Source organism: Stenella coeruleoalba (assembly GCF_951394435.1).
Source record: "Stenella coeruleoalba genome assembly, chromosome: 8".
Classification (NCBI taxonomy): Eukaryota; Metazoa; Chordata; class Mammalia; order Artiodactyla; family Delphinidae; genus Stenella; species Stenella coeruleoalba.
Genome location: NC_137154.1, coordinates 89,042,757 through 89,114,845, shown reverse-complemented (window position 1 = coordinate 89,114,845; position 72,089 = coordinate 89,042,757).

Below are 72,089 nucleotides of genomic sequence, written 5' to 3'. Positions count from 1 at the left end.
CGGCTTCAGGATGAGTTCCGGTTTTCAGACCTGGATGACCAGCTAAAAGAGAAGTCTTGCACTGTGTTGGAGAAGGCTGGAGGAGAAGAGGGTTTAGGGAAGAAAGACAGTGAGTTGTGTTTTGAACAACTTAAGCATAAAACACCTGTGAGGATGTCTTTTAGGCAGTCAGAATGTGGGTCTTTAATTTGGGAGAAAGGCTGGGCTGGAAGTATCGTTTGAGGAATCACCTCCTTAGGTGGTAATCAAAACCAAGGGCGTGGATGAGAATGCATGGGAGAGCTTGTGTGGGAAGAAAATGCAAGAAAGGAAGAAGCACAGGGGCAGAAATATTTAAGGGACAAAGGCGGTTGAAAAGAAGCCAGCAAGGAGATCAAGGTGAAACAGAAATGAGAGAACCTGGAGAGACAGAAGAGATCGTTCTTTCAGAAGCCAAGGGGAAAGAACATTTCAAGGAGATGGGAATGCAGAAAGAAAGGTTTAAAATATTTTTTTAAAGGAGGTAGAGAGGAAGAAAGGAAGGGAGGGAGGGTGGGAGGAAGGGGCTAAGCAGGAAGAAGAATAGAAAGAAGCTCTTGGACTTGGCAATTAGGACATCGCTGTTGAACTTGGAGTGGTTCAGTAGAGTTTCAGAAGATACAGAGATTCCTTCTTAGTTCACAATGGTTCATGAAGATGTTCCTTGCAAGAGGCAAAAACCAAATGAATGAAAAACCTCTCTGATTTTGTTCTTAAAAACAAACAAAAAGGCATACCCGCACCGGTCCAGTTTCGTTCAAGCTTTAGCAAATTACTGTGGCTCAATCTGCTGTTGGTTCATGATTCAGTGCAATTCATCTCTGACCCCCTGCCTTGCCATCTTCTACATCCTCATGTGGTGGTGGCTGGTCCTGGTAACAGACCTTCTCTGCAAGACCCTCCTCTTCTCCTAGCTGGTTGAACTTGGGACTTCAGCAGCTGATCTTATCACTTTAGAGGCAACCTTCTATCCACAGGTCTCGTTACAGAATTTTCCAGCTCACAGGAAGCCCGCTTCCAGGAATAATACCATGTTTCTTCATCTTTCTGTTTTGTTTGTTTTCTCCATGTGTAGGAGTAAGTTTTAGGGCTCTTGGTCAGAGGTATTTTATAAAGTAAATTGGGAAGGCACAACATAGAGTACATGGGGAAATTTGTCAACAGAAGGAAGGAATAGAGAGGCAAAGACACTGCAGATAAAGAGCCAGAGATTACGTGGAGCTACAGAGAAAGTGGAAAATAAATAAGAAGGAGGGGGAAATGACGGCACAGAGAAATATGAAAGTGAGGGTAAAATACTATTAGGGACACATAGTAGGTGCCTCTAAAGTATTTGTTGAGTAAATGAATAAAAACAATGTGGGGGGAAACGTGGGGCTGTTGTAAACCTTGCTTCTGCTGTGTTTACACTTTGTTGTCCTCTGCTGACGGGGACCCTATGCCCTCTCCTGTTTTCAATCCAGAGGAGGCCCCAAGCTGTGGGGTAAACCCTGCCCATCCCAGAAGGTGGGATGACATGTGTTCTGAGCAGTGTGGCTGCCGCCCAAGCCTCCTGTATTGCAGTGATGCTCTCCTTTTCATGCTTATTGGCATATCACCAATTCAGATGTGCTGGACCCCAGAGGGTTTCTAGGTAGTAAATAAATGACCCCTCTGAGTTTGTACTTGGCAAAGACATGACCAGGTTGGTTATCTTTGGAGGCCAGTGAATGAGATGCCCCAAGAGTACAGCAGAGCTGTCGCCTCAGAAACCTTCTTTTCATTGTTCAGAGAAAAATATCTGCACAGAAAATGTGCTGATCCTGGGTTCATCCAGTTGCTAGAATGGACACTGCATAGCTCACCCCACATCCAATGGGCATGTGAGGAAATGTATTCAGCAAAGGTTACTGTCTGACACACAAAAAAATACTGGGAGAGGAGAAGGGAAACTGGCCCGAGGCACCGCTGGACCCAGGAACTCACATTCCATCACTAACCTCTTGACTAGTTTCCCTAATTATTGGCACCTTCTCTGAAATGACATCTCCATGAGGAGGTGGCCAGTGGCTGACAGGCCCCAGTTAGGATCCATACAGTATCATAACCAGACAGAGAGGCAGCTCTTCACCTAATCTACAGTTAGACAGTCCCTCAGGAAGGATCAAGACAAGCCTAGCTTGGATTATATGCCCACCCACAGACCAATCACTTTGGCCAGGGAGGTGAAGTTCTGTGATTATCCCATGTTGGGCCAGGTATCCACATCTTAATCCATCATTAGCCAGAGAGGTTCAATCTTATAAGAAGATGTCAGCCACCAGCAGTTCCCAAATGCTGTTCGCAGGAAGAGAAGTATCCTTGCTCTTAACCAAGTGCCACCTGAAGAAACTCTTTCTCTTCTGGGTATTGGTTATATGTTTGTGAGGAGTGAGGCTGTCAAAGCCATTTTGCAACCATGAGGGGAGTCAGCCAATCCTAGAAGGGGGCACATCTGAGGACATGGCAGAAACAGGGAGCTAGAGTCTCTGGATGGATCCAACCCAGACGCTTGCCCTTCCTTGGCCCTTTGAGTCAACAGCATTCCTTGTTCTTTAGACCAGTTCAAATTTAGTTTTTTGTTTCTTGGTTTTGGTAACTTGCAGCCAAAAATTCCCTAACTGTATGGAGGTGATTGAAGAGTGGTTCTAGAAAAAACTAAGAGCTGCTGAGCAGCCAAAAAAAAGGTCCACTAAAGCGAGGATGAGGAGATTGTTGCCTGGAGGACATCTACGGCCATGCTTAAGTCGGAAGAAAGAGCCTTGGATTTTCGTTGATGTTTCGTGGAAGATGTGGGCAGGGGAGCAGGGCGAGGCCTCCTCATAGCTACCGATCGTCACGGCAACTCCTGACTACCATACACTGTCACCTCTCAGAGCGGGACCCTGGAGCTGAGGGCGAGGAGTCCTGGCTGAATTTCATGCTAACTCTTGGTCCTCGGGGCCAGGCAGGCTGGGGTTTTCCTTCTGGGCAGTGACCTTTGGGGAGGTGAGGCTGGTACCTCAGGGTGGGGGGTCCATGCCTTCTATCCCAACGCCCTTTCTCTGCTTCTGTAGGTTAGCATCCTGCTTGCTGTAGGATAGGTTAGGGTTAGTTTCACATGGAAAGAGGGTTTTGTGAAGTGAGGGCTCCAGAGAAAGTGCTCTCCGGGGATGGAGGGCAGCAGGGCAAGTCTCACATCAGTTGGAACACTCTAGCTAGGCCAGTTGCTTGGGAGATTCTTCTTCCCCAGGTGCCAGCTTCTCTCCAGACCTTGTGGTCTAGAGAGCTGTCTCACCTCTCTCTCTCTCACCCAAGCCTCAGGAAAGCCCAGGCCCAGGGAACAATGCTATCTTGTTCCCGGGCTGTGATTTCTGAGTGGCCTCTTGTTTGGGGGCCCAGGGAGCAAGAAGAATGGCTGGGAAGCAAGGAAAGAACTGCTCTGGGAGCTGGACTGCAGTTTCTTTGTGTTCCCTGACACGTGCCCCTCTAATCTAGGACAGAGGGCCTGCTCCCAGCTGGGCGTTGGAAGGGGCCCTGGCCTTTGGGCTCCTGGGAAGTGAGACCAGAGTAAGGAAGAGCAGGAACCTCATGGGTCCTTCAGGGCAGCTGAGGGTATCTGAGTGGAGGATTGTTCAGTCTGACCTGACTGGTGCATGTGTCGTCGTGAGTATGTGTCCGTGGGTGTGAATGTGGATGACTCTATGAAAGTATATATTTGCTCTCTCTGTGAGTCCTTGATTATGGGTGAATAGAATTAGAACCCCAGACTTGGTAGGTCTTGTTTGTCAGAAATAGACCTAAGCTTATCCAAGCCCAAATGGAATTAGACTACCCGTCTTCGGCCTTAGGGCTTTGTCCTACGGTGGCATTATCATGAATCGACTCAGGGTTGTACACAGGCTCCTTGGGCTTGATGGATAAGGCCTGGTGTATGTGCGTTGTTTGTGTTGCTTGTGTGTATGCACTTAACAGTCCGTGTGCACCTGCCATGGTTTGTGCATGATCTGTTGTAGGCATGATGGGCAGAGCTTAGCAGAGACCCGGTCACATATTAATATAATAAAATGTGTGGACTCTTCCTTAGACGATGGACTAGCCTCCTATCCAAGCCTCCTATCTTCAATCCTTTCATGCTTTCTTTCAGGGCTCCCTGAACTTTTCCACCAAAATACCTCACATACTGTGGTTCTCAATCCCGACAGCCCATTAGAGCCTTTAAAAGACACTGCTTCCCGGGCCCCATCATCAGAGTTTGAATTTAAACAGCCAAAGGTAGCGCCTGAGACTTGGCGACCCTTGAAAATTCCTCAGATGACCCTGATGTACGGCCAGGGTTGAGAACCACAGGCTAAAGGAAGGGGACCGCGAACCCCTCTGCTCTGGGCCTGGCCTATAGCTGCTCACAGCCAGGGTGAGATTTCTTGGACTTTGCTTGTTTTTTATTAAACATTCCTGTGATTTTTGCTAAATAAATGTAACACGTTCACACTATAACCACACTATTTTAAATTACTTACCAATGAGTTAAATTTCCACTCCAAAAAGGAGCACCATGTTTTGCCGTGCCTCTCATGCCAGCTCACAATCCCATGCTCCCGGGTCTACATGTACCCCAGGAATGCAGACCAGGGCTGATTTACCCGCACCTCCCACAAAGCCTTTCACCTATAAACCTTTGGGATGTGTTTGCCAATATTTACCAAGGTAAGAGGTCAGTTTTCCTAAAAGTTCCCTTTGATCTTGTCTTTGTTCAAAATGTATGATGGCTCTCCATTGCCTGGCACACTGATTCTGAAATAGAGTAAAGATGCCCAGGTGGTACAGGAAATGACATTGGGGGTTCATTAACAAATTTTTTTTAAAAGTAGTTATGTATATATTTTATGCATATTGGATAAATGCAAATAGGACATAAAACTGTGACTATTATATTATTATTTCTTAGAACAAGGCTAAGTTTAAAAAAAGAGGGGGTATAGTGGTAAATTTGATTTAAAAAACCCCGTTATGTCAATAGTAGTGCTTGGATGTATGTGTCCAAGTGAGAAGTAAATGACTAAATGATGGCATTCACGGCCCATGTAGTCTGACCCTGACCAGTGCTTCCAGCCTTATTTTTTTCTTCCTTACCCAAAAGGGCTCTCTGCTTTGTCAAAAAGGCTTACAGATAGTCTCATATACAGAGGTCCCATAAAAACATGAGCTCTGGTGTAGAATTACAAACTTGTGGTTCCCAAAGGGGAGAGGGAAAGGTGAAGGGGCATGGGATTAACAGATACAAACTACTATGTATAAAATAGATAAGCAACAAGGATATGTTGTAGAGCACAAGGAATTTTATCCATTAGCTTGTAATAATTTGTAATGGAGTACGATCTGCAAAAATACTGAATCACTATGCTGTACACCTGAAACTAATATAATGTTGGAAATCAACTATCCTTCAATAAAAAATAATAATAAAATGCAAAAAAACTCCAAAACAAAAACATAAACTCTGGAACTATTCTACCTGGTTAAACCAATGGTTCATCCAAGTCCAAAAGGAGGAGGCACATACTCCACTTCTTTTTTTTAAAATAAATTTATTTATTTATTTTTGGGTCTTCGTTGCTGCACGCAGGCTTTCTCTAGTTGTGGTGAGCGGGGGCTACTCTTCATTGCGGTGCATGGGCTTCTCATCGCGGTGGCTTCTCTTGAAGCTCTAGGTATGTGGGTTTCAGTAGTGTGGCACACGGGCTCAATAGTTGTGGCTCACAGGCTCAGTAGTTGTGGTGCACGGGCTCAGTTGCTCTGCAGCATGTGGGATCTTCCCAAACCAGGGCTCGAACCCCTGTCCCCTCCATTGGCAGGTGGATTCTTAACCACTGCACCACCAGGGAAGCCCCAGACTCCACTTCTTGACAGGGGATGTATGTGGCAAGGTTCTGAAAGAACATACAAGATGGATAAGATTGTCATGGCCACCTTTGGGAAATGTAATCTGCCACAATCCATTTCATGGATTTCGTACACACTTTATGATCTTATACGCACACGTAGGTGAGGTTTAGGATAAACAGGCAAGAAGCACTCTTCTCTCCCTCCCCTTATTCATATCCAGCTTGACAGAAAGGCCTCAATTCAGGGGGCCAATTGGGCCATATGTGGACAGGGCTTTGACCTCTTCCTTCAGACCTGTTGAAAATGCTAGGGACGCAGACAGTCTGAGCAGAAGCAGATGAAGGCACACACAGTGATCTTGCCTACACTGCCCCGCACACCAGTCCTCCAACCCTCTTCCCCTTGCCATTGCACTTCGGCTCCTGGAGTAAGTTCCCCCGGTCCTCCACATCTCTCCTTTTGCCCCATGCCTCTAGGGGGAACACACCAAAGCTGAGGGAAGAGGGCAGCCACCACAGGACCCTTGGGGAGTTAGTACAACACAGTGATTAAGAGTGAGGGTCCTGGAGTCAGATGGACTTGGGTTTGAATTCCAACTCTGCCAATGCTGTGGCTTTGGGAAAACTCCTCAGTTCTCTAAGACCCAGTGCACCATCAGTTAAGTGCAGGTAATGGTAAGAGCATTTCTCTCAAGAGTAGTTGTGGGCTTCCCTGGTAGCGCAGTAGTTGAGAGTCCGCCTGCCGATGCAGGGGACACAGGTTCGTGCCCCGGTCTGGGAGGATCCCACATGCCGCAGAGCGGTTGGGCCCGTGAGCCATGGCCGCTGAGCCTGAGCGTCCGGAGCCTGTGCTCCGCAACGGGAGAGGCCACAACAGCGACCTCTCCCGTTATGCGGACCTTTTGCCCGCATACCGCAAAAAAAAAAAAAAAAAAAAAAAAAAAAAGAGTAGTTGTGAGGATTAGATGAATTGATGGAGATAACACTACTCATCTGTGAGAGTTTGTGGGAAGGAGAGGGAGACTCTTAGAACTGGAAGCGTCTTTGGTATCATCCAATAATAATAATTACACTTATTGAAATGTTTGCTGTATGCCAAGCACTTCACGTACATTGACTAATTTAATCTCTAAAAGTTTCATGAAATGGATATTTTAATCTCCATTTTAAAGATGGAGGAAAGGTCCACAGAGTTTCAGTACGTTGCCCAAGATGGGATAGGTCGGATTTGATCCCAGGGTTTTCTGACTCTGGCCTCAGAATGGTTCTCACCTTGGACAGGGCTTCTTAACAGCGAGAGTGTGTCTGGGGCCCCCGTAGTCACTCTGGGTGACAGTGAGGCTGTCAGGTGGTCAAGGCCGAGTTTGCTCTTTCACAGTTCACTGCAGATGGTACCAGGGAGTCACTGGCCATTAACCTTGAGGTCACGGAGAAACATAGCTGCTGTTGTTCCAGGATGCAAATGTGCTTTTTGGCACAGTGGTCTTTAACCCTCCCATAATATATCCTGTACTCTCTCAGCTCAGGGCCTTTGCACATGCTATTCATTTATTCATTCAGTAAACATTTTTGAGCCCCTCTTGTATGCTAATCACAATGATATGTGCCGGAGTAAGACCACTGGACAGGATGAACAAGTTGGGTTCCCTCTTGGAGTTCACTTTCAAATTGCAGAGGTAAAAGGGAGACAGAGATATTCACAGAAACAAAAGAGTGAAAAAGATGAACCCAGATTTGGGATCTGTTAATCATTAAGAAGAAAGTATACAAGGTAATGGAAAAGGGAATAGTCTGGAACACTTCCCAGACCTAATTATCCTGTAGGGTGTACCCAGATAGCACCTCTTCTGAGAATCCTTTCTGGCCCAACAAGTCTAGGTAAGACATTCTCCACTGTGCTACCAGGGCATCTGGCTTACCACTCTCATGGCATTTATATTTGTTTGTTTACTTGTCTTCTCTCATACGAACCTGTGTGCTTCTTGAGGACAGGGGCCAGACACTGTCCCCAGCACCTGGAAGGTGTCTGACACAGCAAAGGTGTTTGATTATTATTTGTTAAATTAATGGATGGGTGGATGGATAGATGGATGGGTGGATGGATGGATAGAGGGATGGATGGATGGATGGAGGGATGGATGGATATGTTTTTCTGGGTGAGACATCAAGGCTATTTTTAGTGCAATTATGTCCTCAAGGTTGTGTGAATCTGATTGCATTCTTCCAAACTGCTGCTGGCTGTCCTTTTTTTTTTTTTACATATTTTGGGATCTTAATGAATGAGAATGATTTGCACTGCAGCATATGGCTACTTTAATTAAGCAAAAGGTATCATTTTAGTAGCATAATAAATAGTGTATAATTTATCAGGTCTCATGTGTATTTTATAAGTATACCATGTGGGCTATATAAATCTTTCTGTATTGGGGAGGGGCGGAAAGAATGCCTATTGATCTGATGCAAGACAGTGCATGGAAAAAATGAGCTGAACATCTTGGTTGGCCCCCGAAGAGGCAGTTTTCTGTGCTGGAGTCATCTTGACACGCTAAAAAGGAGAGGAACTAAGACAGGAGAGTGGGAGTGGGGAAAAGCCACCAGCTAGTGTTGTAGAATTAAGAGTAACCCTCTATGTTTGTTCCTCATGGAACAAAGCACTGAAGAGGTAGTTCTCCATTGAAAGAGGTGCTGCTTGGAGAGTTGGAAAGAGGCCCTGGGCTCCTGGGCTTTGTTGCTAAGCATTTGCTCAGGGCTGGGGAATTAGAATCCATCTGGGAGAAGGGGCAGGCTAAAAATAAGGCAGGGGGAAAGCAAGCTTATCACGTGACACAATGGAAACCCAGTAATAGTGAGATAGGGCAAAGAAACACCAAACAGGTTAGAAATAGACCCTGACATAGCTATACAGATAGACAGACGGGCTGGCTGGGTCCAGGAACTTTCAGTGAGCTAGATGCCTCTGACACAGAATAAAAGGTGCCCAGGCTCTCCAAGAATACTCAGCACTGTGATGAGGGCCTTTCCTGGGTCAGCGCTCCCCTTCACTAGAGACAAGGGCAACTGATCCCTGTGCTATGGGACTGGGATGCCCAGACGGGGAGTCACCAGGAAAATGAAACCAGGAGAAAGGGGTGCTCTAAAAAATGAATTTTCCCCTACGGAAGTCATGGACACTTCCTGTAAACAAACTGACCTGTTACTTGCCCTCCTTGTGCCCTCCTTGGAGAAGGATTCATGGAGAAAGTGGACAGAGAACAGGGTCTGGTAGGGTGAGTCACATCAGACAGATGGAAGGAGTGGGAGAAAGGCATTAGCAGAAACAGAGGAACAGTGTGCCACGTAGCATACCTTTTTATTACATTTTCTATGGACTCCATGTGGGAGATATCAGTTCTATTTCTCCATCATCTCTCTATCTATTCCAGAGGCTGCAAGGAGACATACGTTTGGGGACAATGAAGAAACCTAGCTATCTGAGCAGAGCATCTATGGACAGGGAAGATCAGCCTATTCTGATTTCATGCACTTTTGAAAAGTACAAGGAGATGAGATAAAAAAGTAGATCGAGAAGAGATTGTAGAAAACCTTGAAGGCTTTATCTGTAAATTAAAAAAAATGTACTACCTACACCTATCTACAATATGCAAGGCACTCCATTTGGGCTGGGCTGTATCAAGAAGCATCTGACTCAATCAGATGCTTGGGCAGCTCCATTTGGATGACCCCCTGGCACGTTAGACGCCGCATGGCCAGCACACTACTCCTCATCTGTCTGCTCAGATGAGCTCCTTCCTTTATTCCTTTTTCCCAGTTAAAGGCACCAGTGCACACCCAGTCGCCTGAGCCATGAACCCAGTATTTATTCTAGACACTCGTTTCTCCCTGACTCTCCATGTTAAATCACGTATCACATCCCACCAATTTCACCTACTAACCCTTTCTCCAATCTCTCAGCTCCTTTCTATTTCTCTTTCTTCAATTATTACATTCCTAACTGGTGCATTTAAATCTGTCTGGGAGAAGGGGAAGACTAAAAATAAGGGGGGGGGGGGAAGCAGTTGGAAGTTGCTACTTGGTGCCCCTGCCTCCAGGCCTGCACCCCTCCATTTCAGACACCCCACTACCACCACGCCACCCCCTGCTTAGAACTCTACAAGGATTCTTCAATAGCTAAAACATAGTAGTTGTTGATTTTTTTTAACTTTAGAAAATTTCTTTTTCAAATACCCCCAACATATAAAAGAGGTAAGAGCCAAGGTGCTCTGATGAGTATCTCGCTTGCACAGTCTTGCTTCTTATACCAAAGCATGAAAGACGCCAAGTGCTCCCATAAACACAGTTTAAAAGCTCACAGGAAATGTCCAAGCTGCTTAGCATGGCTCACATAGTGCTCTGTAACCTGGCCCTTGGCCATCTCTCCCATCTCACTTCCTGCTACTCTCTCCTTCACATTTTAGGCTCCAGTTACACTGGACTGTGTAAGATTCTTCCCAGACATCTGATGCTTCATCTCTCCATCCCCTTGCCCTTGCCTACTGGAACTCTCTGCTTGGACCATCTGGCTCTCTCCACTGGCCTCATCAGCTGCATAATTCCATCAATCTCTCCAGACTCTGTTCAGGCCTCGGCTCCTACCAGAAGCTTCTCTGAACCCTGAAACAGGGCCAACTGTCCTGACTCTGTTCCCTGAGTCCCATGGCTGTAACTCAACCACAGACCTATACTGGATTATGTGTTGTCCTCCCCAGGAGACTCTAAGCTCCATGAGGATGAAACTGTGACCCATTCCTCCCTCTCCTTGGCTCCTAGCACAGTGCCAGTGCCGGACACTGAGTGGATGCTGAGCAGTAGAATGCAGACCAGTGCCTCCTTACCTTCAAGTAGACTGTGCAGACCCTGCTGGGCCGCCCCATGGTCTCAGTGATCACAGAACATCCCTTCTGTCCCCTGGCAGGAGACTCAGGTACATCGGTGCCCTCCCCAGGGTGTCCAGCCTGACCAGCGTGGGCCCTGACTGATGGAAGGCCACTCTGCTGGCTTGCTCCCTGCCAGGCCTAAGGGAAACAACAGTTCTGATCACAGATACGGTGACACATCAAATTCCTTGGGCGTGAGGCCAGCGAACAGGGCTGGTGAGCAGTAGAAAGAGACTGTTCCCAGACTTTCATCAACATGTAGCTTTTCTGAGGACAAAGATGAGCGATGAGGCACTTGCTTCAAGAGGCAGATACAGAGCTTCATCATCCTGCTGGGCTGACAGGAGTGAGTCAACCGGGCACTTGATACAGGAGGTTTAGGGGACAAAAAGCCCCTCGTCACTATGTGCTCTGGGGGAGAAAGTGGCTAATAGGGGTTTCATAATAGTTGTGGAAAATGATGATGTTATAGGCTGAATTGTTCCTCCCCAAATTCATATGTGCAAGTTCTAAGCCCCAGTATCTCAGAAGGCAACTGTATTTGGAGGTGGGGCCTTAAAGAGGTCAAATGAGGTAAAATTAGGGTGGGTCTTCATCCCATATGATTGACGTCCTGAGAAGAGGACATTTGAACAAGTCTGTGGGTAAAGAGGGAAGACCACGCGGAGACAACGGGAGAAGGCGGCCATCTACAAGCCAAGGAGAGAGGCCTCAGAAGAAATCAACCCTGCTGACACGTTGATCTCAGTCTTCTGGCCTCCAGAAGTGTGGTTTAAGCCCCCCCAGTCCGTGGTACTTTGCTATGGCAGCCCTAGCAAACCAATGGGTACAATGTGCTGAGGGGCTCAAGCCTTCTGGGGCTACAGCCCCCTGAGTGCCACTATCCTCTTGAAGGGTTTCCAGATGCCCTATCCCCACGAGGTTGTCTGCTCTCACAGCACCTGGTGCCTCTGGCTTGGCTCCCATCACACTCTAATACAAGGCCTGTATTTTTTACTTCTCTGTCTCCCTAACGAGACCCTGAGCTCTTTGAGGGGACTGTGTCCCTCTTTTTCCCAGTGCCTGGCACAGAGGCGGTACCCTGTAAATAAATGTTTGTGGGATTGATGAATCGGAGCTGGGCTCTGCCTGCGTGTTTGCCATCAGTTGCTCTCTCCAGCCCTTCTGCCTGAGCCTGCTCTTTAAATTGACCTGGCTTGGGGCTCTCAGCTGCCCCTCCCCTCCAGCTTCGAAGGCCACTGGCAGCACTGGTAAACAAGCCCCCGGCAGGAGGAGGTTTGGGATGAAATGGCCTAGATGAGGGGAGCAAGGTCATTGGTCCCTGTCCTTCCGAGCACTGTGATTGGCTGTCTGTCTGAACGGGCTCCTGTGATTGGCTCCCCAAGCAGTAAGTGAGGTTCATGAATCCCTTCCCTCTAGGTGTTTCCTGCTAGCTTTCTGGCTGGGAGAGGGGCTGCTGTCTCTGAGCTTGCTCTGTTCCAGTCAGTGTTTGCTGCAGCCTCTAGGTGCAAAAACTGCTCACAGCGAGAGCAAACAGCCCCTTCCTAGACCTGCTGGGAAGCGGATTAGCTGAGGGTCAGTAGGAGTCTAACACAATCTCTTTTTGTTGGGTAAATACAATAACTATTGATATACCTGCTCTCTGGACTTGACACCTTTTACTCAATACAGAAAATCAAACCTCCTAGCTGCAATTCGATTCTAGCCACTTCCCTCGTTCTTTTCCTTCGGTTTCCCTCCTGGGGTTCGACCTGTATTTTCCTTTTTTTTCTGCAAGTTGAAAATGTAGGTTACCGGCTGGGCTGCCAAATCAGGAAGAACTAGTAGATAGAATGAGTGGATCTCCCACCCTTCTCAGCCTAGAAATGTTCCTTACTGTTCCAGAAGCTCCAGTAATATTTGGGAAACTATAGTGATAATAATAATTATTATTATTTGCATATTGTAGCTGCTAACAGTTTACACATTATAATAATTCCTCATGCAATTTTTACCTTCCGTGAATGGGCATTAAGCCATTTGTCCTCAAAACCCTGAAGCAATTTACATTTTTTGATTCTTATTTTACCTTTTGAAAATAAGGATAAACCTTGGTTGGGAGGTTAAGTGACGGCCAAGATCACAGCCCTAGGGCGGATCTGGGATGCATCTGGATTTACAGACCCATTAGGGGAAGAAGAAGTGTGTCCACTGTGGGGAGGGATGTGTTAGTGGGAGGAGGGAGGTTATTCTACCAGGTTTAATTCCGTGGACTGGAAATTCAACATCCAGCCTCCTTTTCTGGCCCAGTTTCCAAGAAGTGTTAGCTCCGCTCACTCCCAAGGTGGGCTTGTTTCTGATCCTTGAGTCGTTCCTGCCCTGGATAGTTTTTGGGTGGGTGACCACCTGTCTGTGGTCAGTGATGGCAGTGGTCGGCAGGAAAGTGTCTCCCCTTCTTCCTGCCTGCCTCCTTGCTTCTCTTCTGCTCAGTGGTCTCATAGAAGCAGATGAAGGTGACGACAGTGGTTTACCATTTCCTCACAAGACTTTTCCTGTGCTCCCTGCCCCTGCTCCCCTCTACTTGAGTGGGGGTCCCTGGAGAGGAGTTCTTAAATCATTTATTTTTAATAGGATTTAAATAGCTGATCTGGTGTAACTGTGTCTCAGGTACCAGATAGTTTTCTAGTTCTTTCTGGACCTTCTCTCATGCAAGGTAGCTTTTCTGTTTCTTTGTTTTAATCTTGTGAAAGTAGCACCAACTTAAAAAAAATCAAAAAATTACTTTATAGAAAATGGGAACTAGGTTGAGTAAATGGATATATATGAAGGAAAATAGTGGTGCATAAGTTTTCATTTCAGGGACTCTAGAAAACTGAAAAGTAGCCACCCCTCCCTCGTTTCCCTCAGGTTTGACGTGCTGGGTTGGTGCAAAAGGAAAGCATCATCTTTGTGGACCCTCAGGTGCTGCAGGGCTTACTTAAGGGCATCTGTGTGTAAGAACGTCCTTATACAGTGCTTGATGCAATGCCTGGTACCTAGTAAGTGCTCAGGAAATGAGAGGTATTATCATTATTAATAAAAATGAGACAATGAAAGAAAAAGATTTGATTTGTCCCCTTTTCTCCGAAACCCCTGAAATTGACTCTTTTATTCAGGGTGTATGTTGTCCATCTCAGGAGAGATGGCATCTCTACTGACTGTCAAAGTGGCCAGTGAGACCTCTTGGGGGTTGGGGCAGGGCAGGGCTCTGGCTCCTGAACCTTCCATGGTATGACAGTTTGTGTGATCACTCTGAGACCTGCTTTTTTGTTTCCAGGTGTCTGGGCTGAGATTTCATTGCTAGATTGAATCTGAGATTTTACTAGTCACTGTGTCAAATGGCTGCTGAGAGTGTGTATTGGTTCCTAGAGTTATTGCAACAAAGCACCGCAAACTAGATGACTTAAAACAGCAGAAATGTATTCTCTCTCGAAGTCCGGAGACTAGAAGTCCAAATTAAGGTGTTGGAAGGACCACGTTCCCTCGGAAGTCTCCAGGGGAGGGTACTTCCTTGCTCCTTCCAGCTTCTGGTAGCCCCAGGTCTTCCTCAGCTTGCGGCAGCATCACCCCAATCTCTGCCCCCCACCGTCACGTGGTCATCTTCGCTGTGTGTCTCCTTTTCTTCTAAGGGCACCAGTCCTATTGGATGAGGGGCCCACCTTACTCCAGTATGACCTCATCTTAACTAATTACCTCTGCAATGACTTTATTTCCAAATAAGGTCACATTCTGAGATAATGGGAGTTAGGGCTCCGACATATATTTGTGGGGGTGGACATAATTCAACCCCTATCAGGGCTCTTCCATCGTCCATCCCAACAGGCCTTGACGCCAGCAGGGCTCTGGGACATGACTCAAGTTTCGCCTCCGGATATGCTGCACCAGAAAGCACAGGGGCTTGACTGTGGCTCTGGGTTTCTCTCCCCCTCGCCGAGCTCTGGGCCCCGCCTGGGCAGGGTTGATTAAGCACAGTGCCTGTATCCCTATCTCACTGCATCCAAGGCATCCTTGGCTCAGTGAGCAGAACCCAGGGATCGGTGGAGGGTTTTGACCCGGCCACTCCTCCAGGCCAGCCAGAGCCCTTCCTGCCCCAGAGGAGCAGCCTGCTGAAGTGGACTTGACTTAGCCACTGGCCTTTCCCTCCTGCTGTGCCCCCCCGCCTCCTGTCCCCCTACTCTGCCACCAGAAAATGTTGTCCTGGCTTAGACGCTCTGAAATCCCATTGTCTGGAGGATGGAGAGACTGGATCAGGCTGAGTGACAGTCACAGCTGAGCAGAAGAGGGCAGAGAGAGAGAGAGACCACGATAAAGAACGGAACGAGAGCCTGCGCTCACAGACAGGGTGGATGCGGGGTGCCGCTGCCCCAGGCTCCCTTGACACTGGCAGCAGCTGTTCTGCCTCCCGAAAGGGAGCCCGGCTCCAGAGCCCTTCCCCCTGGTCTGCAGGGACAAGTCTGCCTGGTTACTAGGCTACTCATAGTGATTGTGGAGCCTTGAAGTGGGGACAGAATAAACTGTAAGTGCCTCACTCCTCCACGCAGGGTTATTTCTTACGCACCCGGTTTGCCTCAGAAGGAGACAGTTGTTGGCTTTTATTATTTTTTCCAGAAAGATCTAAATGTTCCCTAATTAACCTATTAGTTTTAATTATACCCTCGTAGCCATTTATTTGCTAGTCTGAAAAAACGAACACCCTGGATTCAAAGGAAAGATTCCCCCTGCAACCTCCACCCTCTTTTTTCTTTTCTCCTGAGAAGTGTTTAAATCACTTGTCAACACAGAGGGAATAATAATAATAAAAAAGTGACATCCCATCAGAGAGTAGGGGAGAGGTGGAGAGATACAAAGCCTCAGTGCAATCGCAATCAGCCTGAGTGAAGCCTCCTCCATATTCACTGGGGAGAGGATGCAGGCTCCCTGGCTTAGCACGGGGTGGGGGGGGGAGGGGAGAAGAACCAGCCTGCAGGGCAGCGCTGCCCCTCCACACCCGAGCCCCCTGCCCCGCCTTCAGAACCTGCCTCACGGCTCAGGTCTTACAGAGGGACCCTGGGACCACGTGGCGTGGTCCATTGTCGGCGTCCCTCTGCCCCGACATCCTTGACAGATGTGGCTCCTGCCTGAGACACACTCTCCCAGGGCAGCCAAGACGAGGCAGGAAACACACACACACACACACGCACACACACACACTTATATTTATTTTGTGGGGAAACAAGGCATTAGCATCAGTTGTAACCACCACAAATACTATTAGCACATCAGCGATGATGACTCCCTCGTGGATGTGACAAAAAAATAAGCTGCTGTTACATACAATTCCTTCTGTACAGCCTGCAATTCCACGCTTTTCTCCCCCTGCTGCAGGAAAGCCTGTCAGAATAAAAGAGAGTAAGGGTACCGTTATTACAGGCAGCTTCTTGAATTTATTTCTATATATAAACACGTATGAATACGAATACTGATTTAGCCGACATTTACTGTTAGCTGCTTCTAGATCAGACATTGTGCTAAGCACTTGGCATATCTTTTCTCATTTATTCCTCAGAAAAACGCTTAGGGAGTAAATACTATTATCACCCTATTTTACAGACAAGTAGATCGAGGCTTAAAGAGGTGATGGAAATCGTCCAAGGTCACAAAACCAATCAGCGGTACCAGAACTCAGGCTCTGCTGGACTCCAAAGTGCCTGCTTGCAACAACTTTGCTATTCTGCTTCCCCAGCTAAATTTATGATAAAGTAAGTAGTTTGTAAATGTCAATACTTACTTTTGGTAACAGATTACTGGTGACATCCCGCACAAAGGAGGCTGAGGCCTGCTGGCGGGGGCGGGGGCAGGTGCGGAGGGAATGGTGCTGAACGCCAGAGGCCCATGTCCCAGTCTCCCTCTCACTCCTGTCTTGTAACCCTGGGCAAGTCACTCTCTCACCTGCACAGGTAACTGTCTGTGGTCTGGAGAGTCCTACCTGGCTTCAGAGGCCTGGCTTTATTTGAGAGGGAGAGGAGAGCTGGAGCTGGAGATAGGAGCCCAGTTTGCTGGAGGAAACGTGAGAGCTGCCTTGTGAGTCAAGGGTCCTCCAGGAAGCCTGGGAACCCTACAGGCCTGTGGGATGCAGGCCAGGGCCTGAGGATGACACATCCCTTCTCAGAAGGGAATCAAGTGTCTGCAGAAGCCCAGTCAAGGAGAAAGGTGAGGAGAAGGGAGGAGAATGGTAGTCCCTCAGGACGTTACTGCGGAAGATCCCTAACGAGTAGCTCAGAGTCTGTGAACAGGGTATGCAAGCAGGGGCCCCAGACCAGAGGCTGGGGCTGGAGGGATGTCAACAAGGGCCAGTGGGGAATAAGAAAGCTGGTAAGAGTGGAAACCAGGAAGACATGGAAAGGCTAGCATGCTGGGTTTTTTTTGTTTATTTCTTTTAACCAGGACTTCAAGAAGAGTGGGACTCCCCTGAAATTGAATGCAAATTTTGTACATTCACACATTTGGGTCCCCCATCCCAGCAGCCCTGATTAGATCCTCACTGGGTTGGGACCCTAAACAAAGAAGAACCACTGTCCCAGACTATCTCCAGCAAAGGACAAATGTTTGTTGAGTGTGGTTGGCCGCTTTCCTGGGGCCCCTGGAAGCCGGAACTACTCCCCAACCAAGTCCAGCCGTTGGGTTGCCCGCCTTGGGTTGTGAGGCTCCTTGGCGGTGCTGTGTCCAGGTGTGTCCCCGCCTTGGGAAGTCTGAGAACACATCTTGACCCTAACACCCTCGGCGTTTCTCACGGATTGACCATTGTCCTGAAGTTCTTGCTCGGTGAGGATTTCATACCTGCGGATAAATGATACGTCGTGTTACAGCCATGCAAGGCCTATGAAGCGAGTGTTTTAAAACATAATTAAATGCATAATTTGACACTTGCTGCTTTCTTCCATCTCTGTTCACTGAAGATATATAAAACCTAATGAATCGCACATCGCTCTGGATCTAACCATCTGCCATTTCAAGCTTGGATGTCTTCCCTCCTCTCATTCCCCTTCCTTGGTTCCAGAGGGTGGGCCCGACTCCTGGGCTTTGCTGGGGAACTTCCCCAAGAAGCTTGGCATCTCCCCCTTGGGCTGAGATCCATCAATAATCTTGTCCCAACTCACTCCATCGCTTAAAACAGACCCACAAATCTAGGGACTGAGTTCAAGTGCAATGATGCTTCATTTGACTGGGCATTGTTGGAATATATGCAAACTAGCCAGATAACTGAAACTTATCCTTTCAAGAGCCAGAATCATTTCTTAAAAATATTAATCATTTTTAGTAGACATTTTTCAAAAACGCATTACACACTCGCCTTCCTCCTTAACCAGAAGCTACTGATCATAATCTCATGGAACTGTAATCTATGTCTACACTGCTTTTTAGTTGCTCTGACTCCTTCAATGTCAGGAGATCAGCTTTCACTCCTCTTGCTGTCAGGGTATCCGTCTCTAATAGCCTCACCGCCTTTCTTTTGCTGGGCTGTTTCTATGCCTGCTGCTGCTGGCTTTGGGGAGCTATCAGCCAGCTGCATTTCAGAGGAGAGTCTGGGAGGTGCTCAACAATGTCCCGAAGAGTCAGGTAATGGGCTCGGCAGAGGCAAGGCTCTGTGATGGCCGTTTGGGGCAGTCAAGTGTTTTTTGGCTTATTAAATGGGATGTTTCCGCCTTATCAGACTGATTGTTAGAGATACCATGGAAACATCGTCTATTTAGAGGCAGTAGCCACACGTTAAAACCCTCAGTGATGGGCTTCCCTGGTGGCGCAGTGGTTGTGAGTCCGCCTGCCGATGCAGGGGACACGGGTTCGTGCCCCGGTCCGGGAAGATTCCACATGCCGCGGAGCGGCTGGGCCCGTGAGCCATGGCTGCTGAGCCTGCGCATCCGGAGCCTGTGCTCCGCAACGGGAGAGGCCACAGCAGTGAGAGGCCCGTGTACCACAAAATACAAAAAAACAAACAAAAAAACCTTCAGTGATCATTTTGGCTGTGTGACAGGATGTCATGAAGGAGAAGACAAGGAAGAAAAGTGGAGTTTAGCGAATGTTTATTCCCTGACAAGTGCTCTGCTAGGACTATTCACATCCTATTTCACCTACTTCTTACCACCACTGGAGATGTAGACACCATCATCCCTGTTTTACTGGGGAGGAAGTGAAGGCTGGAAGATTTTAATTAGTAAATTGCAAGATCAAGACGCCGACTCGGGCCTGTCTCACTTTAAAAGCTACTGTCTTTAATACATTTTATTCTTGAAAAAACAGAATTCTTTCTCTTTAATTCTTGCATTTTTTTCTCTAATTCTTTTAAATTTCTTTAAAAATCTTCTTAATTTAAAAATTTTAATTAATGAAATCTTATGTGAAACTCCAATATCAGAGGTAACTGCAGATGCTCCTGTTGAAGGCTGCACTGTTCTAGACCCCAAGACTCTACTGGAACCCCAAGGCCTCATGGAACTCAGATTGAACACCATGGTTGCCAGACCTAGAGACGTGTCAAGATAATTGGGTTGGGAGTTCTCAAATAGGGCCAAAATAGAATTTTCTCTCACTATACCCAAGAAACGGAAGGAATAGACAGAGTTTCCCCAGAGAGATATGTAATGAGATCTCCATCTCAATCCAAGTCCTCCACCTTCTCTGGGCTTTTATTTGAGTCAGCTTAAAAGATTTCTTTGACATCTGATTACATTTGGTTGCTCGGACACACCTGGACATACTGATCCCCAGGCAATTCGCTTCTTGTGGGATAGGGTTCAGCCTCCTTGGGATCTAAGCTTTCTCCCTCTAAATCCTTCTTGTAACTGACTTCCCTCCGCCTCTTTTTTCAGCACCAATTGTGCTCGGTTCATCAGGGAGCAAAAATTATTTTTTTAAATGGTTCAGTGTCTAGGATGTTGAAGACATGGACAGGAACTCCCACATCAAGATGCAAAAGCAAGAGGATGTGGCAGGCCTGGAGGGGGCAACCAGTGACCTCAACAAGGAGGTTTGGTGCAAAACTGGTTGTGGCCACAGTATGGGTTCATAGGAAGAAGCAGTTAGTAAGGAGCTGATGTGAGCGTTTGAGCTCTGGAGTTAAGCAAAGTAGGTTTCTCATTCTGCCTCTGCTGTTTCCAGTCCTGTGACCTAAGCAAGCACTTTAATTTCTCTAAGCCTGAATGTTCTGAGCTGCAAAATGGGCATAAAAGTATCTTCCCCATCGGGTTGCTATGTGTGTTTAATGGAATGATGCATGTAAGGTGCTGGGCACAGGGCCTGACACCCAGTGAGAAATCGGTAACTCTTAGTTGCTTTTCTTACTATCATCATTCATCATTATATGATCAGGCAGGAAATCTAAAGAAGGAGAAGGAAGTAAAAGCAATATAAAAAGCAGAAAACTACTTAGTGCCTGGTCACAATGTTTAAATTAGTTTAATGGTGATCAGTACAATGACCTGAATTTTATTAGGAAACCCCGGGCCTGAGCCTGGCTCTTCAAGCAGAGATACTGAATTGTTGGGCATTTGAATTTGGAGCACAGAGGAGCGAGTGGTCCAGGAGTCCTCAGCACGTAGATGGTATTACATACATACATACATTAAATATATAGATGGTATTAAGCCATGGGGCCAGACAAGTCATTTCCTGGGAAGGTGGGGATGGAGATGAGAAGGGGTCTAGCAAGGAGTGGGAGCCCACAAAGGAGACTGAGAAGGAGGCAATGTTGAGGTAGAAGGAAAGCCCGGTGTCCTGTATGCCAAGAGGAGGAAATGATTCAAGGAAGAAAAGGCCAGCTGTGCTGAATGCAGTGGAGGCTGGGAAGGAACACTGCACGTAGTACCTTGATACGGGTAGTAGTATGGGGAAGAGGGGCTGAAGCCTCATGTGGTGGTTTGAGCGGGGAAAGGGAAGTGAGGGAGTTGCCATCATCAGAAAGAAAACTCCTTGGAGATGTTTTGCTTCAATGATCTCCCTGAGGCTTGGAGTGAGTGTGAGTTCTACTAGTAAAAGTGGGGTGAGAAGGAGGAGAGTGAACCACTCCTGAGATGCATCAGCTGCTGAGGCGTCCTCTGGGAAGCTCATCACTGATGCGCTCTCTTCACAGAAAACAGATTTCGACTGGAGGAAAGAAATGAAGTAAAAACCCCCAAAGGCTGTAGGAATCGCTTTTCCTCGAATCAGCTGAGTGGCTGGTGTAAAGGAAGTGGGGTGGAAGGGACCAGACTTGCTGGAGCAGAATATTCCTTCCCACACATCATGTAGCCTGAACCGTGGCCCCACGTAAGATGCGGGATTGTCCCAGACCCTGGGACACTCGCCTGCCCTGGAGAGTTCGAGGCCACGCCCAGTCTGGCCTTACTGCCTAGCGCCCTGGGACAGGTGGCCGGGGATTAATCAGACAGCTAATTAGCACTCTGTCCCCATCTAAGAGGAGCCAGAGACATATCAATTGCTCCCAAGAGGGAGGGAAGGAGGCAGAGAAAAGGGAGATAGGGAAAACAACAGGGGTTACATCAGAAAAACAACATCAACGAAACAGCCGTGCATCCCAAATCAGTGTTCTTCCTCCAATAGGGGTGGCAGAGGCAGCTGGGACCCAGGGGACCCCTGAGGAAAAGCATCTGTGTCAGTGCCTCGTTATCTGCAGGAAGAATGCTACCTCCCTGCCCAACTGAGGCCTGAACTGCTCTCTACACGGCTCCTTGGTGCTGACATCTCTATCTTTCCCATCATACAACCCTGAAAATTTATTCTAGAATGTCATCAGCCAGCTCCATCCTCCACAAACTGGGGTTTCTGCCAGGTCAGAGTCACACTGAGGCAGTGGCCAGCCCTGCCCTGACCTGGGGGATGAAGGATGGTCTTCACCAGCAGAATGTTTTGGGGAAGAGGGCAACAGGGAAAGTTCTGGAGGGTTAGAGTCTAACTGTGACTGCATGACCCTGGATCCATCACTTTACTTCTTAGAGCCTCAGAAACTGGAAAGTTTGGACTATGTAATGTCTTTAACAATCAGGAATTCTGTGAATTCAGCATGATTCCAACCGAATCACTTCTGGAATTTTTATGGAGGCATGCCTCTTATTTTTTATATTTTTTCCACCCTAACTTTTGAGAGCCTAGCATTCCTGTTGATCTCAGTTCTGTGTGGGCAGAGACAGTGAGAAAGAAACTGGAGGTAGGCAGAGGAGCGAAATAATTATTCATTTGAGAGATGGGGAAGGAAGTCTTAAGTCTGTAATCAAAGACAACTGTCCTTTTTTTTTTTTTTTGCGGTACGCGGGCCTCTCACTGTTGTGGCCTCTCCTGCCGTGGAACACAGACTCTGGACGCGCAGGCTCAGCGGCCATGGCTCACGGGCACAGCCGCTCCGCGGCATGTGGATCTTCCCGGACAGGGGCACGAACCCGTGTCCCCTGCATCGGCAGGCGGACTCTCAACCACTGCACCACCAGGGAAGCCCCAGATCTTGGTTTTTAATACCATTCTCCAATAAAAGGGATCCGACTTCCTTGAAGAAATGGTTGGTTCTCGGACTGGGGCAGGAAATACACAGGATAAGCCTGGAGCAGAAAGTAAGGAAGTACTACACACACACACACACACACACACACACACACATTCAGGAGGTTATGTCAAGGGGGCACAGGAGCCAACTGAAAGAGCTCCCAATGGCCAAAGCTGGAAGAATTTGAGCAAGAAAACAAATAAAGGAGCATTGGATCATAACCCAAGGTATAGAATAATTATGCATGAGTCTATACTAATGTAAATAAATGATTGAATGAATAAATAGGGAGAAAAGACAAATCTCTTTTGCACGAGAATTACAAATCATTTAGGTAGATCCTCTGCTTTCAAGATGTGGCACATAACTCACCACTCTTTATTTGTGGGATGCACTTAATAACTTCCTTCCAAAGACTACAGTTTGGAAAGGGGGGGTGGGAGAGAAACTTTAGAGTGGAGAACCCTGATACACATGACCCCAGCCAGGAGATCAAGGTCAGCATCAGCAGAGCTAAGTCATGTGGATGGTGTGTACTCTTGATAATGATATAAAAATGACACTTCACCTCTGTGGTCTTCCTTTCAAAAACTCATAATCCTAGTCTAAGCATGAGAAAAACATCAGACATTTGAGAGACATTTTATGCAATACCTGGCCAGCACTCCTCAAAACTGTCAAGGTCATCAGAAATAACTAAAGTCTGAGAAACTGTCACATGGTGTCCTGGATGGGATCCTGGAACAGAAAAAGGACATTAGGTAAAAACTAAGGAAACCTGAGTAAGCTGTGGACTTACTTAATAACCATGTGTCAATGTTGGTTCATTAATTTTTTTTTTTTTTTTTTGCAGTACGCGGGCCTCTCACTGTTGTGGCCTCTCCCGTTGTGGAGCACAGGCTCCGGACGTGCAGGCTCAGCAGCCATGGCTCACGGGCCCAGCCGCTCTACGGCATGTGGGATCTTCCCAGACCGGGGCACGAACCCATGTCCCCTGCATCGGCAGGTGGACTCTCAACCACTGTGCCACCAGGGAAGCCCCTGGTTCATTAATTTTAACAATGTATCATACTAAAGTAAAATGTTAACAGTAGGGGAAACCAGGTGCTAGGCATACAAGAAATGCCATACTATAGTCATGATTTTCCTGTGAATCTAAAACTGTTCTAAAAAAATAGAGTTTATTTTTAAAAATTACCCCACCCAAATCATGTGTTTCTAATTAAATCATATGACTGGTTCGAGTCTGAGTTGCTTTGTAATTTTAAAATTGTATTTGGATAAGGGATTGTGGTGGACAGTGCTAATTGCCTACCTAATTTCTGTTTCCTTCTTCTTAATGGACAGAACACCAGTTTTTGTTCAGAGGAGAAATGAGTCCAGTTAACAATACCATTTTCCCTCATTCTCTTGTAGCAAGTGGTGACTATGATTACAGTTCTGGTCAATGAGATGTAGGGGAACCTCTGGGAAGAGCTTGTCCTCTTGAATAAAAAGAGTTGCTCTGCCGCTTATTCTTGCCTGGATTTGGGACATGAGGCCTGGAGGTGCAACAGCCATGTCGTGAGCATGAAGCAACCAGCATGAGGATGCAACTTTACACATTATGGGTGGCAGGGCACAGAGATAGAGACACCTAGGTCCCTGGTGACATTGTTGAGTGTCTGCATAAGCCCTGGACTGCCCATCTCTAAATTTCTTTTTAGGTGAATCAACTAAACTCTTATTAAAAAAAAAAAGTCTACAGTAGTTAGAGCTTTTGTTACTTGCAACCAAATGCAATCTTACTGGTACAAGGACCAACTCTTCAATAGGTAAGATGAGAATGGGGACAATAAGAGACAAAACAAAATATGCCAGGCATGTACAGCAGCAAGGATGGTATAGGAAAAAAGCTGATGTATTTGGGGAGAGAAAATTGGGTTTTAGAACTAAGAGCAACAGAAATAGTATTAAATATTAAGAATCACTACTGAGTATTTATTATACACCTGAGACTTTAAAAAATGAGGTAAACTAATTTAATCTACACATTAAACTGGTGTGAATGTGAATCACTGTCTCTGTTTGAGAGCTTGGAACATTCAGGCACAGAAATAAACTTGCTGGAGGTCACAAAATAAGTCAGGGACAGAGCTAGGAATGTAATCCAGGTCATCTCAGGCCAAGGCGGGCAGGTGTCCCTCTGTACCTCTTTGGAGCTCAAGTGCATTCTGTCTGAGTAAGGCAAGGAATGGAAATGGTAAAGAGACCAGAGATTGAGGAGAGAAGCTGGTCCAGACGTCAGCTCCATCCGAGGGCTCTAGGGATGAGAGGGGTCAGGTCATTCTCATGCTACAAGAGAACAAACAATGAACTGGACCTTCCAGTGATCATAAAGAGAGGAGGGTCTACATGTAACTGGGGTTTTCAGTCAGTAAGGGTACGGTAACCCTCTAAAGACCAGGAATTAGGAGATCAGGCAACAGTGAATGAAAGATGTTGAAATAGAAAAGTCCAGACTTTTTGAGATTTTTATGGAAAAAAAATGAACATAAATACTTGTTAAAAATTCAACAAACACTTCTTAAACATATACTATGGGCAAAGCATCATGTTAGGCAAGGTGAAGTCTACAAAAATAAGTAAAGATCAGGTGGTCCTAGTTAAGTGAGAGAATCCAATTAATGCATCAATAGCTTTGTATGTGGAATTGCATTCAGTGACAAATTAGGAGTTTCCTTTTTCTCCTGAAATAAAGGATGAGCATGGGGCTGTTATGATGCCTTTAGGATGTCTTCAGAAACCAAGAATCTTTCTGTGTTTTCCTTCAGGATAGGAGAAGCCCTAGTGGACACAAGATGGTTGATGGACCTCTAGCATTCCATCTGTGTCCCAGGCAGGGAGAAGGAGAGAGGCAATGTGTAAGAGTCACTGCCACTGTGTCTACCCCACCTCTTTTAGGGAGCTTCCCTGGAAGTCTCACACTAGAACTGCCTCTTACATATCATTCATAAGAATTGTGTTATGTGGACTTTTCTATTGTTATGGGCTGAATGTCTGTGTCTCCCCCAAATTCATATGTTGAAGCTCTAAACCCCAGTGTGATAGTATTTGGAGATGTGGCCTTTGGGAGGTAATTAGGTTTAGACTAGTTTGTAAAGGAGGAAACCTTATGACAGATTAGTCCCCTTATAAAAAGAAGACAGATTTATCTGTGTCCACACTCATGCATTGAGGAAAGGCCATGTGAACATACAGTGAGAAGGCGGCTGTCTATAAGATAGGAAGACAATTCTTACCAGAACCCAATCTTCCTGCACCTTGATCTTGGACTTCTCTAGCCTCCAGAACTGTGAGAAATACATGTCTGTTGTTTAAGTCACTCAGCCTATGGTATTTTTTACACAACTGATTAAGACACCTACCTACAAGGCAAGCTAAGAATTGTGCCCATGTGACATCCCAAATAAAATCCACGTTTTGTTAATATGGTTGAGGGAAGAAGGCCAGATATAAGGCAGGTGACCAGCACTCTCTGCCACAACATGCATTGCCTTCTGGAAAGTTGATTTTTCAACTGACTCGAGTAACCTCAGGCTGACTATGATAGAGGTAATAATAACTAACTAAAAAGTTATTCTGCAGAGTAACATTTCCCAAATACTTTAAGTTAAAGTCAGCATCTACCATATGTCCCTATTTTATTTTATCTCATGAGTACCTAAAATTATGTAATTGATTCATTTACATATTTACTGTCAGTTCCTTGAGGGATACTGGCTGTCTTATTCACCCCTGTGCTAGAACAGAGCATGACACTGGGTACACATTTAACAAATTTTTGTTAAACACATATTATATGCAAGATGCTATTCTTTACATAGATTATTTTATTTAATCCCTTACCATCATCTTATGAGAAGTATAATGTTATTGGTTCCATTTTACAGAGAAAAAAACACTGAGTCATAAAGGTTCGGTTCCTTGGTCAAAGTCACAGACCAAGAACTTAGACAAGCTGGGTCTAACTCCACAGCTGGGGTTCCAATCACTACACAATGCACCAGGGAAGAGCAATGCTGCTCCTAAAGTACCCAAAATGCAGAGGACACAGCACTCTGGCTAGACCTTAAAGAATGAGTAGGGATTTTACAGTTGGTTGTATCAGAAGACTAGAGATGAGAGTGGGGATAGGGAAGGGAACCCCACCCTAATCAGAGGAAACAGTTTGAACCATAAAATCTGGTAATGGTTTGGGAATAGTGAGTAATCAGATGCCCTAGCGAATGTGCACAGCGGCAGGTAAGACTAGAGATGAGAGGTGGGTCCAGATTTGAAAATCAAGCCAAGGAATCTCAACACTGACACTGGGGAACCTTCAAAGTTTTCTAAGTGGTTAGGACCGTGATTAGGTCTGTGTATGAGGAAGATCCCTGGCAGCAGCAGGTAGCCCAGATGTGAAAGGCTAATGACTGGAGGCAGGAAGAATCAGCTGGGGCTGAACCTGGATACTTACACCTGGAATGGAAAGAGGAGGATGGGTACCAAACATGTAGCAGATGCAGAATCACAAGGCTCTGGGAGCTGACTGAATGAGATGGAGTGCACACAGATGAAGCCAGCCTACGAAGAGAAGCCAGACTACTACAAGAAGAGGAAGGGAAATAAGGAGGCAGGCTCTGGCCGAAGGCAACCAGATGGGATCCATGGTTTTCTTGTTTGATGTCTGCTGACCTGACAGCAAGCAAATTCAGGGAGACACACTTTTTAGAGAATCCTAGGTCCTTCTTTTAACCTTTGAGTAGTGATGTCCTGGTCCTCTGTCTGCAAGACCTGTAACACAATTCCAGCAAAATGAGCCAGAGCTCCAGACGTCTGCATAGAGTGGTGGGTCAGGAGAACTCGTGCCAAGATGAGGCTCCCTCTCTTCCATAGCAGATGGGGCCAGTGACTGAGGATGCTGTTTTCAATGGTCCCCAGGATGTGAGGGGACTTGACTCCCCCGCAAAGGCACTGGATTGAAACCGTGTTGACTCTGATGGCAATAAAACTGGACTGAACAGGAGGATGTGGGCTTTATCCACAGCAGGATGTATTAGATTAGACCCTGAAGAGTGTCCTAGGAAGATTTAGAATGCTTATGCCCAGAAATGCTGTACAATCTCTGTCCTCCCAGGTATAACAACTGAAGACTAAGCCCCTACCTGCTCTCTGCACATCCCCTCGCCCATTATTCCCCAGGCACTGTAGCCTCTTTTCTATTCTTAGTCTCAGAGAGTATCCTTCCCAAGAGCTTGCCCCTGCTCTGTGATTCTCTTCCCCCAAACCCATCCTTCTTGTTCTGCAGGTCTTGGTTCCAATATCATCTCTCACAGAGGCCTTCCCTGACCACTGCCCGCCCCCCCCCACGAAACTAACACTGCTGTCCATGCAACCTGCACCTCCACTTACTTTGATTATAGTCCCCTAATTTATTTAATTTGACATTAATTTACTCAACTTTCTATCTCACCCAGGAGATTAAACTCAAACAGAGTAGGGACACTGCTGTCTACTTTGCAACATGTCTGCAGTGCCCAGATCATTTCTTGGCCCACTGTAGGTGTTCAATAAGTATGTCTGGAATGAAGGAGATGGGTGGGTTGCTGTATTGGGGAGCATCGGTATTTCTCCCTCCCACCTGTTCCTCACCTTGCACCTGTCTTCATGCTCTCTTTCCAAACATGGCCACAGGCAGAATTTATACTCTTCTGAGGATGAGGATATGTGAATTACCATCCCCTACCCCACTCCTCCCTAGCAACGCTCCTCCCCTCTGCCAGGTGAACAGACAGGAAGGGCAGGTGACTTCGGAACACCCAGATATGCCCTAGAAAAAAGGTGTTTGCAGGAGCTCCTCAGCAGACAGGACAGTGTGGCCTGGCAGGAAGTAGGTGCATTATAGAATGAGGATGGAGGAAGTCTGTGCATTTCAGCATAAACTTGATGGCATGTCATCGCGTGCAAATCAAGCACGGATTCATGTCAGTCCACAATCGGGTCCATAGAGGCCCCAGCACCTTTCTTTCCAGCTGACAAAGGCCCCTCCTCACTCTTGGGTGCAGCAGAGACTGAGCGCCAGCATGGCAGGTGCATGCCGGGAATCTGATCAGCATTCAGCTTACGCAGCACTGGGGCTTCATCAGTTTTAATGAATTAACACTTTGGAAAAGGCAGGGATGATGTTACAGCTACCGAGTGTGGATCAGCTGCCTTCATTTATGCCCCAGTGAAGAGCCATCTTCTTCCTTCATTTTCCTTTCTCCTCCCAGGTGTGGAAGCCTGAAACTTCTTTAATTGCTGGAATCAAAAACCTCTGCTTTTTCTATCCTAACCCATTCTCCAAGCTGTTCATAGATCAAAATCACAGCAATTTTTGAGTCAATGAAAGATGGAGTCATCCCTGCTGGAAATTCTGAGGTCTAGTGTTGGATCCGGAGGTGCTAGTGACCCTGAGCATCCCTGTCTGTCCTCCTGCCGCCCCAAATCCTGCCCCTGTAAGCTGGACAGCTGCTCCTTGGGTGGGAGTGGCTGGATCACCACCCTTACCAGCAATGTGGACAAAAATTTCTTTGGGACAGAATTATCTGATGGGGAAGAAATCAAGAATTGGTGAAAGTAAAGGATTTTTTAAATCTGTAAACTCACGTTCTTTTTTTAAAATAAATTTATTTATTTTACTTATTTATTTTTGGCTGCATTGGTTCTTCATTGCTGTGTGCGGGCTTTCTCTAGTTGTGGCAAGTGGGGGCTACTCTTCGTTGTGATGTGCGGGCTTCTCATTGCAGTGGCTTCTCTTGTTGCAGAGCACGGGCTCTAGGCACGTGGGCTTCAGTAGTTGTAGCACACGGGCTCAGTAGTTGTGGCTCATGGGCTCTAGAGCGCAGGCTCAGTAGTTGTGGCGCATGGGCTTAGTTGCTCTGTGGCATGTGGGATCTTCCCGGACCAGTGATCCAACCTGTGTCCCCTGCATTGGCAGGAGGATTCTTAACCACTGTGCCACCAGGGAAGTCCCTGTAAACTCACATTCTTTTCAATATAGGTGGTGCCACTGCAGGTGGGAAGTTGTTACCACATTGTGAAAAAAATTTGCTAAAGAAATAAAAAGAGAGTGACAAAAACGGGCAGAGCTGGTCAAAGAGAAGGCTAGGCGGAGACAGACCCACAGCAGAGAGAAAGGAACAAAGAGGCTGAAAATACTCAAGGACAGGTGACCAGTGGCTTCAAGAGACATTCATCAAGACAGCAGCACGTTTCCACCAGGGAAATGTCCTGAGGATCCACTGATTTTGCCTGAGGGGACTGTTCTTCCCTGTTTCCTGGAGAACTGCTGCAAATTTTTGATGGAAACAGAGCCTGGGTAGACTCCAGCTGCTGAAACTGAATGAAAATGTGATCTGATGGCTGTGAATAATCAGAGCTGCAAAATGAAGAGGGTTAGACCCAGATCACTGACTGAGGAGATTATTCCTCATTCTTAGGATTCACTGCAGGTCGAGTGCCTGGTCACATTACCTGGTTTAAATCCTAGTTCTGCAACTTATTAGCTGGGCGAACTTGGACAAGTTATTTAACTTTTCTGTAACTAATTTCCTCATCTGTTAAACAGGGATAATAATAGTAACTGCCTTAGATACTCTTATGAAGATTGAGATATCACATGTCAAGTGCTTAGAACAGTGCTTGGCATACTTACTATCATCAATGTCATCACTACTGTTATTGTTATCCCTGTCCTTTTCCTGGTCTGGGGGTTCCATGTGGAGCAGGGTTGTAAGCATTCATCACTTTTAAGATTGTGTATAACATGCTGTTGCCAATGACCACATTTTTCCAGCCACTGGAGTGAGGTGGGTGAGGGTCTGTGCTTTACAGCTAGGAAGGAATCTCTTAATATTTCTCTTTTAGGATATTATTATGTTCTGATGAAATTGGGATTGTGACTAAAGGAGTTTGGATCAAAATCAAATTGGTAAGTGAACTGGAAACCAGGTAGTCTAAATCTTAATGTTTAAATTAAACTTAATTCAAAAAGATTCAGAAAGGGAAGAGATTAATAACCATTGAGAACCAGTTATGAGCCAGGCACTATACTAGTTTTTTTTTACAAATGACATTGGATTTAGTGCTCACATTAAGACTTTCAGGGAGTTATCATTACAGTCTTATAGATGAATAGCTTTTTGACCAAGATCACAAAGACTGGTGAAATGTATGTGGTATATGAATGCAGCCAACATTTAGGTTAGCCAGTCAGGTAGTGTATAATGAATAAGGTAATGGTGTAGTTATAGAATCCAAAAGGTGAGTGTGGATTAGGTTTTTGGACTTCTTTAAGGATGTCTTTGTAAGTTCAAGTTTTAGTACTCTCCCTTTGCCCCCAAAACAGAGATAACAAATAAAATATGAGAGAGGAAGCCAACAAGAAATCAGTTGGCTCAAAAATAAGATAAACATATCTGTGAACTAGATCCAGAAAACAACACAAACAGGGCAGAAAAAAACAAAGGGCAGGAAATGGTGATGAGATGGGGAACAGTATCATGCTCACTGTTTGAAGTATGGAGCTGACTTGGGTGAAAGTCCCCCTTCACACAAGGAGGCTGAAAAAGCAATCATTGGCTAAGTTGCCTGGAGGCTGATTGCAGTGAGTGTGTGTCAGAACCACCAGGAGAACTTAACTTGCTGAACCCCACCCCCAGAGTGTTAATTCAGTAGGTCTGGGGGAAGGATTTGCACTTATCACTAGTTTCCAGGAATTCAGATGCTATTGCTCCAGGAACACACTTTAAGAACCACTGTTTGATAGGAAGCTGTGGCCCCAGGGAGTTGGAGGAAAATGAACATAGCTTTGTGAGCAGGTACTATGTCAAGCCACCTCTGAATTCATGTTTGCATCTGTGATATCCTTAGCATCACTCCAGATCCAGCAATAATATTATACAACCTTGGTTCTGGACTTGGGCCTAGGGAATCAAGTGGAGGCAAGCACTAAATTACCAGATAGGGAAGCAGAGAAGAAAAATTCAATAACAACAACAACAACAACAAAACATCCCAATCAAAATGATCCCTGCAAACCAAATTCTAAAACACATGAAGAAGTCTGATGGCAAGAAAAAGAGCCAATAAAATAAATAACAAGAACATGAATTAACTCAAATGAAGTTAAGTATATGGATCTAACAAAGTTTTATTAAAATGACGTATGTTTAAAATCCTCACAGAGATAAAAATAAGTAACATCCATTAAGAATAAATGAAAAATATGAAACAAACTAGGAAGAAATGGCAAAAAAGAAGAATAGAAGGCCATGAAACAAAACTAGTTAGAAATCTTGTAAATGAATGGAGGTAATGATAGAGAAGCAATATTTGAAGAAAAAAATAGCTGAGTTTTTCTTTCAGAAAGACATGAATCCTCCAGTTAAAAATGTATCTGGATTACTGAGCAGAATAAAGATAAATACACACTTGGATTTATAGTTAAACTACAGAACATGAAGATAAATATTAAAGCTATCAGAGAGAAAACATCCTGTTTTACCAGGAAAAACAAACTCATAGCTGTTATCCTATTTGCAATAACAGAAGAAGGAAAACAAGAGAGTAAAATCTTCCAAGTGCTAAGGAAAATTGACCATTAACTTAAAATTTTATAGCCAGCTAAACTATCATTCTCTAAGCAAAAGCAAAGAGAATGTACCAACCACACACAGGAATTATTAAAGAAAAAGTAGAAGAATCCAGAGAGAAGATCTGGAATATTAGATATGATGGTGAGAACAGAAATGAATAAAATAGTAATAAATTTAATTAACCATTAACTGTTTTAAAACAAAACACCTTGTTTTACATTGAAAAGGGGCAAAATTAAAATTCTAGACCGAGGATCCGCAAATATTTTCTGTAAGGGGCCAGATAGTAAATATGTTATACTTTGCAGGCCCTAACATTTTCTGTCACAACTACTCAACACTGCCATTGTAGACTGAAAGAATCCACAGACAATACATAAGTGAATGAATGTGGCTGTGTTTTCAGAAAATGTTATTTATAAAAACAAATGGTCAGCCAGATTTGGCCTGGGAATGGTAGTTTGCCCATCCCTTTGATGCTGGCAGTGGAACGGCTGGAAGATGGACCTTGTCCTTGTCTTCTTTGAAGAAAGAATTCAGTGAAGAGACCAAGATTGTGTAATAGAGACAGCATTTATTAGAAGCAAAGTATTTGTGGAAGAGTACATGGGTGAACTCAGAGTGAGTTCAGAGAAAAAGGGGCAGCTTAGGTTGCTTACGTGGGAGCAGTTTTCCAGTGTTGTCTCTGGCCAGTCAACTCACTTGTGCCCATATTTGGTCTGTCAAAGGGCAGTAGGAAACCAGTTACAGCTGCTCAGCCTAAGGCCTATCTATATCCTACCTCACCTTCTCTAGATGACAAGATTTGGGGGAAGGGGTGGTGTGCTGTTCAGTAGGTAGGTAGACATTTTACTGTCTTTGGCATGTTTAGGTTAGGGAAGAATGGAAATATTAAATAACTTAGATATGTTTAAATATCATGTTTAATTAAGCATGCCTGTTAAAAATATTAAGAGTAACCATTAAAAATTTAAAGTATACAGCTCCCAAGTTACCAGAAGGGAAAAAGGGGTATAAATAAAGTAGATACTGTTGAAGGTAAAAATTTGAGGCCATATAAATTATCACTATCTGTGCCCTACCTGTCCCCAGTGATCTGGGTAAAGCATATGAGAAAGAAGATCAACCATTCGGCACCCACTTCCATTTGCTGAGGGACTTGGTTAGACTGAAAGAGGCAAGCGATAGTTGGTGACTAGGTCTCCTGGGGTGTGTTTTTGAATGAAAGACATCTTAGCTAACACTTAGTAATGGACGGAACCCTGTAGGAAGCAGCTCAGACAGTCATTCGATACTTATTAGCTGCCCACATAACATAATACTAGTTGTCATGGCAAGTACTAAAGGATACAAAACTAAAAATCACAGTCCCTTCCTTCAAGAAATTCATAGGGTAGAGGTCAAGGTTTAAGGGAATTTATTGCTGCTAATGCCCTGGTTATAATTTACCAAGTGAGAAAGTTTCTTACCGACGTAAGGGCCCTTTCTGAGAATGAAATTCAGTAGCTGCTGGACACCACCTCCTCCACTGAATCCCTCCTCCTCCTCAACCCAACATTCTTCCCAGAGAGAATCTGTTCTTATTCTCCTTTTTCCTGGTTTCTCTTCCTCTCTCCAATAGGACAGTACTGACCATGGCTTGGCTGTGAAGCTGAGGTAAGCAGAACTAGAGAAAGGTCAACAGTTTGAATGTATCAAGAGGAGCCAGAAGAAAAAGTAAAGTGCTGATCATGCTACAACCCTGCAGCTCACAGTGTCCCTAGGATCTTGAATGTTCAGTTCCCTCTGCCCAGAATGCCCTTCCTTTTCCTCTTCCCTGGTTAAACTCTACACAACCTTGACGTTTCAGCTGAGATGTTGCCTCCTGGTGAAACCTTCCTTTATCCTCCATCCCCCAAACTAGGCTATGTGCCTATCCAGCCTGCCTGTATCGTATTGCCTGTGATATGGTCTGTCTCATGTCTTGGACCAGACTGTGAACTCCTCTAAGCCTTGTCTAATCATTCCCTTCCTCACCTTTCACTTGTACAGAGCCACATGTGTTTCCCAGAGTGGACCAACTTAAGGAGTTTTGAACACTAAAACTTCTCCTGCCCACACTATAGGTATTGATTTAGACAAGTCCTATTCTACTTCTAGGACTCAGCCTGGATACCACCTCCTACAAGAAGTCCCCCCACCCCACCTCACCACCTGCTGACAGAAGAAACTAAGGCTGGGTTCACCTGGTGCTTCCCTATCTTGGCACCTAATAAATCTTATCTAAAATAGTCAATTTCCTTTTCTGTCCCTCACATTAAGCCCACTGAGGGCAGGACTTTCTGGTTCACTGTTGCATTCCCAGCACCCAGAATAGCTGGTGCTCAAAATATGTTGAATGAATGAGTGAGAAACATTAAGTCATAATCCCTGGGGGGAAAAATAAGAAAATTGTTTCTCCATTCAGAAGTTTAAATTGATTGAGAGATTCAAAAATTAGGGAAGTTAAATCATCAGAAAATGGTTACATTAGAAAATTAAACATGTCACACTCATGTTATAGCAGGTCGGCAGATAGAGCTTGTGTGAGCTGGACTACAGTGACGTTGGAGGCCTCCTGGAGAAGATGGGCTCTAAAGAAAAGGCAGGATTTAGACAGAGAAGGTAGAAGAAGTGGTAGCTGTTATTTTGAGATGCCAGAGAAGGCAGAGCTGGGGCTAAGATGCAGTCAGCTCTCTGGAATTTGCATGGAAATACTCACTTCCCAGCAGGTATCTTGAATATAAGCTGTCATGGTAATTAAATATCAGTTCTGACAAAATCTACATGTATTTTTGCATTGGCTTTTATATGTGATTGGCTCTTGTGTGAGGTAATTATTGAGACTTCTGGGTAACAAGAGAAACCGGTGACAGAAATGGTTTGTGTGGTAAGAACACTTGGAAGCCAGGCCCAGGGAGCTTCTAGAGAGGGCTGGCCGTGGGGTCCAGAGTCCTCAGCATAACCACGTTGTGGGCCGTACTCACTCATGTATGTTTGGCAGCCTCTCTGCCTGCCATGGGTATTTCCTTGTTATTAGCTGATTCATCCACTTAGAATGTGTCTTCTGGTATTTTAAGCAGCCAATTAATAATGATGGACCATTATTATAGGGGCTGGTCCTATAAGGCAGAGCTCAGGGGAAGAAAATCCCCTTCCAGTTTCCCGGTTCTGTCCAAGGGAAGGTTTAGTGTTTGTTGGCTGGTTGTAGGCATAACTAGAAATGGGCTCTGGGGACCCCTCTGGGAGGAGGCTGAGTGCTAGATTACAAGTCCTTGCGCCACACGATAAAGCTAAGGAGAGCATCTCTTCGTGTTGTTCTCCCCACCATCTCTAAAAGCACTTAGCCCAGTGCTGACACTTTGAAGGTGCTCAATAATGTTTGATGAATTGACCTGGCCGGTGAGGGGCCGGTGGGGCTAAAGCTGCCAAAACCTGTATGGTTTGATGGGCAGAAGTGTTGATTCCCTTGGTTTTCATACCCTCCCTCCCAAATGGCCCAGTATCACCACCAGTAGAGCTTTTTCTTTGGAGGGGGAGGTGAGAAAGGAGGGTCAATTGTCTCTGGAAAGTTATAAGTTCTTTATATTATTTGTAAATGGGCCTTTTGCAAACTTTTTCTTTTAGTCTGTGCCTCCAATTTTGTGTAATTTTGATGAATCTCTTAATCACAACTTCTTATTTTCTTGTTTCAGTGGACTTTTCTTATGGCTTTTGATTCTATTACTAACACTGGTCTAATTTTAAATGAGTCCCTTCTCTGACTTAGTAAGTGCTTTTACTCATCTCTTGATGGCTCCCTAATGTCCCCCCTGCCCCCCTGCTCCTCCCTGCCCTGGTGTTATGTCAATCTCAAGTCTCTTCAAGCTCACACACCTACCCTAAGTAGAAGTTACTTTACCTCCTTTACTAAGAAGGCTGAGGCCACCACAGCTAGTTCTTCTTTTCCATGATTATACATGCCTGCCTCTATTCTCATGTTCTCACCTTGTCCAAAAAGAACTGTTCTTCCAAACTTCAAGGCTAAATCTTCTGAGCAATGCTCATGATTCCATCTCCTCCAGTCTCCTTTGAGTTCTTGTTTCATTAGTTATCACCCTCCTCATATAATTTCTCCTTCCTATATGTCTGTCAACATATTCAGGTTACGCCTACTGGAAAGCAAAGCAAAAACTCAAACAAGCAAACACAAGACCAGCTTGACCCTACTTCCCCTTTTGTCTTTCACTCTATTTTCCTCATGCTTTTCTATTTCAAATTACCAATCAGCTCATTAAGCCTCTACAATCCCACCACCAGCAACCTTTTTCCCTTTGCAGTCTGATTTGCATTTCCACTACCACAGAGAAAGTGTTCTTTGCAAAGCCTCTAGTGCTTGTATATTCACCATTTCTAACTAACCGCTTTGCACTTGGCTTTCTCTTGGATACTTGGACCTCATGGCCATGAATGTTAGCATGGGTGACCACTGTCTTCCCTTCCCTCTACTGACCTCCACTATCTCCTTCATTCATTGAAACCTGCACCCACTTCCCCCACCCCCACTGATTTATGGATACTGTCTCCTTATGATGACCAATGACTTGCTGATTGCCAAATCCAAAGAGTAAACTTTGCTCCTGACCTAACTGGATCTTTCTACTGTATTTGACCCTTGGTCTCTTCTGCATTTGCAAGACGCTCTACTCCACCTGCTTTGATTGTCAGCCTTGTATTCTCTGCTTATTCTGTCTTTGTCTCCTTTTGCTCTTTTTCTTCAACCTCCCCTTGAAAGGCTTGTCTTCTCTGGAGTTCAGTTCTTGGCCTTTTCCCTTCTGACTTGATATACTCTCCAATGATGACCTCACCTGCTCAGGGTCTAACAGGTGTCTCCCAAATCTGCAACTTCAAGCCCAGTCTCTGCCCTGAACTTCCTTCCAGACATCTTCTCCAGCTGGTGTCATCAGCTCCTTGATGTATCAAGTATGGACCCAGCATTTTCTCCCCTCAGCCTACCCCTCCTCACTTCCCTCTCTAGTGACTGACTCCTTCATCTGTGCAGTTCCAAGTCAGAATGTTTGGAATCCTTGTCACCCCCTTTCCTTTGTCTCTAATCACCATCAGTTACCAGTCCTATCAATTTAACCTACTGAGTATTTCTCAAAATCCTTCCCTCCATTCTCCCCAGAACTTCTGCCCCAGTTCAGGCCCTCATCATTTCTTGCCTGGATTCCCAATAGGTCTCTGGGCCCCTAGGCCTTCCTTCTCAAATCAGTCCTCCTCAGAGCAGGAAGATCTATTTTTAAAACATATATCTGACCCTGTTCTTCTCCTGCTTTAATCACTTGGATAAAGTCCAAGCTGCTTAACATGGTGGAAAAGGCTTTCATGATCTGCTCCTGACAATTCCTCCACACTCACCTCCCACTGCCGCCCCCTCTAATCTCATCCTCAGTAACAGTGAGCTGCTTGTGGCCACGCCTCCCCCAGTTTACACTTAGCTTCTGCTGTGATTTTTTTTTTTTTAAATTGGAGTATAGTTGCTTTACAATGTTGTGTTAGTTTCTACTGTACAGCAAAGTGAATCAGCTATATGTATAACATATATCTCCTCTTGTTTGGATTTTCTTCCCATTTAGGTCACCACAGAGCATTGAGTAGAGTTCCCTATGCTATACAGTAGGTTCTCATTAGTTATCTATTTTATACATAGTAACAATAGCGTATATATGTTAAGTCTACGCTTTTGCTCATGCCGTCCCTCCTTCCTGAAATGCGAAGCCCTCCACCATTGTCTGGATGGCTCCTACTAGATAACCCTTAGGGCTTCCTTAATACCTAGTATACACCTTGATTACTGCACTTCCACAGTGTTTGATGGCTTTGACAGTTGTATCTTCTTTTTGTGTTTCCCAACTACCTTGGGTTGTCCCTTAAATGGAAATTTAAGTTTCCTGGGTTGGTTTTGTCTAGCCCAGAAATCTATCTACTAGTAACAGATACCTTAAGGGATCCATTGTTAGAATGAATAGTTATCATCCCTGATACCTGTCTTTACTTTTTTTTTTCCTTCCCTCTCTAAAAAAAATGTATTATATGCTTATTATGTGCTTTGCTGGAAACTGGAAATCAATGACAGAATGGTGGAGCAGGTCTTTGATGTTGTGTTTACAGATATGGGGATCCCCTTGGGAGCCCTAATTTATTGGCTATTCTGCAACTCAAAAAGTTATCCTAATACATTTATATTTTCTGTCTCTATCATCTTTTGAAATGACAAATTCCATAAACTATTACGTATTATATGAAGTAAAGAACAGACTAGCATAGAAGTTAAGGTTTTAGATTTAGAAATATCAGAGTTCAAACCTGGCTCTCCCACATACTAGATATTTGACTTTAGTCTAATTAACTTCACTGAGCATCACTTTTCTATAAGTAGAAAGGAGAGAATAAGAATACCTAACTCCAGGGGACTTCCCTGGCGGTCCAGTGGTTAAGATTCCACGCTTCCACCACAGGGGGCATGGGTTCGATCCCTGGTTGGGGAACTAAGATCCCGCATGCTGTGCAGCGTGGCCAAAAAAACCCAAGACCAAACCAAAACCAAAAACAAACGTAACTCCTAAAATACGTGACTATTTTACATGATAACATTTGTGGAAACAAAACCAAAAACACTCAGCTTGGTGTCTGCCAGGTGGTAAATACTCAATAGGTGGTAACTATTGCTATTATTACTCAAGTATTGCAGGGTGTGGTATAGGCAAAATCACAGGAATTAAGACCTTAGGCAAATCACTGAACCTCCCTTGGCTTTTGTAAAGTAGTCATCTTCTCCTCAGCCCTCATCCTTCTTAGAGAACCAACCCATCCCCAGTTCTTAGAGCAGCCTTTTGTGCTGTGCCTCTGCTTATCCTAACCACAGCTGATGGAAACAGAGGTAAACACTGGAATCCAGCTAAGCAGAATCAGATTCTCTTCCAGGAATCTGAGACTTGGATACTGAGACATTGACTTGGTTGACAGGGGGAATATGAGGAGAAAGGTGTGTGGTGGAGATGGAGGTCAGAAAGCTAAAGCTGTGACTATAAGTCTGGGTTGCAGGAAAGCCATGGAATATATATAGAGAGAGTAAGTGTGAAAGCAGAAGACAGAACTGGGAGGAACAAAGATGGGAAAGACGTCATTCTGTCCTGAGGGACACACACAAAATTTCAACACCTGAGATTCCAGTTTTAGGTCCCTTGTGTTCTGGCAAAGCCTTGTTTCCTATTTTTGTACATGAGTGAAATTGACTGTTGTGTCTTCATATGAAGTCCCTTTCCTTAAACTGGCTTGAATGGGTCTCTGTCTCCAGCAATTAAGTGATCCTTAATCTCTAAGGTTGCTTCCAACTCAGAAACCACACACTATGGTTTTATTCTCCTTTTAATCTCCTATCTTAGAATTCGGTAAAAGAACATTTGGCAACTTTGGTTTAGATTGTTCTTTACTGTATGGATTTTGGTCATGTCTTCTTTATACCTACAGAGAGGAATCTTGAATTCTTCAAGTTTTTCCTCAAATGGAAGTTTCTTCCTCCTCCTTCTGGACCTCCTTTTCATAGCTCTCCTATATGTTTTTTTTTTTTTTTCCCAAAGGAGAAAAAGTCTCAATTCTTACAGAATTTTAAGTTAAGGGAAGTTAAGTTTAAAGCAAGACTAATGCTTGGTATGATTTCAGCTACCCAATATTTTATAGATCTTTTGGGCTATAACAAGCAGACATGGAGCTCAGAAATAATCTTTGAGGAATCCAAGTTTCCTTCTTTGGACTGGGCTCCAAATCCTTCAATTTATTTAAATGTTATAGAATTTGTATCCCTAAACATTGCCCATATTAAAACAGACCTGTCACTTTTTTCTTAACCCTCTCTCATGAGTTGGTTGTATTTGCAAGTTTTAGCAACAGTATGTCAGAACACATGAAGGGAAGTACATTCAGCCCTGCAGTGGACAGTGCTCTGGGGTGCTTTTTCTGTGTTATCCAAATGGTAGCTTCATGTAACTATTTAAATATAAATGAAATAAAAATAAATAAAATTAAACATTCTGTTCTTCATTTTTTGCTAGCCACTTTTCAAGTCCTTAATAACCCCTGTGGCTATGGGCTACTACATTGGATAGTGCAGATATAGGTTTTCTCCATCATTGCAGAATGTTCTATTGGCAATGATGCCCAGAGGAACCTAGGATCCAGTTCAGGAAAGCCTGCAGTAGGGGATAAGTCCCACAGTTTAGAGTGAGTCCTGAGTAGAAGAGGCAAGATAGTGGCTCTTGGATCAGGTGATATTTGAGGACAATGTCTGTCGGTAGCATTGTCTTCAAATATCTGGTCTGGCCCAATCAACCAGCTGGACTTTAGAGACAGGACTCCAGTTCCTGAGGAGGAATAGTGTGTTAGCTGACATAATCTCGTTGTCTATTAGTTCATAGTCTATTAGGTAAATCTAATCATTTGGCTCCAACTTATCTTTAAGAGTGGCTTAGAAATGGAGAGGATCATATGTATATTTGGTTAACACTATCTCTACAACAAGTAGAAAAAGCAAGGTAGCTCCCCAGCCCCATAAGTAATGGTTCTGTAAGGTAATGAAGGTAAGGACTTTCACTGAGCTCCTTGGGGACTGAGACTATACCAGCAGTCAATATGGCACCTAACACACAGCAGTACTTAACAAACAATTGCTGGACTGTGTTGACCTAGGTACAAAAGCTGGGGCCTAGGGTAGCCACTCGGTCTCAGAAAGAGGGAAGAACTGATGCTAAGGCCTAGGAGGTTGGGTTAGACTCCTTAAAGGCCCTCTGATTACAGAGGGATTTGCCCCCAAACTAGGACGGAGATTGCAGCTCAGGCCTCAGCTATGGGGAAAGGGAGACTGAGGGGACTGAGTTGGCGGCAGAGTTGTTGTGTTTTTGCCCATCCACACAATTCTTAAGGTCTCCCCCAGTCTAATCTCTTCAGCTTGGTACTTTACTTATGGGAATAATTTAATGTCAACTGCAAACATGGAGATTTTATTGGAAAGGCTCTTATCAAGATCATTAGTAAAGACCTAGCATGATCCTTTATATTTATCTCCCTGAAGAAGTGACTATCCATTTATCCTTATCCTTTATTTTCTGTTTCTGCACCCATTCCTTGCTCCCAACAAAGCCATTTTCCTCACGTACCCATCATACCCTGATTTCTTATAGTCTTTGAAATGGAATCTTGCCAAAGGCTTGCTGAAAGTCTGAGTAGATTATATCCACCAGTTCCCTTATCTACATGCCTATTTATTCACTTCTAGAGCATCCATAAATAAACATTGGCTCTGTCCCAAGGTTCAACCCTTGGGGTTCTGTCCCTGTCTCTTTATTCTCTCTTTAACTGCCTCCTCTCCAGGGATGAGCTCTACAACTCGACCTCTTTCCAGGCTCCGATTCTGCATCTGCAACTGATGACTCCCTCCCTATGCATCTAAAGCTGAGAATAACACCTCTCCTCCCAAACTCACTCCCCCTCTAGGCTCTCCTATTTCTGTCTCTTGAATCATCAACTTTCTAGTCACTCAGGCTTAACACCATGACTCAGATCTGATTCCTCACTCTCTCGCCCTACACTCCCATCCCATATCTAATTAGTCACCAAGTCCTGTGCTTCCTTCGTCATGCCTCTCAGGTCTTCTCCCTGCTTTCCCTTTTGCACTGTCACCACTTAAATTTAGGCCCCTGTGGCTTTATTCTTGGAGTATTGCGGAAGTCGCTTTGCTATGCTTCATCTTCTACCAACTCATCTGACACTCATTTATATTAAGACCCTGGATTTGGAGACGTCTAGACCTGTATTCAAGTCCTAACGTTATCGTTTATAAGCTATGTGACCTTGGAAAAGTTACTTTACCTCCAAACCCCAGTTTTCTTATCTCCAAAATATAACTAATATTACTTAAGAAATCATGAAGTGTTGCCTATTTTATTGTGTACTAGGCATTGTCCTAGATATAGTAGACATTGTCTCATTTAATATCCCACAATAAACTTATGAGGTATTATTATTCTTCTTATTTTACAGGTGAAGAAGCTCTGAAAAGTTAAATAATTTGTCTAAGTCCACATGGTTAGTAAGTATCAGAGCTCATGTTTAAATGTAGACAGTTTGATTCCACAATCTATACCTAACTACTATTATGCCTCCTAACATAATAGTGACTTAGTAAGTATTAGTTGTATAAATAATCAAAATCTAAAATGCAGCTTTGACCCTCCTGATAAAAAGTCTCCAGTGGCTAAACTTTGTTGAATAAAGTCCAATAAGTTTAAAATTGTGTGATGGTACCCACCCTCTAAAACTTTTCAATGTGTTCTCATCATGGTTATGATTTTTTAAAATCCATAACATATTGATGCTTCTGGTTATGATGCAGCACTATGTATTAGACTAACATTCCCAGTGAGAAGCATAAAATCTGGATAAAATTATAAAGTGGTTACTTGGAGGTATAAGAGAGCATTTAAGGTATCCAGAACATAAAGTGTTAAAATCCTAAATTCATAAATTTATAGTTTTAAATGAATATATTCAAAAACTAAGGCTTAAATTCAATTATCTAAGTATCCCTTCCAAAAAGTGCAGAAAAGAACAATAATTAATCCCAAAGAAAGTTAAAGGAAGAAAAAGTAAAGCGCATAAATCAATAAGTAGAAAATAAATGTACAATAAAGAAAATCAACAAAGTTTGGTTCTTTGAAAATTTTAATAAAATTGATAAAGTTCTAGCAAGACTGATCAGGAAAACAGGAGATAAGAAAAAAAACGATATCAGAAATAACAAAGGAGGCATTACTACAAGTTCTACAGATATTATAATGATGATAAGATGATGTTTTGAATGACTTTTAGCCAATAAATTTGAAAATTTAGATGAAATTGAAAAATTTTTAGAAAAAAAATAAATTTACCAAAACCACCATAAAAAAATAGAAAATAGGAACAATTCCGTACCATTAAAGAAATTAATCCTTATTTTAAATCTTCCATAAAGAAAACTCTAGTTCCAAATGACTTCACTAGTAACTTTAAAAAAAAATTTAGAAAAAAAAAAAACCTGCCAATTTAACTAGGTCTTTCAAAAAATAGAACAGAAAGAGACACTTCTCAACTCATTTTATTAGGCCAGCATAACTTTGATGTCAAAACTTGACAAGGATATTATAAAAATGAAAAATTACAGACTAATCTCCCTCATGAAACCAGAAGCAACTCTAATAAATAAAATATGAAAAAATTAATTTAGTGATATACGAAAAGAATAGTATGTCGTGGCCTTGTGAAGTTTGTTCCAGGAATTGAAGAATTGTTTAACATTAGAAAATCAATCAATGTAATTCATCATATTTATATAATAAAAGAGAAAAATCATATAATCATCTCAACAGATGCTAAAAAAATATTTGACTAATTTCAAAACTGTTCATCACAAAAAAAACCTCTTAGGAAATTAGAATAGAGGGAACTTCCCTTCCCGATAAAAGATGTCTTCTAAACTCCTACTCACTGGCGAAATATTGAAAGCTTCCTCCATGAGATAAGTAATGAGACAAGAATGTCTGCTATCATTGTTTCTATTGAGCATGTATTGGATATATTAGACAGGGCAATAAGACCATGAAAGAAATAAAAGTATACGAATTGAAAAGAAAGAAAACAGTCATTATTTGCAAATGACATGATTGCTATGTAGAATTTCCATAAGTATATACAAATAAATTATTAGAATTGATAAGTAATTTTAGCAAAATCTTAGCATTTCCATATACTAGGAGAAAGCAATTAGGGAATGAAATTAAGGAAAGATGCCACAAAGTCAAATCACTATGTAATACAGCTGAAACTAACATAATATTGTATATCAACTATATTTTAATTTAAAAAACACAAAAATAAAAAGCAAAAAAGAAAGATGTTGTTACAGTAGTATTAAAACTATCGATAACTAGAAATAAATGGAATCAAATCCAAAGAAAACTACAAAATATTGTTTAGAGTAAAAAAGAAACCTAGTGAATAGAGGAATGTTTTCATATTGAAAGAGTCAATATTATAACCTTGTCAATTTTCCTTAAATTTACTGATAAGTTTAATGCAATTCCAATCAAAATGCCAGTAATATTTGTATGTGAAAATTGACAGGCCGATTCTTAAATTTACATTGAAATGCAAAGCCAAGACTAACTGACAATCTCGAAGAAGATCACAGTCGAAGAAGACGGTTGGATATCAAGACTTATTATAGGAGTAAAGTAATTGAAAGAATATGTTATTGGTGTAAGGATAACCAGATAGAACAATGGAATAGATTGGAGAGTCTAGAAACAGACCTACACAAATGTTGTTTCCTGATTTATGGCACAAGTGCTTTGTTATATAAAGTATAAAAGATGGTCTTTTCAATGAATGGTGTTAGGTCAATTAATTAGATATGTATATAGAGAAATGAATCTTGACTTTCATCTTCACTAAACATGAAAACCACTCCAAGAAGGACAATAGACCTAAATGTGAAATGTAAAATGATAAAGATAACATAGAAAACTATCTTCATAACCTGATGTAGGAAAGAATTTCTTAAGAGACACAGAAAGAACTAACCATAAAGGAAGAGATTAGTAGATAGTTTATTATTAACATAATTTACTTCTTTACACATATATACACATATGACAAAAAGTCCTTTTATAGAATGTTTAAATGATGTGTCAAAAAAGAAAGAAAGAGTGAGAGAATGAGTGGAAGAATGAAAGAGAAAGGGTGAGAAGGAGGGAGGAAGGGAAGGGAAAGGACTGAAGAAAGAAAAGAAGTGAAGGACAGGAAAGACAGCCTTCTTCCTAATGGGTAAAAGCTTGAACATGCACTTATATTCTTTCTTTTTAATATAAAAAGAGAATATTTAAATGCCCAATATGCAAAAGTGCTCAACCATTCGGAATGCACAGAAATACACAAATTAAGACCACAATAAAACATCACTATATATGCAAGATTAGTTACAATTTATTAAAAAAGAGACAATATCAAGTGTTGGCTTGGCATAGATATGTAGTAATCTCATATACTACTGATGAGAGTATAAATTGGTACAACCACTTTGGAAAACTTTTGGGCAGAATCTACTGTAGCTAAATAGATGCACAACTATAACCCAGAAATTCTAAATTTAGATGTATCACCAAAATGAAAAATAAAATAAAATAAAATAGCATATACGTAAAAAAAAAAAAAAGACTACAAGTTTGTTACTAGCATCTAACTACTTCCATAATTTTTTAATCACTGCAAACAGAATCTCTGTATCCATTAAGCAATAACTCCTCTTCCGTCTCTTGCTAGTCTCTCAGATCTGCTTTTTGTCAAGGATAAGAACTTCTTTCTGTATCCATGAATTTGCCTTTTCTAGGTTTTCATGTAAGTGGTATCATACAGCATTTGTCCTTTTGTGTCTGGCTTATTTCACTTAGCACAGTGTTTTCAAGGCATGTTGAATGCATGTTGATACGTGGAGCTGTGGTTCATTCATTCCTCATTGCTATATAGTATTCCATCCAATGAATATACTACATTTTCTTTATTCTATTGTTGATGGAGGGTTTTTCTCTCAGCTTGGAACCATTGGAAACAATGTTGCCAGGAACATTCTTGCAGCCTATTGATATTCATATGTTAGAACAGTGCTAACTTTGTGAAAAATACCTAGTACTTAGGTTGGGTGTCATTTCCTGTAAGCTATTCTTCAATTTAAAAGTTTGTTTTAAAAATAGTGAGGAGTAGGGGGAGGAGGAGAGAAAAAGAGAAAAAGAAAAGTCAGAGCATGACCTCTAAGGCCCTGTGAAGTCTGAAGTTACAAAATCTCCCTGGCGATCTTGGAGTACTGGCTCAACAAGGCTATTTTGGTTTCTTGGTTTTTGGGCCAGGAAGACGGATGGTGCCTTCCTCAGGACCTTCCTGGCAGGGACGGGAGTGGTGGAGGTGGAGGGCTAAACCAACAGGCTAACATGGTCTCTATATTCTGAGCCAGCCCACAGGGTGGTTTCACTAATCTTTCTGTAACCCCCAGGGCAGTATGGGGAAACAAGACCGACACAGCACATTTCTATGGTTCCCTCCAAAGCTCCCTGAGGATGTTTGTCTAGGACTCTCTGTGCATCTGAGGGAACCCAGGGAGCTAGCAGGGCCTTCCCTGTTCCCAGTGAGTTGCTGGCCAAGTTTCATTGGCTTCCACTTGGGGGGCAGCGGGCACGTGGGCACCAGGAGGGCTCCGTTAGTTTCTGTCTTCCCTAGACTGTGCTGAGTCGAGAAAGAGGCCCGGCCTCATCATCCACTTCCTCTTCCTGTTTCAGTCACGCCTGCCTTCCGTTCCTCACCTATTTCTTGTCTCTTCCCACCTCAGGGTCTTTGCATGTATCATTCCTGCTGCATAAGATACTTCTGCTTCTCTTTTTAGCCTGACTCCACCTCTTCCTTCAGATATCAGTCAATTCCCACATCTTCAGGAAAGCTTGCTCCTCTTGGCATCTGACAAACACCATCACCTCATCATACTCTTATTGTAGCATTTACCGCAGTTTCAATCGGTGAATATTCAATTCATTTCTGATTCTCCCTGTAGATTACAAGCTCCATGAGGGCAGGACTGTGTGGCTTTTGTTCATCATTCAAATCTGATGGCTAGCACAGTGCCTAGCAAAGAGTGAGTGAATAATTGAATGAGTGAATGAATGGATGGATGAACGAATGGGTGAGTGAATCCAAGGCTCTCCAAAAGAAGCCTGCAGTCACAAATCCAATTGCCTGCCTGATACAAGCCCTCATTCCTGTTTCTTTAACTTCCCTCTGTGTGGGGTCACACATCTCTCCCCCACACACACACACACACACACACACACACACACACACACACACACACACACACACACTGCTTATAGGTGGGATCACAGAAAATTGCAAGGGGCTCTCCCCGCATGCCAGAAGGGAGGGGCAGGAATGGGGGCAGGGCAAGCTGATTGTGTTTCTCTCAGAGGGGCTGCTTGACTGATCTCCTCTGCACTCACTGGCCTGGTGGTTATTCCTGTTGCTCTAGCCCAGGCAGGATGCTCCAAGAACCTTTCCAAGCTGCCACTAGGACAGCTTAAGTGAACTTCAGGCCACTTCTGAGTGATTGGTGTGATGGCAACTCGGCCCTACCATCAAGCTCCGGTCTCTCCAGGGAACGAGTTCGCTGTTCAGGGTCATGGTTTCAGCATTCCAGTCAATTTCCCACTCATCACATGGCCCAGTGGACAGGGACGGAGAGCCCAGCATCCCAGCCTCTAGTCCCACCCCTTCCCATCCCCCACCTCCCCCAAACTGAAGGGGTTTCTGAAAACAAAAGCTGGAACATTAAGGATCAGAGGAGCTAAACAGAGGCAATTTATAAACTGCTGTGCAAGATGGGGGTGATGGGCAGGGGTGACACCAGGGTCCTGTCATCCCTGGGCAGGTGGGACTTTCCAGAGGCCATCTACCACCTTTCTGATTCGAGGCAGGACTCTTCCTCCCTCACCCTGAATGACAGATGTGTATGTGTCAAACTCTTTGCTCACCCTTTCCAGAGGTTTTCTAGAAAGTTTACTTCTTGTAGCTAAACTAAATTTCTTTTGCTTCATTTAAATGTTGACTCTGGTTCTTCCATTCCGGAAACAGGGAACAGTTGTGTCAACTGCCTTCATTCCATCATGCTTTCATTCACTCAGCACATATTTGCTGTGTGAATACTCCGTGCCAGGCCCTGTGTTGAGCACTTGGTGGCAACGCCATGGGCACGGTCCCTGCCCTCACGGAGTTTCAGGTTAGTTGACAATAAGCTGGCAGATATTTACAAATTGTAACAAATGGGGTGAGGAAGAAAAATTAGCTGTGGTCACGGAGGGCGACGGGTGGGGGAAGGGAGGAGGCCGATCGAGGAGCTGCTTTAGATTTGGCGGCCAAGGAAGACCTCTCTGCAGAGGTGCTACCTACCCCGAGAAGGAGCCAGACACCAGGTCTGAGCAGCATGGGGAAGAGCATCTCTGGGAAAAGGAGCAGCATGTGTGGAGATGCTGGGCCGCAGAGTCAGTGCCCAAAGGGGAGCCTGGTCCTTCTGCCGAGGACACAGTGTACCCTCCAGCCTCCAGCTCTTTGACTTCTCACCACTGAGGAGCAGGGATCCCTCCTCCACACAAATGCCTCTTTCTCCTCCAGCAGAAGCCTCGCGCCAGCCTACCCAGCCCTGCCAGCAGAGTCAGCTGATTGCTGGGCAGTTACAGTCAACAAAGAGGGAGAGAATTAGGAACAGGGACAATTCCCACCAACGTCACTGAGGTCATCTGGCTTGGGGGGCAGGCTGCGGGGAGGACATTCTTTCTGCTTCCATTTCTCCCCACATTCCTGGGGGAGAGGAGTGATACTAATTGCCGCTACCACCACACCTGCTTGCATTCCTGTGGCATTTCACCGTTTGTAAGATGTTCTTAGGTGCATTAGCACGTGTGGTCCACCCAACACCTCCATGAGTAAGATATACAGGACTGAGCACCCGCATATTCTGATCAGCATATCCACAGTTGCTTAGGGTGTCAACTTTCCTTCATTCCACTCTGCCCCCTAAAACCCCCTTACTGTACTTCTTTAATCTTTGCTGGCCTCTCCCCCACTCTCTCCCTTTCCCTCTCGAGAGAAGGGCAAAAGGGGTCAGAGGACTGGCAATAGGTGGGATACAGGATGGTTTGTGCCCGTCTATGTAGCTGCTGTTGGCTGCCGGCTTTTTAACCATTCCCCTTCTCTCTTGCTGATAGACTTCTGGTTTTTGTTCAGGTGGAAATGTCCCCAGCCCCAGGGGATGAATCATAATTGATTTAAGCCAATCTTGGGAATCTGATCCCTATTGATAGTAATTGACCCAGGGATGGGCATGGGACCTAGTTCTGGCCAATGAGATGTAAGTAAATGACTGGAGGATTATGAGAAAGATTTTATTATCTGATAATAGGAAAGCTAAAGGGGGGAAATATCCTTCCTTTACCGCTGCATTCTTCTTTTTGGGTTGGGACACTGAAATGTGGGGATGTGATTCTGGAGCTCTGGTAGCCATCTTGTGATGATGAGGGCAGCAGAGCAAAGGAGGGATTGGGCCCGGTGAAGATATCAGTTAGCTCTGAGCCAACCCCGGGGCCACCTATCTCTAGGCTTCTTATAAATAAGGAACACATGTCCTTTAAATCCTTGTTACTTAGGGTGTGAGTCCTGGACCAAGCGTATCAGCAGCATCTGAGAGCTTGCTAGAAATGCAAACTCTCAGGTGTCACTTCAGACCTACAGAATCAGAAAGTACATTTTGGAAAGATCTCTTAATTGACTCATGCATATTAAAGTTTGAAAAGCACTGTTTTAAGCCAGTTTAAGTCAGTCAGATGTTTCTGAAACTGGAGTCCAAAACGCTGACATAGCAACCCCCAGGCTCAGGTTTTCTTAGGATCCTAGGGACGTTCATTTGATCCCCAAGTTCTAGAGGCAGGTGCCCACCCCCGTGTCTCCATGTGGGTTTGAGCTCCAGGACGGGCAGGTGAGAGAGGCCATTACAACCCTTGGTGCTGCCCTGGAGATCAGTCAGGGGTGCCTCAGGGAAGGGAGAGTGACCACAGCTGAGAGGAACCCCCCAGGCCTAAAGGGAAATTTCTGGGCAGGTTCACAGGCATGATGCAGGGTGAGGAACCAGTGATGTCCCTTTTCCTGAACAGAATGGGCTGAGGGGAGGGCAAGGGAATCGGTCCAGAAGGTCTGCAGGGAACCTGTTGGAATGTACGCACCTCACAGGGACTGTGGGAGGAGCCAGTGTTGGGAGGGGGACCTCTGGGGGGCCACTGCCGCCCAGGATGGGCTGGTTGGCCTGGCCCAGTGAAGATGGCCTGGTTTCCTTTTTGGAGGTGCTTGCAGATCCAGTTTTGGAAACTGGTAACTTTCCAACCCATGGGTACACCTGCATTTTCAGTTCTGTTCTGCAGCCCAGTAGTACTGCCTGACTTCGTGGGTCTTGGATGAAGAATTCCCATCTACTTTCTCCTGCACAGCTGGGCAGCAGAATCCACCTTGGGAGGTGGAGAATGGGTCCAACTCCTAAGGAGTGGGAGGCAGCATCTAGCTGTACTTTCATGACACAGTGGGGGAAGCCTCTGTGTGCGGCCCAGGCCCTCTGGCTCACAGAGGCGATACCGTTCACCTGCCGTCCGCCTAATGGATTGTGCGTCAGAGTCCCCTTCCCCCTCCCTGACTGCTCTATGTGGCACATGGGATGTGTTTATCCTGGGACTCCATATATCAAGGTAGTTTCTTAGCGTATAAAATGTGCAGTCAGGCATAGCTGGTGGGAATCTGAGCTCTGTTGATCATCAGCTGCGAAGCGTTGGGCAAATTAACCTTTCTGACTCCCGGCTTCTCCATCTCTGAAATGGGAGTCACAGTACCTACCTCCCAAGGTTGGTATGAAGACCAAACGAGAGAGTCTGTGCTTATCCCTCAGGAAGCACCCAAATGGAGGCTGTCCTTATTCATATTCCATGTGTCTCTGAAAGTGGCATCTTGGTGAGCCTGAGGGCCCAGGAGCCATGGCGTGGGTCAGGGGAGGTGTGGGTGCAGCACAGCGGGTGGTCTGGGATGTGGGCACCGGAGCCTGGATTCCCAGGGGGCCCTCATCCCAACCACCTGACTGGAGACACAGAGAGAGACACAGAGAGAAGTCAAAGCTTCTTTGCTGTCCCAGAAACGAACTCCCTCAATGTGGCCCCAACCCACCCAGCTGTGAAACTGAAATCATTACCTGTTTCCTCACAGTATCTTTGCCTGGCTCTCTCATCCTTCTTTTTTTAAAATTAATTTTTATTGGAGTATAGTTGCTTTACAATGTTGTATTAGTTTCTACTGTACAGCAAAGTGAATCAGCCATACATATACATATATCCCCTCCCTTTTGGATTTCCTTCCCATTTAAGTCACCAAAGTGCATTAAGTAGAGTTCCCTGTGCTATACAGTAGGTTCTCATTAGTTATCTACTTTGTACATAGTATCAGTAGTGTATATGTGTCAATCCCAATCTCCCAATTCCTCCCATCCCACCTTCCTCCCTTAACCCTTTGGTATCCATACATTTGTTCTCTATGCTATTAAATTGAGGTGCTATGAAGGAAAGGCGCCTAAGAATGATGCCTTCTTTCTCTCATCTCTCATCCTTCTTGAAGCAGGTGCATGTGTGGGGGGCCACGGGGCAGGCAAGGGAACTGCCCTCAGCCCTGTTGTCTGCCTGGGGCCCCTCAGAATCACCCTCTGTCTCCCACAGTGAGCTCTCTGCTGCAGCACCCTCTCGCTCCCCTGTGGTTTTCCTTCTTTAGGCAAGGACATCTGCACCATCCTCCACCCACCTGCAGCTGCCCCCTCCTGTGCACACACAGATCTACTCGCTCTACTATTAGGAGTCACGTGCCTGGTACAAGGCAGGCACCACGCTAGGTGCTGGGGTACAAGGTAAACCCGATGTGGCTCCTCAGTTTATTCAGTGGTCTGCCAGACCCTGGAGGGTTCAGGGTGTGGCTGGGTCTGATGAACTGCTGGGTCAATGGGTGGCCGCCTCCCCTGGTGGCAGCAGGACGTGGAGAAGGGAAAGGGGAGACCCTCTCAGTTTCAGTGGACCCCAGCATGCTGTGGGAGTGTAGGATGGTGCTGCAGCCTTGGATGCTTGGGGTCCTAGCAGGAGGCACGGGAGGCTCTGGAAGGAGGGAGCCACCCCCTTGTGTGGTTCAGGGGGCTGTGAGAGGCAGAATGTGAAGACACTGTGAGCAGAGCTGAGGCCCCCCGGGAACTCCCAAAAATAACCAGAGAAGATGTTGCTGTGTGTGAAGGGGGCTGACATCTTGCAGTCCTGGAAATCAGCATGCCTTCGGGCATCCACACCGATGTGTCCTTCTGTGTCCCACAGGCTGCAGAAGCCTGGGTGTCTCAGTCTGCTCGGGCTGCCATAACAAAGTACCATGGATGAGGTGGCTTAAACAACAGATGTTTATTTCTCACAGTTTGGGAGGCTAAGAAATCCAAGATCAAGCTGCCAGCAAATTCAGTTCTCGGTGAGAGCTCTCTTCCTGGCTTGTGGATGGCCGCCTTCTCACTGGGTTCTCATATGGCAGAGAAAGAGAGAGAGACAGAGACAGAGGGAGAGCATTCTCTGATCTTGCTTCCTCTTCTTATAAAGACACTAAATCCCATCATGGGGACCCCAGCCTCACAAACTCATTTAAGTACATCCCAAAGGCCCCACCTCCAAATATCATCACGCTGGGGGTTAGGGCTTAAACATGAGTCTTGAGGGGACACAAACCTTCAGCCCATCACACTGGGGACATGTGGGTTGCCCTGGAATAGAACCTCGTTGCATTCAGAGCAGACTCACCTCCCAGCTTCTATTTTCCCCTCTTCCTCCATCGCAGAGTGGCCACACGTTGGTGGCATAGGGGGCTTGATTCCACCTACCTCCCAGAAATACGCACCCAGAAAGCAGAAATCTTCACACAGTAGAATCCTGCCCTTCTCTAGGGTGGGGCAGATCTAGCAGAACTTGCATGCCCACACGCGTGTTCAGAAGGCAACTGTCTCGCATCTCCTCCAGGTGTGTTCCCCCAAGTCCCCTTTGCTTCTAATCACCAACCTGACACTCCTGTGACTCTGTTCTGGAAACAAAATATATATCCTCGAAGGGCTGGGGCTTTTGGAAAAGGATTCCTCTGGATGACACTCCCGGGGCTCAGTCCTCCTCCCTGCCCCTTCTCTAGCTACGCTTTCTCCCTAGTTGATCTCATCCAGTTCCATGACTCCTAAATCCAACCACTTACATTGATGTCTTCACTTGGATGTCTAATAGGCATTTTATTCAGCTTCACAGAGCTCTTAATTGCACTTCTCCACCCCAAACTGTTCCTCTTGTTCTTCACCACAGCAATAATTACTACCCCATTTATCCAATGGCTCAAACAGAAACTGTGCAGAAATCTTAGATTCCTCCCTTTCTCTCATCCCTCACATCTAATTCATCAGCAAGTGCTGTTGTTTCCACCTCCAAAATATCTCCTGGACCCTAATATCTCCTCTTCACATCTACTGCTACCCACCTTGACAAAACCTTCACCGTTCTCCCCTGAACTCTGTAAGGACCTCCTAGCTCATCTCATTCCTTCCACGCTTGCCCTGCTTCAATCCATTCTCCTAATAGGATTCTAGAGCTTTTTTTTTTCTCCTTTGGCAGTGCTGTGGGGCTTGCGGGATCTTAGTTCCCCAACTGGGGATTGAACCTGTGCCCTCAGCAGTGAAATTGTGGAGTCCTAACCACGGGGTCACTAGGGAATTCCTCCTCCATCCCGCCTGCCTCTCTGTGCTGTTCCTCCCTCAGTCTCCCTTCAGCCCTCCACATGCTCACTGCCTAGAATGTCCTCCTTCCAGATCACCGTGTGGCTGACTCTTTTATACCACTTGGGGTTCAACTCAAATGCCCCCCACTCACAGAGGCCTTCCTTGAATCAAATTTAAGTAGACCCCCCATGCCAAGTCAGCCACTCTTTAATTCATCTCCCTCTTATCTCTGAGTCATTTATTATTATGTGTGATTATTTTATTTAATTATAGGTTATCTGTGCCCCCCCAATTAATCATCAAAGATCCAGTACCTGCGCTCAATAAGTACACTCTCTCTCCAGCATCTAGAACAGGTAGAACAATGAATAGTCCACACACATTTGGTGAATGTATACATGAAGGAAGGAATGGATCCTGTGGACACTTTTTAGAAGTTGTTTATTGTAGTAAGACGAGACTAGAAGAAAAGGCTCAGTGCCAGAAGGACCTTCTTCTAACAAGAGTTTTCACCTCTTGTGCATTGTCTGTGTGACAGTTCTTCACATGTACAGTCTCACTGAATCGTCAACAGTCCTAAGACGTATACACTATTATGGTTTCTGTTATGTATGAGAAAAGTGAGATGGATAGAAGTTTAAGAACTGGCTCAAGCTCACACAGCTAGTGAACGGTATAGATGGTACACAGCCTTCTCCCTCATCTGACTCTCAAGGAACTTTCTCCGGCCCCATTCATGTGCCTCCCTTGTGGGGGGGAGTCAGGGAATGCCATAACGCCAGCCTTGGGGGATGCTAGCTTCTGCCCCAAGAACAAAGAGAATGGTGAGTCTTGCCTTCTAAATGTCTTGTGGGAGGCCCTAAGGTCAGGGAAGCTCTGCAGAGCCACTCTGCTTTTCCTGAGCTTTGTACAGTGGAGAACAGCTAAGCTGCTATTATTTCCTTTTCCTACAGATGTGAGGCAGCCACACAGATATGAGGACAGCAGGGGAGTTAAGTGACAGTGATTCCTCAAGTGGAGGAATGGATGAAATGACTTCTTCAGAGCCATGTTAGTCAGCTAAGTGTTGATCCTGTGAAAAGCAAGCACATATAAATCTGCACTGAGGCTCCAGAAATTTCACCTGCTAGCTGTAGAGAGATGACTAGGAGATTGACCGCCTGCCCTTGGGCCATCTCAGTTCTGCTGCTGCTAGGGGTTTGGCAGGTGCCTGTGACCTTGGGAGGGGTCCTCGGGGTGCAGTCAGGAAACACTACATTGAGTAATGGAAGCCTCCGTCAGAGACCATGATAGATCTGTTTTCAGCTGCTCCCTGTTGGGGTGTGATTGATACCCCGGGAGCCTGTATCCCTTTTCTTACTTATTGAATGTGGATGATGGATTTTTGACAAGATTCATTTTGACCTGAACGCTACTGAGCTAAATGAATCAACATTGTCAATTTCTCTGCCTGGTCCTGAAGAATAGTTACGTGGATGAGGACATTTTTCTTTCAATTGGAGTATTTTAGCTACTGTGGCTGCCCAGGGAAGGCCTCCCTGTGCCAGCTCCCGCCCGCCGCCCTGCAGCCTGCCTTTCTGGAGGTACGGAGGGACAGTCTCCCCTGCCCTCACCGGTTCCCGGGTCAGGCCCACCGTCTGTGCCCGTTGGGCTGCACACTGTGGAGCACCTCTCGTGATGCTCTAGCCAGAAACGTGCGTCGTCATTGGGCTTGGCTGGGTGAGGAGAAGGGAGAGTTTTGTCTCATTTCTTTCTCTCATAGCTGTGATTCCTGAATCGGCACATTACTTACTTTACCACAAACCTAATAAGTATCCAGTCTTTAAGGCACTGCAGATGTATAGCTACTAGCTTCTCGGGATGGGATTTTCGCATTCATCTTTTTGCTCTCAGTCTAAGCAGATATTCATATGAACGGTCCTAAGGCACCTCTGGACTCCTGCCTCTCTCTGCCTTCCCCAGATTCTCACAGCTGCGTCCACCACTGGGCTCACTGGCAGGGTCAGGTTCCTGGGTCCTGACTGTGGGGGGCGGGGGGCTGGGCAGGGGAGGGAGGATTTGGGGGTGGGATCTAGTATTGCTCTCGGCCTCCTCTGCGTCTGACAAGGGGTGACCCTGAGAAGTGGGCATTGTTGCATTATATTATTCATAATGCTTATGCTACTCCATAAAATAAGTTAGATTATTGGGATAATTCACACAGGAGAACCACAATTCAATGCTGAAGACTCTGTGAGGAGCTCATCATCTGTTGCCGCCGGTTCATAGAACAGCCCTACAGAGCACCGTGAGAGACAGATGCAGGTGAGCCAACTGGGGCTCACGGAGCTTCAGGGCCTGCTCGAGAGCACCCAGCCATCCAGGGGTCCAGGGACCACTGTGCTCTGTCTACAACGTCCCATGCTCTGCCCTCCAGTGGAGACCAGAGCTGAATCACACACATGGTCAGACAGCAGGGCAGGACCACAGCTGGACTCTGCTGTCGAGTGGATGCCCATCACAATGGATACCAAGGGGACCAGGACCAGGGTTCCTGGGGGGACCCCGAGGCACCTGCTGGGTTCCCTCGTCCCTGCCCTTGCTCTGGCCCGTCACCACCGAGCTCTCCTCCAGAACCTGCCCTTCTGCTGGGCCTTGGGGTAAGGGTGCTGGCTGATCCCCCATCCCCCGAGCCTCTTGGCAGGCTTGGTTCTAGCTCCCAGATCGCCTCGTGGCTCCCTCATTCCTTAGCCCATTCTCAACTTGCTTTCTGAGCTTATTTTTCTTTTCTTTTCCCCAAAGATTATTTATTTAATTTATTTTTGGCTGCATCGGGTCTTAGTTGCAGCAGGCGGGATCTTCGTTGAGGCATGCATGATCTTTCGTTGTGGTGCGCTGTCTTCTCTCTAGTTGTGCATGGGCTCCAGAGCACATGGGCTCTGTAGTTGAGGTGCGCGAGCTAGTAGTTGTGGCGCACGGGCTTAGTTGCCCCGTGGCTCGCCCCTTAGTTCCCTGAACAGGGATCGAACCCGCGTCCCCTGCATTGTAAGGCGGATTCTTTTCCCCTGGACCACCAGGGAAGTCCCCTTGAGCCCATTATTCTTGAACAATTATTTTAACAATGCCTCTTGCTTCCAAGGACGCTCGCTCACTCATCCTCTGAGAAACCTCAGAAGCTAGCGGTGTAACCCAGCCCTCACCAAAGTCAAGAGGAGTACAGCCTCTGGTCGGGGGTCCACCCCTAGTTAATGGTCTAAGAGACCAGGACCCAGGACTCCTGAGTCTGTCTGACATTTTTCTCATGACACCACATCTCCTCTTCCAACCATTGTCTCTTTCCACACAAATGGCCCGTTCACATCTCTGTGAATTTATTAGTCTCTGCTCACCTTGTTTGGGATTGGGGGACACGGCTGAACTGATCTGGGGAGGTGAGGCATCCTGACTGCTGTCACTGCAGTCTTAGCCTGAGAATTATTACAGGGCAGAATATTCCAGAAAGACAGGACCCCTGCTCCTCTGCAGGCTGTAATGAAATGAACACTCTCGCATCTTTCTCCTGGACAGCCCCCTCCGAGCTATTAGCAGGTCACAGCAAGGCAGGCCCCCAGCAGCGTGGCCCTCCCGCCTGAGGATGGAGTGACCCTTCAGGCTGTGTTCCCTGCCCTGCCCCCATCAGACACCCCTGATGCGGTGTGGCCGGGAGAGAAGGACGGGGGAGTGTGGTTTGGGAGCTGCAGGGGAAGGCGAGGCGGGGGTGGATGTCTGTCTGCTGCTGAGGCCTGTAAGTCTGCCAGCTTTTCAAGAACACAAAGCTTCAGGCAGGCCAGCCTGTGGGGCACCTGGGGAGGCCGGGCAGGATCTGGGGACAGGGACCAGGCAGGCAGAGGAGACAGCCAAGGCCAGCCGAGTGGGCTCTTCCGCGGAGCAGAGAAGTGGGAGGTCTCTGGCTCCTGCCAGACTCTGGGGGTTTCAGCTTTGTCTGAAGCTCTCTCAGATCTGATACCCTTACGTGTCCCCTGGTTAACTCATCGTGCCCTGGACGGCTAGGGTGACTGTGAGAGCAAACCCCTCATCATTTTACCACGCTGGGAAAGCCACGCTGCAATTTTCTGGAAAGTTAACAAACTCTCAGGAAAAAAAGGACGGAGATTCTAGACCAGCCGTGGCCTGGCGAGTCCGAGCACTCTTTCCTTAGTCTCAGACTCCTTGGTTTCGGGCCCCAGGGCTTGAAGGCTCTGCCCTGGGCGGGTCCCTGCCCAGCCTCTGAAAGGTTAGAAGCCCTGTCCCGTTGGGCTCCCTCCCAGCCCCACCTTCACTTTGAGTGATTTGATTTGTGTGGAGAGGAGTAAAATACCCCTGAGAGCTGAGTAGATGATTCTGGACTTCTTCCATTGGGGTCATCTTACTGACTGGTTATTCATCTGGGTCCAGGGGGAGAATGGAGGGGGGTGGGAAACGTCTGGCTCTTCATTAACTCTTTCATTGCCGGCCTGTCTCCTGCCTACTTAATATAGGCGTTTTCATGCCTGTTCTGAAGCAGCCAGGGCGGAGCACAGCCATCCTGCGGTGGGTCTGGCGTTTCTGGTGGAGTTGTGGCTGGTCTCTCTAGTTGGCACCTGGGGTGTGGCTGGGGCCTCTGCTCTGTCCTCCGGCCTGCAAATCTAATCTACAATGTCCAAGGAACTCTTGGACTTGCCTCGGCTTCTTCAGGGTCTCACATTCATCTGACATAGAACAGGCAGGTTGTAAGAAAGACAAATTATTTGCAGAGAAAAATTTCCCTGTGCGAGGAGAAGCAGCAGATAGAGATAAATGACTGGAGCTGTTTTCAAGATTCTTAATCACTTGCTTTCCTTTCCAGGGGCGAGCCAGTCTGCTTTCCTCCAGAGCACCTTCTTCCTAAGATGCAGGTGGGTGAAAATGAGACTGCAGGGGGGACTTCCAGGCAAACGAGGATGAGAGAAAAATATAGAAGGAGGTACTAAGCTCGAGATGGCTGAGGGAAGACAAGGCACCCCTGGCATTTGTGGGAGTGGGGACTGGCTCTCAGGTGTGAAGGAAAGGAGGAGGAATGGTCCCCACACCTTGACCTTGACCCTGAGTACTCCCTGCAGCTTCCTCCCCAGCGGGTCCCATGGCAGCCACACTACCAGCTTTCACAGATGACAGCTCACCCTGAAATAACTTGTTCTGAGGGTAGTTGGTGATCAATGACTCAAATTAAACCTCAGAAAAGGTTTTCTTCCTCCCTGACTCTTGACAGCTTTCTCAGCTTATTTCCTCCCCGGATGGTTGTATAAGTCGGATGATGGCTATATTAGCACTCTAGAAAAAAAGTGAATTCACGGAAGATTTAAGGGGTGAGTGAGCCCTTGGATGGACCAAGGGTGGGGGATGAAGGGTGGGAGGGACCAACGCCCAAACCCCAGCCATCATTCTTTCCAAGCAGCCATCCCATCCAATGCCTCTCCATCCAACACCCCTTTTCTCTTCTTACTGCTCCAGCCTGCCTGGGTTAATAAGGACTATTCCTGCACCCCAGCTTTCCTGCCCAGCTCAGATGGTTTCAGCTTCTAAATCAGGTTATCTCTCCAGTCTGCGTTCCCAGTAACTGAATTATCTTTGCATGAGTACACAGAGGTCTGGGCAGGGAGGAGGGGCTGTCTGGACGGGGACCTATCTTTCTGGCTGCTCCCCAAGCTAAGTCTTAGCAGCCTCCTAAATGATGCCTAGGTCCCCTCCTCTCTCCCCTCAGTACAGCCTTTCAGTCCTGGGGGAGAGAGGGCAAAGAGGTCTTCAAGGATGCCGCCCACGGCCTGGCTGGGCGGAGAGCCAGTGGACCAGAGAGGTCAGCTCTGTTCTTGGCAGGAAATAAAGGGCCAGCATGGAAATGCCACCCAGGCTGGCATCGAGATCTGTGGAGTGGCAGCCCTGAGTGGGTGAGGTGAAGGGGAGCAAAGGGTGACCCAGGCTCCCTCCCTGGCAGTCTCCTTCCCCCGGACCTGCAGTGCTCAGCCGGGCCAGGGAAACCTGCTCTTTGTCAGTGACTGTCAACCTTCCATAAACGTCTGAACCACCTTGGGAGGGGGTAGTGTTGAAAAAGCTGTTTCCTAAACCCAAGAGTTGGGAGTCGTTGCAGGGTTTTTTTTTTTTTTTCTTCTTTTTTTAACATCTTTATTGAAGTATAATTGCTTTACAATGGTGTGTTAGTTTCTGCTTTATAACAAAGTGAATCAGTTATACATATACATATGTTCCCATATCTCTTCCCTCTCGCGTCTCCCTCCCTCCCACTCTCCCTATCCCACCCCTCTAGGTGGTCACAAAGCACCGAGCTGATCTCCCTGCGCTATGTGGCTGCTTCCCACTAGCTAGCTATTTTATGTTTGGTAGTGTATGTATGTCCATGCCACTCTCTCACTTTGTCCCAGCTTACCCTTCCCCCTCCCCATATCCTCAAGTCCATTCTCTAGTAGGTCTGTGCCTTTATTTCCCTCTTACCCCTAGGTTCTTCATGACCATTTTTTTTCCTTAGATTCCATATATATGTGTTAGCATACTGTATTTGTTTTTCTCTTTCTGACTTACTTCACTCTGTATGACAGACTCTAGAACCTAATGAAACTTCAAAGCTTTTGCACAGCAAAGGAAACCATAAACAGGACCAAAAGACAACCCTCAGAATCAGAGAAAATATTTGCAAATGAAGCAACTGACAAAGGATTAATCTGCAAAATTTACAAGCAGCTCATGCAGCTCAATAACAAACAACCCAATCCAAAAATGGACAGAAGACCTAAATAGACATTTCTCCAAAGAAGATATACAGACTGCCAACAAACACATGAAAGGATGCTCAACATCATTAATCATTAGAGAAATGCAAATCAAAACTACAGTGAGATATCATCTCACACCAGTCAGAATGGCCATCATCAAAATATCTAGAAACAATAAATGCTGGAGAGGGTGTGGAGAAAAGGGAACACTCTTGCACTGCTGGTGGGAATGTAAATTAATACAGCCACTATGGAGAACAGTATGGAGGTTCCTTAAAAAACTACGAATAGAACTACCATACAACCCAGCAATCCCTCTACTGGGCATATACCCTGAGAAAACCATAATTCAAAAAGAGTCATGTACCAAAATGTTCATTGCAGCTCTATTTACAATAGCTAGGAGATGGAAGCAACCTAAGTGTCCATCATTGGATGAATAGATAAAGAAGATGTGGCACATATATACAATGGAATATTACTCAGCCATAAAAAGAAACGAAATTGAGTTATTTGTAGTGAGGTGGATGGACTTAGAGTCGCAGGGTTTGGGTGAGACCTGAGGACCAGTCTTTTAACAAGACGTCCAGGAAGGAGGGAAATGTGAGGAATGTGGATCTAGGGATTCAGACAAGAAGGCTAACTAGGTCATTGGAGTTCTTCTTTTACAGACCAGGGTGGGGTCAAAATACACTTCCTCAGCCTTGAAAACAGCTTTGGTGTCAATATGGTCCTTGGACCATTGCATTCCTCTCTCCCCCAGGCACCCACTAAAATCATGGGGGGGTTTGCTGAAATGCAGATTATTGGTTCCTAATATGGATGTACTAAATCAGATTCTCTGTGGGTGGGGCCTGGAATATGCATTTATAATAAATATCCCAATGATAATAATAATAGCCTAGGTTCATATAGCACTTACTCTGTACCAGGTTCTTTAAGATTAAAGAATAGTAACTCATTTAATCTGCACAATAGTTTGTGAGGTAGATTGTATTATTATTCCATTTAGCAGATGATGAAACTGAGGCCCAGACAGGTTATTTAACCTTCCAAGGACATATAATTACCTAGTGATTGATCCAGGATTCAGACCTGGGTTGGTAGCTGCTAAAGCTGGGTTCTAACCGTCAGACCACACAGCCCCACTGCTCCGCACGGAGGCTAAAGCTGGAAACTCCTCCCATCAGTCATGGCGCTAGCTTATGACCAGCTCTACAGCAGAGGGAGGAACTTGAACAAGAGCTGGTGACTTGGTCACTGAGGGTACAGACCAGCAAGAGACTTCAAGGTCTGGGAAGAGTCAGGAGGCCAGGGTGTCAACATGCCAGGCAAGTTTAGGCAAGGCTCTTCTCCTCTTGAGTCCTTGGTTCCAGCCATCTGTCAAGAGGACGCTGAGCTGAATGACTTCTCGATTTCTTCCTGGCTCTAACATTTGAAAAACATGTGCATTTCCTTTCTCTGAGCAGCTGGGGCAGTTTCCTGAAAGGGTGTGTGTGTGTGTGTGTAAGGGCAGTTATATGTAGGGGCAATGTCCCCAGTCCAAGACTGGCTGGGCATTAAGGTTTGACCGCCATGAGTCTGTGTGTATCCTAGGGCAAGCCAGTGCAGATGAGTTGTGACTTAGCAGGGCAGAATTTGCACTGGCACTGGGGCTGTTTCTGTCTTGACTATTCTGTTTTGTCCTGAAACAATGCACTTTGGGTCACCCGAGGAGAGAATGAGAGAAAGAGAGGTTGGGAAAGATTTTGGAGTGAAATGGAAAGAGCTTCAGGGAAATAGAGGCCCGGAAGTGGGCACCAGCTGTGGCTGACTGTGCAGCCTCCTTGCCTGCTTACAAGCCAGTGCCACAGGGCCAGGCATTCTTCCGTAGTCGAACTCAGTTCTGGGAACAAGGCTAGGCCACTGAGGACTCCACAAGAATGCTCCACCTGGGACAAGCCAGCCCCTCATTGATCCTGACTTGTCCTGTGTAGTCTCAGCTATACTGTAGCATATAAAATAGTGATTAACATTGGGTCCTTCTTTGACACTACAGCTTGTTCTGCAATCCTTTAGCCCAAAAGGGAATGGCTGGCAGGGAGCCCATCCATGGGGCCTTGCTGACAACTCCACCCACGCAGCTTTCAGTGGTGCCCTGGTGAACAGAAGCTGTAGCAAGAGACTACGGTGTGTGCATGTGTGTCAGGAGTGGGTGGGCAGCTCCCAGCGTTCGGTGAGAGGCCACTGGTTCTGCAGTCACCTCTGCAGCAAGACATCATCCTCTAGACCCAGCTCCTGCCTTAAAGCACAGGCCACCCAACTCTCCCGAGCTGCACAGGGGTCATCGGGGGACTAAGGCTCTCTCTCCCAGTGCTCTGCAGGGTTTCAGGATACGTTCAGCTGGGACAGGGCTGGTGGCTGGGCAAGAGCTCCAGTGCAGTTAGGGGCTGGGCATTGATCAAGCAACCACTTCACAGGGTTGGTTTCCTTTTGAACCAGGATTTCGTCTTAGTTTGGGCTGCTATAACAAAGTACCAAAGCGCCATTGTTATAAAACAATGGAAATTTATTTCTCACAGTGCCTGAGGCTGGATGTCTGGGATCAGGGTGCCAGCATGGCTGAGTTCTGGTGAGAGTTCTCTTCTGGGTTCTCATCACTGTTGCCTTATCTTTGTGTCCTCACAAGGTGGAAAGAGGGCAAAAGAGCCCTCTGGGGTCCCTTTCATAATGGCACTAATCCTTTCCTGAGGACTCCATCCTCATGACTTAAGCACCTCACAAAGGCCTCACTTCCTAATATCATCACACTGGGGGTTAATCTTCAACATGTGAATTTTGGGGGGTCATTGCATGTCTCTTGAGGTATGAGGAGAAACCACTGGCCCTGTGGTCATCTGTGCAATTGGCATTAGCCATGGAGCAAGGCTGTGGGTTGGGAGCTGGGGAGGATTTCTGAGGCCAAGAGAATGCGGAGGTGAGCTGAGAGGGAGGTCTCCCAGGGAACCGGCCCAGGCTCCTGCTGACGGAGCAGTGATCATCCTGTAGTCTCCAGAACATTCGGTCTCCAGGGCAGCCTCTCTGTCTACATCATTTCAAGCAGGACCAGGACTCAGAGCTGTGATGGCTTCTTCAGATTTCAAGCCTGTTGCTTCAGAGGAAGGGGAGGGGCACCTAATAGAGCAGACTTCTCCACTGGAGACAGGTCTATGCTCAGGGCATGGGTGCTTGGACAGTTCAGCGATTCTTCCTCCATGAAGCTCTTCTTGACTCCCCCGGTCCGGCCAGAGCGGTCCTTCCCTGACACTCCGCTCTTGCCCTGCACTATCCCAGTGCAGTGTGATAGCTGTAAGTTCATCTTCATGGGAGCTCCCCAGGGCAGAGCCCCGCCTGTTCACTCCTTATTCACTGTCGTGTTCATGGTGCGGCTCAGATTCCGAGTTCTGTTAAAGATTGTGGAATGGACGGTGGGAAGGTCATCAGCAGCTCTCTGCTTAGGCCTCCAAGAAGACCCTTTCTTGGTGATTCACCCCTTCTCCCAGGCCCTGTGGGAAGGAGGGGCTCTGCCCTAAGCTCAGAGAACCACTCCTTGCAAAGGAAGAAGAGGATGGTTGCACACTCAGCAGTTCTGGAAGGGCGCTTGGGGCTGACAGCTGCCTGGTTGACTCATGAAAGCGGCACCCGTGATGGGTGAGGTCTTTAGCAGCCCAGCGCTCCACCCAGGATTGGAAGACGAATCACGTGCTCCCTCTTTACCTTCCTCCCAGGCCCCTGAATGGAGCCCCGTCTGCTTTCCTGCAGCCACCCCACGCAGGCAGAGATGAAGCTGCTGTCTGGTAGCAGAGATCTTCTTCGCCATGAGGCAGGTAGAGAAACAGCTTGCTTCCCAAGGAGAAAGTGGAGCTTTGTAGGCACACAGGGGTAAATACTGAGTGTAGTATGCTGCTAATTAGCTGCACAAAGGCCATTAGCATTAATGAGATCTGTCTCTGTGACCGATTCCCTCTCCACTGAGCAGGCAGCATCACTTCTCTGGGCCAGGCTTCCTGGCTCCGTGTTCTGCTGCTGCTGTGAGTCTGTGTGATACTTGCCTCTTGAATAAAAGACAGCTAGAATCACAAAGAAGCCCTTTCTCTTTCAACCTTGCTTTGGAACAAAAGCAGAAACTTCAGGTTAAAGATACACTTAAAAGATTGAAAATGTTTCCCATTCTCAGCCCTAATCATATCCCCTCCTCCTGACTTTGGAGTACTAGGCTAGAAAGTCAAAGAGTAGAAAAGAGGGATGATCATCACCAAGGTTTTGTTTTGTTTTGTTTTCTTTGAGCACTTAATATGTACCAAGCAAGAGCCATACATTACCTGATTTAAGCCTCACAATAACCACATGAGGTAGATTCTATGATGATCCTCATTTTGCAAATGAGGCGGTGAGGCTCAGAGCGGATAAGGAATAAATAACTTGCTCACATTTCCACAGTTAAAAAATGGAAGAGTCAGAATGATTCAGCCATGCCGGAATCCAGAGCTCATGATCTTGACCACAACACTGCACTCTCTTGAAAAGGATTCTGGGAAGGACTGTAATGAACAGTCTTGCCTCTTTAGAAGTAGGGGAGGAGAATTAAATAAACCAAAGTACTTGGTTATTGTTTATTACTACAGTTATTTATGTACAGTTTATTTAATGTCTATTATGGTCTTGGTGTGGGGGATGTAATATGTCATCCTTGTTCCCATGGAGACTATCATTAAGTGGTAATACAATGGAAACATGACTCTAATAAGAGGTAGCATGATCAATGGCTAGATAGGTACTGTGTATTACAAGGGTACGAATTAGGGCCCTTAATTGTATATGTGAGGGCATGGGAACGGTGAAGCCATATTTTAATCTGTTCTTTCCAATTTTATTGAGATATAATTGACAAGTAATATTGTGTAAGTTTAAAGTGTACAACACGTTGACACTTACATATTATAAAATGAGTAGCACCATAGCATTAGCTAACGCCTCCATCCCATCACATAAGTACCATTTTTTTGTGTGTGATGAGACATTTACGATCTCTCTTAGCAACTTTTAAGTATATAATACATTATTATTAGCTATAACCACCATGCTGTACATTAGGTCCCCAGAACTTGTTGATCTTACAATTGGAAGTTTATACCCTTTGACTAATATCTCCCCATTTCTCCCATTCCCCAGCCCCAGGTTACTACCAATCTACTATTTCTATGATTTCAGCTTTTTTTAGATTCCACATGTAAGTGATTACATATAGTATTTATCTGTCTCTGTCTGACTTCTTTCACTTAGCATAATGCCCTTGTTTCATCCAAGTTGTCTCAAATGGCAGTATTTCCTTTCTCATGGCTGAATAATATCCCATGTGTTCTCTCTCTCTCTCTGATATCTGAAGATTATATATATATATATATATATATATATAAAATCTTCTTTATCCATTCATCTTTATTCATTCATCTGTTGTCGGAAACAGACACTTAGGTTGTTTTTATTTCTTGGCCTTTGTGAATAATGCTGCAATGAACATGGAGGTGCAGATATCACTTTGAGATCCTGTTTTCATTTCCTTCCGATAGATACCCAGAAGTGGAATTTCTGGATCAAAGATAGTTCTATTCTTAATCTTTTGAGGAACTTCCACACTATTTTTCATAGTGTCTGCACCAATTTACATTCCCACCAATAGTGCACAAGCATTCTCTTTTCTCCACATCCTTGTTAGCACTGATCTCTTCTCTTTTTGATAATAGCCATTCTAACACGTGTGAGGTGATATCTCATTGTGGTTTTGATTTGCATTTCCCTAATAATTAGCAATGTTGAGCACCTTTTCATGTACCTGTTGGCCATTTGTATGTCTTCTTTGGAAAAATGTCTATTCAGGCCCTTTGCCCATTTTTATGTTGGGTTATTTGGTTTTTTGCTAATGAGTTGTATGAGTTCTTTATATATTTTGGATATTACCCCTTACTGAGTATGGGGTTTGCAAATATTTTCTCTCATAGGTTGCCTCTTCATTTTTAAACTTTTTTCCCTTGCTGTGAAGATTTTTAGTAGTCCTGTTTATTTATTTTTGCTTTTGTTGCTTCTTTTAATCTTTTTGAATCTCTTTTTAAAAACATCTTTAACATTTGGAGAAGTGAACTGTAGTGGATAGAGAAGGCTTCCTGGAAGAGGTTCTAGAGCTGAGCTTCAAAGAGTCTGTGTTAGACGAAAATAGCAGAGGAAGGACATTGCTGGTCCAGGTGTCACTTGGAGCACTGACATGGAGGTGAGGTACAGCAGAGTGTGTGAAGGGAGAACTATAAGTGTACTTGTGTTTGTAGAGCATGAAATTTGTAGCAGGTCGTAGTGAGGAATGAAGCTGGAACGGGGGTCGAAGGTAGATCACAGAGGGCCCCGTAGGCAAGACAACTGAGTTTGGACTTTATCCTCAGCAAATGGGAGCCATTGTAGGACTTTCAAGCACAGTAATGTCATGGAAGATGAGACTGGCAAGGGCAAGAGTGGTAGCTGATGGTTCGATGGTAGCTAGATGCTATTTTAGTAACTTAGGCAAGAATGGTGGTGGCCTGAATGTGAACTATAGTAATAGGGATGGTGACTGGATACAAATTTGATAAACATCTAGCAGGTTGAATTGGCAAGTCTCAGTGGTTGACTAAATGCAAGGGGCTTGATGGAGAGAGAGGAGTCAGAGGTAGCACTCAACTTTCTGCCTTAGGTAAAGAGTTGCTATTCTCTGAAACAGGAAACACAGAAAGTTTGGGGATGGGGCATGGTTCAGGTTGGGCCAGGTTGAGTGTGGTATGTCTAATAGACAGTCAGATGTGAGGTAGACAGTCTAAGGGAGCCACGTGGAACATCCTGAGCTTGATACCAGCTGTGATCCTGAGGATGTTGGGTTCACCCAAGGTGGATACTGGTGAGAGGGAGAGCTGATGTGTAGCACCTGAACACCACCCCACCTTCCCAACATTCTTGTCCAACTACGTCTTCAGAAAAGAATCAAGTTCCTGTGTGCTGTGCCTGGGCTCATCACTCTCATCCTCCCTGAGCCAGATCTTTGCAGTTCTTCTATATCTGAGTCTAGACCTTTGGGATTACACTGGGAAGATCCAGTGGCAGCAGGATAACTCTAGAATTCCTTCCTGTATCTCATGGCTTGGAAATGACAAGGAATTGCTGAATCTGGTAATGATGCTGGTGGGCTGCCTACTGTCCTATCATCTGTACCCTCCCCAAGCATCTCAGCTCTTTCCCACTCTGCCCAGTTCTCTTCTTGTTGGGTCCATATTGCAGAGGAGGTAGAGTTCTACATGGGTTGCTTATCCCATAGGGAGTCCAGCTGGTTAAAGAGGGTTAGGCACAGCCTATCCTATGCATTGGAATTGACTTTGATAGTTCTTTCCTGTTTCTAGCACTAGCCCTTTTCTCCCATCCCACCTAATACCATCGATCTGGTCAAGAGTAGCCAGCGTTCCCCATTGTGGCTGTCCCTGAGCAAGACAGATTTTCATGAAATTACATTTCATCAAAACTTACCTGTTCCTTTTTTTCCTTTTCTTATATCACTTCTCTCTGCTTTCTAGACAGCTCTCCAATATGACAAAATCCTCATGATTATATCTGGGCCCAGCAGCAGCAGGCCAAGTAGGAAGAGAACAGCAGAAGGGTTGCTGAGAGGTACAAGGAAGCAGTACCATGAATTAAGTCTAAAGGTCAGCTAAGGCTACAAACAGAGAGATGAATAGCAGGTTAATAGTTGGGAGAATCAAGAGCAGGGCGGACCAGAATTAAATAGAAAACGTGTGGTGATGAACTGAGACCAACCCCTACCTACTTCTATCAGGAAAGAGATTTGAGGGTCGGAAGGAGTCTAATAGGAGCTGGTATCTGCCATCCCAGATGGCTCAGGCCCAGCCACTCACAGCTAATGTGATGGCTTTTACAATGTAAGCCAGGCTCAGAAAGGAGTCAAAAGCTGCTTAGCTCAGTAATTCAGGGGTAATTTTTCTGCAAAGAGCAAGGTCAAAGACACATTAAAGGGAAGGCTCTGCTTTTCTTAGGTGAGGTCAGACTGAGGGGAAAAATGGCACTCATGTTAGTGTTTTTGCTTCGAAGATGACTAGTAAGGAACAGCAGACTGAAATTAGAGCATTCACTCCTTCCATTCCTCTTGAAACTAGAGAAAATCCTTTATTAGCATTCTATTAAACTAAAGGCTCTGAGTTAGCAAGACACAAGGGGAAAAGGAGGAGCAGAGATCCTCCTACAGTGGGGCAGGGGTGGTTTTCAGAGAGAAGGGTATGGGATACAGATTAGAGAGTTTGAATGAGGGGATGCAAGGGATCATCTAAGTGGGACAGACTTCTGAAGGACTAGGCCCCCTTTCCTTGGGTGACAAAGAAGAATAAGCAAGATAGGAAGAGTCATAAACTAGTATCCTTCCTACATCATGCTAGGCTGAGAGATCTACCTGAGTTTTCAGCAAAAAAATTGAGAATATAGCAACTGTACCCCAGTATCTGTTATATCTGGAAAGACTGGTAAGGCAGGAAGTATGTAGGGAAATGACAAGGCTTCTTTCTGCATTGCACAACTCCAGGGGGTACCATACACACGGAATTCACTGTGAATGATTCCTTCTAGAATTTGGTGACCTATGGCAGCCTTGAGTAAGGGAGAGCACTTACTTCCTGTTCAGCTTGTGGGTGTGGTGGGCACCTGTTGGTATTGTCTGCAGCAATGTTTTTCCTTCTTTTGATAAAGAGTGCTGATTTGGGGCGGGGAGGTCTCTCCCTCCTTCCACTCCACCCTTCTGACTCCTGATTCCATGAAGTTTCATGAGACTGTCTATCAGGGGCTCAAGCTAGCCAAATCTCTCCTTAGAATCTGAACCATTAGTAGAAATACACTAGATGAGAAATTGTTGGAGCTGATGTATTTTTTATGACAACAACCTGAGAAGATTGTTTATTACTTCTGTGGCCACTGCCAACACTTTGTGATACTTACAAAAGGTACACAGCAAAGGGAGTTGAGGCATCTTTGAGCAAAGAAAAAGTCACCCTTTTTCCAGGTGGACAAAACCCTGTACAGAGAGACAAGTCTTGATGATCAGAGAGCAGGTTAAATCCACTCTAATTTGCCCACTCAGTTGGGTGCCCTGATTACTTTCATCCACATGTATCCCTGGAGTGGTTCTGTTTCCTGTCCTTCCTGAAGCCAAGTTGCTCGGATTTTCTGTGTATTCTGTAACTACCCTACACCCTTCAACTTAAGTTAGCCAGAGGAGGTTTCTGTTGCTTGCAGTCAAAGAACACGAAAAGATGCATGGGCGGAAAACGGCAGAGACACGGTTGGGGGCACCCCAGCTCCCACTGTGAATTACTTAGCTGAGGCAGCACTGGGTATTAGCAGTATTAAAGATATTTATGAAACACCAGTGGCCAAGACAATAATAGAGGCACAGAAGATTATAAAAGTCAATTCTCTAATTTTTTCTCATAGATTAACACATACCTCTTCAAGGCAGAAGAAGAGGGATGCTGACAACTTCCAGGTGACACATGGCCTCCGTACCAATTGAGAGGACAGGTAAGGGAGGGGATGTAAAGGAACTGTGCCAGGTGGTTCACGTCAGCCCAGATGATCTGAAATCTCCTAAGATACCTTCTTGCTCTAGACTATAAGATTATTTAATTCCATCATGAGATAGTCAGTTCCAATGGATCAATGAGTTTCCTGTTCTCCCATGACATATTTGTACTATATCAGGGCATTTTGTAAGCTCAATCTGCATTAATTCAGGAAAGTTTTTTCTTTTGTACACATTTCTCTGCTTTTAACACCCCTTCTTTCTTTTCTATCTCCCTTTCCCCTTGATACTCAATGTAGCAGGAAGGACTGCATGCAGTATGTGGCTTTGGAAATGATCAAATCTAGATCTGAATGCCAATTTGCAGTTTACTAGCTGTATGACCCTAGGAAAATGATGTATCCTTCTGAGTATTATTTTTTCATTTGTAAAGGCACATGATATGTGCAATGGATACTTATTGTCTTTGCCACCTAATGTCTATTCCTCTTTCTTCTGCAACAGGAACCCAGTATTCTCTTGAGAATCCCCTCCACTGACATACAGTCCCGGTATTTTGCAAGAGTAGGGGGCACAGATGTCATACTCTTTCTCTTCAGAGATGCACAAGTGATCCAGGCTCGTCCTGTTAGTAATGGGCATTGTTGTGGAATCTAAAAAAAGTTGATACAAATGAAATTATTTACAAAACAGAAATAGACTCACTGAAATAGAAAGTAAACTTATGGTTACCAAAGGGGAAATGGGGGTGGAATAAATTAGGAGTTTGGGATTAACATATACACACTACTATATATAAAATATATAAACAACAAAGACCTACTGTATAGCACAGGCAACTATATTCAATATCTTGTAATAACCTATAATGAAAAATAATCTGAAAGAGAAGATATATATATACACATATATATACATATATACATGTATGTATATACATATATACATATGTATACATACATATATACACATAGATATACATATATATGTATACACACACACACACACACATATATATATATATATATATATATATATATATATATATGGCTGAATCACTTTGTTGTACACCTCAAACTGGCACAACATTGTAAATCAACTATACTTCAATGAAAAATAAATAAATAAATAAAAGTATGGGCATTGTGTCTCCCAATACTGTGATTGGTTCATGGGTGATCACGTGACCGAATGTACGCCAATAAATATCAGGCCCAGGACATGAATTTAAACTATTGAGAAAGAGAGATTTTAATTTCCTCTAGGCTTAAGTCTGGAGCTGCTGGGAGCTACCAAATAGACGAACGCTGTTTCAGAGTGATTCCCAACAGGAGAAATCAGAGCTGAGAGAGGAAGAGAAACTAAGTCCTGAGGACATAATTTTAGCTGTTCAGTCCAGAAGGGCCTGACACCTAAAAGCCCTGGATTTGGATTTTTTAGTTACTTAAATCAATATACCTCCCCCACCCTTTTTTTTGTTGTTGTTAGGCTGTTAGAGTTATATTTTCAGATACTTGCACCTGAAAGAGTTATGATACCATTTATTCTGAAATATTTTGATAAGGATTAGAATTTAAAAATGAACAATGTCTGGATATCATGACATAGTGACGTTGATTATTTTCATTGTTCTTATTGTTGCTGGTATTTTCACAGGTGCTCCAGGGTCCTCACCTCCTCCTTGTCCCCTCAACCAAACTGTCTGGAGAGAGTCTACGGACAGGCATTTCTAGTGCTGGGACAGCACCGGGACGGAGGAGGCTGGAGGCTCCTGTGCCCTTCTGCTATCACAGGGCTGACCTCCATATGGCAGGGAGCAGAGTTCAGAAGCTGCTGCCTTGAAGTTTCTCTCTAGAGACCACAAGCCTAAGAGACCACCAGAAGTCTGCCTCATATCCCTCCAGCCATTCCCCTTACCACATGCTGGACTGGGTAGCTGGGATTCTGGGATTGTGGGACTGGGGTGGGGGTGGAATTGAACTTTAAATAAGCAACATGCTAAGTCCATTTCTTTGGAGGAGGGCTGAGGCAGCAGGAATCCAAAGGGAGAATGGGAGGGGGAGGGGTGTCTCTTAGAGGTGTCACGGAGCATGCTGGGTCTCCTGGCTGAGCAGGGCTGGCTCCTGCCCACAACCTTTAATGGCTATTTGATCCGCTCATTAGCAAGTATGAAACGTGGGGAGTCCAAAAAGGAAGAAGCAAAACAAAACAAAAGTCTGCAATGAATAAACTAAC